General features: G+C 36.4%; 5 protein-coding genes and 1 long non-coding RNA gene across 6 annotated transcripts; 4 read left to right on the top strand and 2 right to left on the bottom strand.

The window, feature by feature from the left end:
• The first annotated feature begins 169 nt into the window (after positions 1–169).
• On the top strand, positions 170–1,048 carry LOC103962378 (uncharacterized protein At4g22758). Its single transcript, XM_009375077.3, has 2 exons — positions 170–621; positions 735–1,048. Exons 1-2 carry the CDS (start codon positions 300–302, stop codon positions 896–898), a joined length of 486 nt encoding a protein of 161 aa, XP_009373352.1. The 5' UTR covers positions 170–299; the 3' UTR covers positions 899–1,048.
• A 22,161-nt stretch (positions 1,049–23,209) lies between these two features.
• On the top strand, positions 23,210–26,136 carry LOC103962377 (protein cornichon homolog 4). Its single transcript, XM_009375076.3, has 4 exons — positions 23,210–23,576; positions 24,710–24,891; positions 25,511–25,633; positions 25,734–26,136. Exons 1-4 carry the CDS (start codon positions 23,505–23,507, stop codon positions 25,765–25,767), a joined length of 411 nt encoding a protein of 136 aa, XP_009373351.1. The 5' UTR covers positions 23,210–23,504; the 3' UTR covers positions 25,768–26,136.
• Positions 26,137–36,293: 10,157 nt separating this feature from the next.
• LOC103962376 (ATP-dependent Clp protease proteolytic subunit-related protein 2, chloroplastic) lies at positions 36,294–39,197 on the top strand. The gene is made up of 9 exons (XM_009375075.3): positions 36,294–36,451; positions 36,563–36,606; positions 36,695–36,767; positions 37,201–37,321; positions 37,739–37,876; positions 37,961–38,077; positions 38,458–38,526; positions 38,633–38,728; positions 38,849–39,197. Exons 1-9 carry the CDS (start codon positions 36,375–36,377, stop codon positions 38,984–38,986), a joined length of 873 nt encoding a protein of 290 aa, XP_009373350.2. The 5' UTR covers positions 36,294–36,374; the 3' UTR covers positions 38,987–39,197.
• A 109-nt stretch (positions 39,198–39,306) lies between these two features.
• LOC103962392 (secreted acidic protein 1A) lies at positions 39,307–40,099 on the bottom strand. Its single transcript, XM_009375093.3, has one exon. It carries the CDS (start codon positions 39,904–39,906, stop codon positions 39,352–39,354), a length of 555 nt encoding a protein of 184 aa, XP_009373368.2. The 5' UTR covers positions 39,907–40,099; the 3' UTR covers positions 39,307–39,351.
• A 2,313-nt stretch (positions 40,100–42,412) lies between these two features.
• On the top strand, positions 42,413–43,630 carry LOC125475145. Its single transcript, XR_007256517.1, has 2 exons — positions 42,413–42,764; positions 42,845–43,630. It is a non-coding gene; the product is annotated as an uncharacterized LOC125475145 (long non-coding RNA).
• A 2,472-nt stretch (positions 43,631–46,102) lies between these two features.
• LOC103962374 (AT-hook motif nuclear-localized protein 1) lies at positions 46,103–50,619 on the bottom strand. Its single transcript, XM_009375074.3, has 5 exons — positions 50,256–50,619; positions 48,251–48,318; positions 47,838–47,969; positions 46,788–46,949; positions 46,103–46,649 (listed from the first exon to the last, which is right to left on the bottom strand). The coding sequence occupies exons 1-5, from the start codon at positions 50,617–50,619 to the stop codon at positions 46,416–46,418; spliced, it is 960 nt and encodes a 319-aa protein (XP_009373349.1). The 3' UTR covers positions 46,103–46,415.
• Positions 50,620–72,089: the final 21,470 nt, after the last annotated feature.

Below are 72,089 nucleotides of genomic sequence, written 5' to 3'. Positions count from 1 at the left end.
GTTTTAATCAAAAAGTTTTAGTGACTAAGGACTAAATCTAAAGTTTCCCTCTACTTATTTCCTACTTTTTAAACGTTGTAATAATCTCAAATTCTAGGGATGTATTGAAGGTACGTTGCTTCTAGGAAGCTTCTTGCTGACCCTATTTTAACCTTTCCATGTCAAAAACCTTGGATGTAAGTCTCTCTCTGCTTCTCTGAAGCTCTCCACATCTGGCCAAACACTCTGATATTCACTCCGCCACCCTCACACAAGCATTTCAATAACACCTTAACTGCATTCTTCATTCTTCATAAACTATGATCTCCAAGACGGTGCTTCATACGTTTCCGCCCGAGAGGCACAGCGGCAAACTCGTCCGGCGTCGAGGAGGTCTCATCTCTGTCCCAGTGAAGCTTTGGCCGGCGCCGGAGACCTACCGAAGGATGACGAAGTTGCTTCTGAATGTGACGATCGAGAGGAGCTTGGGGCCTGTGCAGGTGGTGATGTCGCCGGAAAACACAGTGCGGGATTTGATCAAGGCAGCTGTAGAGATTTACGTGAGGGAGAAGAGAAGGCCGTTGGTAAAGGAGACTGATCCGCACCGTTTTGAGCTCCACTACTCGCAATTCAGCTTGGAGAGTAAGCACTAAGCAATATAAACAATATATATTGGTGATTTTGCATACAAGTCTCTGCTTTTTGTTTTTATTAACTTGTTGCCTATCAACTTCTTTACTTTAACGACGGTGCAGGTTTGAAAGCAGATGAGAAGTTGATAAAGTTGGGGTCTAGGAATTTCTTTTTGTGCTGCTCAAAGTCAAAGCCCCCCGTCGGTCTGTGTAATTGCTCTGAGGAAGCAAAGAGGGCAATCAGTTATCAGTTTTCATGGATAAAGCTCATGGATTTCTTGCTGTAAATATTTCATCAAAAAAATATGCTTGTTTGTAATAACAAGTTTTCTCTTTTGTTAAATGAGTGTGAGATAGGCCAGTGCGAAAATCACTTCTCTTGCAATTATTACTTTTTCCAGGAGCTGTTGTTGTACTTTGGCTTCTTTTGGGTTGAAGTGCACCAATTTGGGTAGCTCGATGGCTTTGTCCGTCCTTTGGCTCATGGGGTTGTCTTTCTTTAGGCTCATATTTTGGTGGTAAATGGATGCCTAATTTTGCTAGCATGACAAAGGCTCTTTTGGTCTTTCCATCCAATTTTTTAAATTCTCAAATTTTAAAAATACATTTTTTTTTTTTTTAAATTTGAGAATTTTGAAAACACAAACATTCGCTCTAGCATGTAAAAAAAAAAAAAAAAAAAAAAAATCCAGAACTCGCCAAATTTACCCTAAATTCCTCTAAGAGAACTTTAAGACCAAACCCAACCATGGGCTAAATGCCATGATAAATGTGTGGGCTAAAAGCTAAAGGCAAAACAAAAACCAAATTCCCTCCAAGATTTAGCCCAGAAAATGGTGTAGGCACCACCAGTGGGATCCCACCCACATGGTCATGTCTCCCAGGATTTATTGAATCCAACGGATGAGATCGAATATAATCAAATCTAACGGTAAAAAAAAAAAAAAAAAAAATCTAACGGCTAAAATAATTAAAAAATATTATTTAATTCAAAATTCATCCAAATTTAGTGATTTTTCAATATTTATCAAAATTTAAATATTTTAAGGTTAAAATGTTCATAAAATTAAATTATGATAGTGTACATAATTTTTTTTTAAAATTACTTTAAAGGAAAAAATTAGCCTAAATTTATTCTTTAATAATATCAGGCTAAAAAATTTAGGTCATAAGGGTTGGAGCAGAAAAACTGTTTCTAAGCTAAAACCTAAATTTTCTGGGCTAAAAATTTTAGGTTTTAACCCAAGGGTTGGAGATGATAAATGGCTTAATTGTTCAGAGTTATCATGAAATTTACAATTTATTTGGCCTCTCTATATTCATGGTTGAATAAACCAAAGAACTTTCGTCACGTTATGAAAATTAACATTTTTCTCAATTCAGATAGTAGAAAAAGTAATTAACGTTTTTCTCAATTCAGATAGTAGAAAGAGAAATTAACGTCTTGCTACAAAGTGATTTTGACAGTCTCACGTGTTAAACAACACCTAATTGTATTCTTTTTAAGATTAAATAGGATTTGTTGTGGCCAATATTTAGAAAGAAAGGGAAGGTGGGGCATAGAGAAGAGATGGAGAAGGGCTTGAGTAATTCTATATGTAATTCCTCATGCCTTGTATCTTTATTTATAGTAATAAGGATAAGAGAACAACTGTTTTTCAAGTAATACAAGTATAATAGGAAATATCTTTTAGATCCCGAAGGATTCCTAATTTATCACTCCTTAGGATTTACATAATCCCACATGTGCTAATAGTATTCACAACATTCTCCTTTCAGTGTGTAAATACTCAAGCAGTAGACTCATCCGATCTTCAGGCAATTATGGAAATAGTTGATGAAGTCGTCCCATAGGTATAACGTGTGAATGCGAGTCTCAAAACAAAAGGAATAATGCATAGGTAGTCAAACTCACAGAATCTCACTATGGTAAAACCTAAGGTGGAATAAAAACCTATAGTCTAAAGGAGAAAGGTGATAAATTGCATTAAGTCAAAACTAAACGTCTTCAAGATGCATGCAGAACACTCACAAGGGTATGACTAGCCTAGGATGGATGTCTCGTTCAAACCTAGTTTGGTAACATAAACTCAGCGGAAAAATGCTTCTAATAGTAGGGAAAAAGAGTATATTAAAGCCAAGTGAGATACTTTTTGGATACTTGCCCTAAGCATTGCAAATAAAATAGTTATGCATACCAATTCTTCAAACAAGCTTTTGAACGATACACTTCAGTAGTGACTTTGGCAAGGTTGTGTTGGGATATGATTTTCTTGACTTCAATCTTCAGATACTCATGTTGATGCAGATGCAATATATTTGGCATTGAATTCTTGCATGTATCATGTGATGGTCTGGTCGATACATGCGGCATAGTCTCCATGGATTATTTTTTAGACTGAACGATGGATGAAAATTGCAGGTGCTTCAAATATGCTTCCATGTACACATATGCCGCAATGTATAATGATGAGCTCGAAGACGTCGTAACTAAGATCTATTTGTTTGACCTCTTAGATATTGCAATGTTCCTAACGATAAATACATAACCCCTTTGGAAACGTGCCTTATGCATATTAGATAGATAGTCTGTGTCAGCGTATCCCACAAGGTAGGCATCTTACTGAGGACCAAGTGGGTGTGATCCATTCTAAGATGCATAGGAATAGAATAAGCCAAATTCTGTAGTAACGAAAAAACGTCTTTAACACCAATTTGGTGGTGGCGTGTAGGCGAAGTGCTATTTTATGCTAAAAGATTATCAGCACTTGAGATGTTTGATTTAGTGCTTTGAACTAAAACAATAAACGCCAATTGCACTTATATATAGAACTATCAGCTCTATAACCTCCTCGAAGGTCTCATTTGCATCTAGTGTACAAACGATCATGGGTTTACTCAAAAGCAACACTTTCTGGGTGTGGTTCGACTAATGGGCTAGTATACCATAAAAAATATGCTTGAAACTTCATGTCAAGATAGTGTCGAGTTTTTCCAAGATCTTTCATATCAAAGTTCAACTTCAAGTGCAACGCCAGATGTCATCGACAAATTGCAACTCTGCAATTTCGGATTTGTACATGCTGGGGACATATACCCCTAACATATCAAATATTCACTTAGATAGGTATAACACACCTGTCTGGATGTTCCACATTCGTAAACCGAATGCCTCATCTAAATTGAAAGGGTGCTTTGTGGTCTAAAACTATTTGTATCAATACATATAAATACTTTGTAAACTTCTATGTAGATTGCATATCATCATCCTAAAGATATACGTTACAACTACATATATAAGCCATAATCGATCCAGGGCGTATGAGAGAAGCCTTGCATCATAAGGCGGCGTTATATTGAACTATTTCATTCATCCCATTCGACATGGATTTGTTTTTTTTTTCCAGTTAACCAATTTGTTATATGTTGTCACTAACCAACGAAATGTTGTTTGTATTGTCGTTTTTCATTTATGTCTGTAGCTACTATATAAGTGAACTATCATCGTTAATAATCTCATTCCAGTTCCATATCTCATCCAAACTAGTATATTAGACCAAGAACATCAGGTCTCAGTAATAATTCGAATTAATCTCATAAGATAAAAACGATTGAGACAACAATTGAGGATGGGATTCATTTGTGTCATGATGGTCAATTTCTAAGGAGGTGAATCCTTCGAGCCGAGTGATTTGTCGCGCTTAAGAGAGAAGATAGATTTATTGTCTAGTCACCAATGTACTGGGATCAGCCACTAGGTGTGGCAACCAACATTCGGGGGATGTCCATACACGTTAACAGCGTCCTCTTCTTCTGAGGCAATGGCATCTGTTAGAAATGTCTATCCTTGTGAGCATGTTTGTAGTATATGATCTTGTCATTTTTGTTAGATCAGAGAAAACATTGGGTAACACTATGATGATTTAGATTATGGGACCCAGATGAGACATAGTGGCGGCATCCATGATAAATCTCATTGTTCCTCAAGAACGTTGACGTTCTTATCTCCCTTCAACAGCGGGAAGACTGTCTCATTGAAGTGACAATCTGCTAATAAAGCAGTAAAGAGATCGCTTACAAAGCCTTAAGAGAATCATAATCGACAATGATTCATATTCTTTTTGTGAGGACCTATATTGGTACATTGGAGCAGCGCAGTTCGCATATAAAGTATAAACAAACACATAAGTACAAAACTTTAAGTTTGTACCCTATTACCAAATGTAATGCCAAAATAGGATTGAGTGGCAATGGGCCTCATAAATGAATGCAATAATACATATCTATACACAGAAAAACCGAAGTTTGGTGCCCTCACTACCAAGGTTCATACAAGCATTTAAAGGTGTTTAATGAACGCCATCTGCGAGAATGTTTAAGTGTGAACATAGGGAATCAAAAAGTTCAACTTATGTACCTAAGGGAAATGTAGTAATCATTGAATTTGTCGATGTAAAATTTTTGGGATTATCTAGTCTTCTAGACTTTATAAATAATTGGGGTGGTGAGCCCGCAACCTAATAATTGGTGCCAATGGTCTAACAAAGCATTGTTGGTGTCGATGAACATGTGATCAATGTGTTGATATGTCAACCAAAATTACCCACATTTTGGTTGGATTAGTTCGTAAATATTCCTTTGAGAAAGATGGAGGATCTGTAAGGATCGTTATGGTACATAGGTGAGTAATTAGTGTGCCTAGAAATGATCTTAGTAGTTGGGCTAGTAATTAGCTTGCCCTAGAAAGATCGGTGAGCATTTCTTAGCAAGGTACGCTTCCAGGTACAAGGTTCTTACTGCTGGTAAATGGATGTCATATACGACGCATCAATAAGTAACCTAGATGTCCTAAACGTTTGTGTCACAACAAAAATAGTGGGCCTTTACGACGCGAATGGTTGTGATATACAATTCATTTAGGAGGCATTCCATTTCCTCTAGAATACACTTCTGGCTATATTCATAGGAAGTTACGCAAAAGGAATTCTACTCCATTTTCTATAGTGATTTCAATATGGTAATAGTTCTCTCGAATATCCTTAAAGCTCAAAAGCGCTCTTTTGGAATGAAGTGAGTATAAGCATTCCCTAATGGTAAAATTAGTATTATTGTACAACATGATATGGGTAGTGCCATGATTCACAATCAGGTTGGATAGGATTGAAAAGGCTATTAAGGGGGTGATTAGGTATAAAGTTAGCATATGGAAGCAGACAGCTAAGTTCCCCACAAAAACATACCTAATTAGGAGTTAATTGAATGTGGTCATGATGTGGTCTTATTTTCATATATTTTTATCATATATTTCCTTTGGATTTAGTATATTCAAATGGGTTAAATGTTAATTTATATTGTTTTGATCTTTAGGTATTTGATAGCGAAACAACTTGAAAATGCAGAAGAAAATGACACTTTTGGGTGTCTACAATAATCCCAAAGGAGGAAGAGGCTAATTAACTGCGTCAATGCATATGTATTACAATGAAAAGATGAAACTACAATTGGAGATCAAATAGACATGGGAATGTTATTCAATGAATTTTATGAGAGACATAATTATTTGTTTTCTATTTTCATTTATTTTTCTTTCTTTAATAAGGACTTAAATGTGGATTTAAACCATATTATTGTTAGCTCATTATAAGACTTAACCCACTCCCACATCCCTTAGTGCAGATAATATCGTTTATTCAATAAAAAATAGGAAGTTTTAACGAAAAGTCCACGATACTGTTCACTTTAACGAAAAACCACATTTTTACACTAAAAAGTCAATCTTGGTACTATTCACTTTACCCTTTATTTTGTCCTTATTATTAAAACTCAAAGTTTTCAAGTCTTTTTCACTAATTTTCCTTAAAAAATAAGGACTTAAAGTCCATTAAGATTATGATTGTAGCGGGGGTTTAATTAGGCTTTTTCTTGCCCTTGCCGTGGGATTTATAAGGAAATTCATGCTCCTTGTTTGTATGGAGGAAGTCACCCCCCAAAAAAACCAAAAAAAAAAAAAAAAAAAAGAAAAAAGACACATACCATATTGAGAAGAGCTAATTTACTTTTTCTTGCTTTGCTAGGCTACAATGTAGCCTGATCATGAATATTAAATTCTCTTGTGGCAGCATGGGTCTGAATTCTTGCTGATATTTGGACTGTGTTAATCCAAATACAGAGCGGTTTGGTCATGAGTGTGTCGCTGGCTGCTAATTCCTTCGTTCTAGCTTCACAGGCTCGCCAAGGCTGCTTGGTCAAGGGTTTGGCTATGGCAATGATAAGGACGTTGGAACGATGTCGGGGAGCTCTTACATAAGCATTCTTCTCTGGTATGGCAGCGTTGTATTGGCTGTTACAGTGGGTTCTGGACTGATATGCACCTTCTGCCTCTTGTTCAATCTGCAACAATTCTGTTGTTTAAAAGACGTTGGCTATGAAATCATGTTTTTCCTATAGCCAAAACAATGACGAGGAGAAGACAATTTTCCATTGACCACCATGGTCCTGTCAGTCTCGTAAAGCATATAACATGTGACTATGTGAAAAGTTAATCGGTTTGTTCAGTAGAACAATCCATCTGATTTAAAAAAATAACTTTAATCATGCAATCAGACAACAATTAAAATATAGGCAGGGAAGATTAAGGTCTTATCTCCTGGTTGCGTTGTCCAACATATTCGTCGTTGATCGTTCTTATTTGCAGCGGCAACACGACGAAGAACTAGAACTGTTTGCTTAGGGTAGTTGCTCACAGTATAGTGATTTGGTCGGGTGGAATATAAATTAGCTTTCAATAAAAGTACCAATTGTTGAAACAAATTCGCGCACCTCCGTGAACGGTGGTTGAGCACAAACTCAAATAACCTGCAAAACAGTAAACAACCGTGAGCAAGCCTAGAACCAGGGGTGTGCCGGCCAAAGGCTCTCCGATGATCAAATTAGTGAATGATCTTAGACTAATGCAGTGGGCAAGAGAATTAAAGTGTATAGATTGCATTATCGTAGATGAACCCTACCTTTTTAGGATAGAATCTTCATTCTAAGCCGGAAGAATCCTAGAGGATATTTAGTTAGTAGACATTACATCCTCTTAGGTGTGTAATTACTTGTGGCGCACGCCATGGCACCGCTACTCCGTCTGATACAGCTTCGCTAGGAGATGGCGGGTCCATGACCGGACTTCTAAGGTAACTGTATTCAGATCAACCTTACTCCGACCCTGGAAAATCATGATCCCATATCCTAGATCCTGAATTATTCCTAATTTATCTCTACTTAAGATTTACACAAATCACATATGTGCTAATAATGTGCATAAGAGGATTAGATATCAAGTTGGACATACATTTTAAGAAAGAATACCAATTTTAAGCAAAATTATCAGGTTTAACCCATTCTAGTTAGATTAAGCAACAATTTGTGAGTAAAGATATTTATAAACACATGACCATTTAAATTTTCCCCCCTTACACATGACTCGCATGTCACCTACGCCAGCACCAGAAGTTGTCATATGTTCAAGAAATAGTTCAACAGTGACTTACAAAAATAGGAATAGGTTCAACTTTTTCATCTTCAATTGTATTTATTGTGTGTGTTTGTTGTGTTCTTCACATGTACACACAATAAAATTAAAGAAATAATAAGAAAATTCATCATTTTACATGTATTTTTTGTAAGTCGCTATTGGATAGTGACCTTTAACCAAAAAAAAAAAATTGATTGACCAGTCACTGCAAAGATGGATCAGTGAATCGCTAGAAAAAGTCAACTGGTAAAAAAAAAATGGTGGAATTGAGTGGAAAGCTTGTAAACTTTGTGTTATAATAGTATTTGTAACTTGTTTTGATTGACTTTTTCATTAATACCTGTTGAGACCCAAAAATGTTATAAGCAAGCCCAAACAAGTCTCAAAGCCCAACTGTCATGCAAACCTATATTGGGGCCCAAATACATGTAAAGTTGCGGGATTGAGGAAGAAATATATTTACAAACATGCCATGCTAGGGTAATTACACCGAATATTCACAAATCACGCCATGCCTATTTGCCGCGCTAAAATAAGCCCAAGTCACATGCTCGAGGCTTGTCAAGTGAATTGTGGTGTAGATGATTACAGATATTCATCAGACCTATGTGGAATCAAGGTTATGGAAGACTTTGGGCTACTTAGGGGCCAAAAAGGTCTTAGCCCATAAGCTTTGAAGTCCACGTAGGCAGTGGCGAAGCCAGGAATTCTTGGGGAGGAGCGAACTTAAATGAGTGCAAGGTGAAAGAAAAATGGCAACAACCAAATATTTTTATATAGTAATGTCTTCCATAATTAATCAATACAAATAAATTACAATTGTTGTTGGCGATGTTTCATGTCATGAAAACGTCGCATAATAGGCTCATTATCAATAAAAGCAAATATCTTAGACTCTTAATCCTAGAGTAGACTATAGAGTAATATAAGTAATATCTAATCAAACCACGAATTTAATTAATCAATACCAACAATCATATGAATAATCAAGAATTCAATTTTTATTCTAAACAACAACTAGTCATTAGGGTCTTTTAAGTAATTGAGTAAGTTGATTAGGGTTTATAATGGTTACTACAATCAATTTTTTAGCATTTGCAGAGCTGCATTTGAATTTGGGTTTTAGTTGGTTGAATTGGGGTTTATTATGTTAATATAAATATGATGTAAAAGTCTTCACCATGTTCAGCTGTTTTTTTTTCTTGCTAGACGATGTGTGATTCAAGTTCCTATATATATAATGTATGAATCCTCTTTTATGTACTTCAAAAAAAAAAAAAAATTCAATAATCATAGTATTCATATGAATAATCTGTAATTGATAACCATAAAATGTATTACCCTATAATCCTATATCAATTAGGATTTGAAATAAATATAAATTAAAAAAGGGAATTGTTATTAGCATTCCAAAATCTCATTTGGCACTCCAAGCTTTCTATAATTAGAAAGAAAAATACATTTGTAAGGAGTGTAGAATGAGATTTTTGAAGTGCTAATAATAGTTCCCTTAAACAAAATTAAAAATTTACCTTAATTAGAATTGTTGGTGTCGCATAGCAAGTTGCGTCTGGAGCTTGGTGGCCAATAGAATGGGGTGGATGTCGTGCTTTCTTGTGCTCAATCCTGGGATTTGGGACAATTTTGAAAATTGAAGTCAGGGGAATTTTTGATGTGTGGGAAAAGGGGGTAAAGGTGGGGGATGGGATTTGTTATCTGGGAAAAGGGTGGGGTATAATTGAAACGAGGTGGGATTGGGATAGGGATGGGGACTAGTGGTCCCTCGTTTAATTTTATTTTTTTATTAGATCAGCCACAAAACGATGCCATTTACAAAAAAAATTAAATTTTTTTATTAGGCCCAAAACAACGTTGTTTGGGCTTGGATTTAAAAATTAAAAAAAAAAAAAAAAAAAAAACCTGCGTGCAGGGATCAGATTTCAGAACCACCATGGTTCCTAGTTTCCGATCGAACCAGAGGGGTTCAAGTCTCATTCCTGCCTTTGTTTTCCGGCGAGGGGTGTAGCGGCCGCCACTCCTCGCCCTCACGTGGGTTCGCCATTGCACGTAGGCAAGTATTGAGAGAGAATTTGCCTAATTTACCTCTTTCCCTAGCAAACTAACTAGTTCAATTAGGACTAAACCAGATTCCAGCCCTAAGTTTAGGTGAAAACCCATCAAAATAAGGGTAGTCGAAGAACTAGGGAGAAAGGGGAGGGAGAAACAAGTCCAAAATAGAGATTCCCTTAGAATGAATCATTCAACTACAAATATAGGTTGATAACCTCAAAGAAGGATCCCCCAATTGTCCCTAGTTTCACACAGAGAACCAGATAAACCCAGAAACATCACCTTGCAATCTTAGTGTCACGCCCCAATCCCGACATACGTTTAGAATTGACACGTGATGTCACCAAAAATCCGTATCTATCATACCCCACCTCCGGGATATGGGCAAGCACAACTCAATAATCGAATCGCATGGTTATTTTTCGTATGCATTATGGCTGCATCTAACCTCCCTGTTAGACTGCCTACGTACCCTAGACTAGGATCAAGCCATTCGTAGTTCGTCATGCACAATAATTGACATATAACACAGTCCGATTAAGTCGAAAAGCATAACGTTTCTCAATCAATCAATAGAACTTGACAAGCATGAAATTACTTGACTCAGGGTTACATAACAAACCCACCTGAAAATCATGATTTCCCCTCCATCTGTATATAAATCATTATGTCGCAACATGATACCGCAAATCACAACATATATCATTTCAAAGAACCAACGAAGCACAATACCATTCTCTAGCCACATTTATCAACAAGTCTAATCATAACAATAACCATGATATCCAATATAACACTCCCACATGACGATTAACATTTCCACTTCATCCATCACATAATTCATCACGTTTCCCACATAAAATCGCATTTCATAGTGTGTAACATAGTTAAGAATTAACAAAGTACACATTATTCTCTAGAAATATTAATCAACTAAAATACTCATGATAACCACACTCATATCCAACGTCATTCCATAATCACATCAATCAATAATGTCAACCATCACATCATCAATAACACATACAACAAGTCGAAACGCAAGGCTAGAGCAACACAATTCAGTTGAAGACTACATCTTTGGAAAAGGGGATTTTGGAACACCCAATGGACCAAGGCTCCAAAGGGGATTCCGGACCATCACTCAGCGGAATCCAAACAGAACTCAGTTCCAGACCACCCAACCGAATTGAACGGAAGTCCAAGAAGCATAACAACGGCTCGAAGAAACAAGACATGATTCAAGTTACCTAATTCACGAAACTCAACGAAACGAAGCAATATTGAGCACAAATCCACATCACAATGGGTTATCGGTCATTTACTAGACCTCACATCTCCCAAGCAATTCAATATGCATTTCAATCACATGTCACAACCATTTCCAATACATAAGTCAAATCACATTTCACTTCATCATATTAATCACTATACTTCCAACATTATATCTCAATACATACCTTGTAACATATCAAGGAATCACGAAGCACAATATTAATATTTAATTACGTTAATCAATCAATGAGATAACATATCCTTTCACGAATTTAATTAAAGAACTCTACATAATTCCCAACTTGGGTTATGAATAATAAAATGGTAATTCTAATTTATTTTCACAATATCTATTGTGGGTAATTCCCATCTACTCGAATTTCGGGTTCTAAGATCACCTTACGGAATGAACAAGAGCAAGGATTCTGGACCACTCAACGGAATCCAACAACATTGGGTTCCGGACCACTCAACGGAACCAAAATATCAAGCGGTTTCTCATAATCTACCCAGACCTATCATATGTAAAGTCAATGCCAATATTATGGAATTGGTGCAGTGGCAAATCAGGCACTCAAATAAGCTGAGAGGCTCGGGTGAGGGACAATAAAATAAGCATGTGATACAATAATTAAACCAGCCATCAATCATAATTTATAAACCTTGAATATAAATCTTTCATAATAAATCAATACCAAACTTTTGAAAACTCCAAGGGAGTCACCCAGACATCCAAAAGTTCATTTCAAACAACCATAACATCTCACACCCATATTCATATACACACAATGAAAGTAGAATTAGGGTGACACTGTTCATCCAAAGCCTACACCTTTGCAACCATCTCAAACTAAACTCAATGAACCAGGGTGGATACAATCCCGGACCATCACTCAACGGAACCCAAACCAAGATACGATTCCTGACCATCACTCAACGGAATCGCAGAGTAGAGTAGGAAGGATTCCGAACCATCACTCAATGGAATCCAAACCAAGATGCGATTCTGGACCATCACTCAACGGAATCGCGGAGTACATTGCATAACCACCAATCAATGAAACAACACATGAATCAAGTTTCTCAAGTTATAAAGGCTCAACGAAATAAGAAATGAAATAATGAAACGAGCATTGACACATGTTTCAAAACAACAAACCCCATGACAATGGGTTAACGGTCCACCACTAGCCCTCACCTTCATCAAATCAAGCCAATCATACAAAACAAACCATATTTCCAATATGCACGTCAAATCCCACTTCATATAACAATATCAGTGGCTAAATATGAAAATTAACAATTTATAGGAAAAATGATTATAAAACCATTTCATATTCACATATATTAAAGTCACTCACATTTCATCATATCATACCATCTATGTAAATCAACCACCATTTGAATATGCATGTCAAATCACATATCACGATCATCATCAGTACACAAGCCAAATCATGTTTATTAAACATAGGTCTATGGCTAAATATATATATATATATATAATCACATTTCAATAGAATCACCTTATAAGATCAAGTCAAATTCACATATGATACCCATATAAGAAATCAAGGTAATAACCATATCACATATGTTCAAGTCACTCTCTAACCAATGTAGGCCCACTAGACTTCACTTAAGTCTCCCATAGTACTAATTTTATTATTTAGAACGTTCCGAGACATGTTGACCATAATTCAACTCTCGGTCAACGATGGGGTCCACAACGATCTGCAAATCAGATTTATGATCCATAACTTCCCAAAGTCCACATTATGCTTCGAGAATAACATACTAAAGTTTCATTATGATCCAATGGTCGGATTGTTCTCAATCACACAAACAAGTGGCGGTCCAAATTGATCACCACACCAAACAATTGAATCTTTGGAAACCGAGCTAGACATAGGTTCACTTGGTCACTAGAAGGTATTTGAAACCTAGACAACACTCGTGAACGATCCCACGCACCGCCACACGTGGTGGAAGTCAAGATGGAGGGTTTAGAAACCCCGAATTTTCAACATTAACTAGACAAGCTCAAATTTACATGGTAGCTAGAGCTTAACAAGGGAAACACTTTTCACAACTAGGCCGACGATAAATTTTAACCAGAAACAGTCCAATTTCACCGGAGAAAACCGGATTTCTAGGGTTCTAAACACCCAACTCTAAAATGAATACAAAAGCACAAACTAAGCATACCCACTTGAAGATTATGAATAGTAGATGAAGTTTCATACCTCATTCGAAGGAAATCGTTGCCGGAATCGCCGGAACAATGATAAAACCGCCAGAAAAGTCGTGGGCTTTGCAACCTCGAACTGCAAAGATGGAAAAGAAATGGGGAAATCTAACATCACAGAGATGTATGGCTTGTCGAGCTTTCCATGGACACCAAGATCACCCAAAATGGAGCTCGGATGAAGAAGATACAAGCGGGTCAAGTTTGGTGGATTTATGGATCCAATTCTCCCCAAAACGGGTTAGACAGCTCCCCCCCCCCCCTTTTTATTTTCTGAAAACCTCCCCCTTTTTCTAGAGGTTTCACTCCAAATATAGCATTTTGGTAAAATTACCAAAATGCCACCAACTTCAAACGACTCTAACTTCTCCGTTCAGACTCGGAAATAAGATTTGTTTACTCCTACGCGCTCATGGAATCGAACTCTACCTAACCAATTCAAGAGTTGACCGAAAAGGTCGAGAAAATTAGAAATGACTAAAGTACCCCTCACTTCGTTTTTCTTAAATTTGGAGAAATAAAGAACTAGTTCCAATCAAATCTTCGAAATATGTCAAGAATAAAATAAGATAATAATTTTGGGGATGGGATATCACACTTAGTATTTTCCATGTCCTTTTTTTGAGTATCCCAGCCATCATATCTAATAGAAAACACCATACAATCACCCAAGCTCTCTCTCTCTTTCATGCAAAACTGATGAACTTCTAGCTTTCACACCACGTTCTCTTGATCGAGTTATTATTTGTTCGATCATGCTAATCTTCAAGTCATTAATCTGACTGGGATATTTCCTAAGATGAGCTAACTCTTTCGAGATATTCTGGGATTTGGTACGAAACCGAACCAAAGGAGACAAGAGGACGTTCTCAAAGCCTAAGTCCACCTCAACTTAAAAGTCCCACAACAATACCTAAACTAAAATTTTACATTTTATCTAAAAATCTTGTAAGGGTTTGTATCTAAACTACAAATTAATGGAACCCTCTTTATCAATCCAAAAATGGTAAAAAGACTATTTAGTCGTCTATCACAACTAAAAATTTAAGGGCAGTAACATAATTTCACAAAACAAAATTTTGCTTTTTTTTTTTTGTTTAAGCATCACTTACAAGTGATTTTCACATCTCTAATTTTTATTTTTTTTTTAAAAAAATTAATCCTCTCTCCTCACTATTACATTCTCTTTCACTGTTTTTCTCTCTCCTTCAATTTTAAAAAAAAAATAAAATATTTCACAAACTATGCAATTTTAACATCTCTAATTTTTTTTTCTAAAAAAAAATAATTAATCCTCTCTCCCCACTCACACGTTATCTCTCACTCTCTTCCTCTCCTTCAATTTAAAAAAAAAAAAAAAATTATTTCACAAACTATGTGTACGCACATAGACTATGTAAACTAAAAAACGCTCATTGTTTTCACTTAATACTACAATCTAGTGGTATTCCTCTTCACTTGTAAGTGAGAGGTCTTAGGTTCGATTCTCACCAAAAGTGAATTTGAACCACATTATTGCTAGTCCATTGTGAGGTTAAGCTCACCCCTTCCTCTTAGACCTACTCCAACCCTTGGAGTAAAACTCAAATTTTAGGTTCTAAACTTACCCCAACTTGCTCCAACTCTTGGGGCAAATATGAGTTAAAACTCAAAACTCATTTCTAGGCCAAATTTAGCCTAGGATTCCCCCTGGGGTAGTGGGGCTGGTCCACCATATATGTATATATTTTTTAGTTTTGGATTTATAAATTCATTGAATCCAATGGTTAAGATCTAATATGATGAAATCCAACACTAAAAAAAAAAAAATATTTAACAGTTCAAATTTAAATCCAACGGCTAAAGTAATTAAAAAAAAATTCTTTTATGTGTTTCATATTCTTTCATAGTAAAAATTAGCCTAAATTCATTATTTAATGATATGGGGCTAAGATTTTAACCCAGAAGGGTTGGAGCAAAAAAACTATTTCTGGGTTAAAACCTAAATTTTCTGATCTAAAAATTTTATGTTTTAGCCCAAGGGTTGTAGATGGTATTAGTGTAAATCATATCAATTGTTCACACACAAAAAATAAATAAATAAATAAAATAAAATAAAAGAGGAACTCCTTGTTATTACAATATCTCAAATGTTGTAGGCCTATTTGACTGAACTATTCTAAGGGAATAGAGAGGGGAGGCCGGCATCACTAAGAGAGAGTAGAGAGAGATTTAATTATGAGATGTATGCTGTATGATATCACCCCATTGTATTTTTATTTAAAGTAGTATGATATGTTAAATCCTTACACTTTAAGGATTACGACTATAATAGGATATTAACTACTAAAGGGAATCAAAGATATCCCTAAATACACTAGGATTTACACAATCACATTCCTATTCTAAATATGACTTGCAACACTCCCCCTTGAGTGTGTAAATACTCAACAAATCATCGCATCAGATCTGCAGCAGATAAGTTAGAACAATTGATGAAGTCGGCAACACAACAAGCAAATACGAGTCTCAAATTTAAAGAAAGTATGCATTGGTAGTAAAACTCACAAAACCTCACTATGGTAAAACCCGAGGCAAGTGAAAACCCATAGACTAAGGAGAAAAGTAAGAAGTATGCATAATATCTAAAACAAACGTCAAATAGGTAGAAAATAATGAACTCAACGAGGTATGTTCATCCCAAGATGGGTGCCTCATCAAAACCTCGTTAGGTAGCAAAAACCTAGTAGGAAAAATGCTCCTAATCGAAGGAAAAAGAGTACATTAAGATCAAGTGAGTATGCTTCTAGATACTCCCCCTGAGTTAGACATAACCTCCAAATAAGATAACTACAAGCAATTCAATTAAGATAATTTAAGCATACCGATTCCTTGGACGAGCTTCTGCAAAGTAGACTTGGGCAATGATTTGGTAAAAAGATCAGCCAGGTTGTCCTGGAACAGATTTGCTTGACTTCAATGTTTTGATGTTGTTGTTGTTGCTGAGAATAAAAGAACTTCGACGCTATGTGTTTGGTGTTGTCTCCCTTAATGTATCCTTTCTTTAAATGCTCGATACATGCTGCATTGTCTTCAAAGATCATCGTAGGAAGGTCAACGACGGAAGTAAGACCACTAGTGCTTCAAATATGTTCCATGACTGCTCTCAACCAAAAGCACTCATGCAATGCTTCATGGAGGGCGAGGATGCAAGCATGGTTTGAAGAAGTCATAACTAGCGTTTTCTTGGTAGACCTCCATGACATAGCGGTGTCTCCAACAGTAAAAACATAGCCCGTTTGAGAATATGCCCTATGTGGGTCAGACAGATATCCGGCATTTAAGTAACCAACAAGCGGGAATCAACCCGAGAATCGAGGGGGCAATAGCTCTTCTCGAGGATTCGTGGGTGTAGAACAAGCCCAAATCAATTTTACCCTTGAGGTAACGGAAAATGTCTTTAACACCACATAGTGTCTGTGTGTGGGCACATTGTTGTATCTAGCCAAAAGATTAACAGCGAAGGAGATGTCGGGTCTTGTGCATTGAGCTAAGTACAATAAAGCCCCAATTGCACTTAGGTATGGAACTTTGGGTTCCAAAATCTCTTCATCATCCTTCTTCGGGCTCCAATTGCACTTATGAGTACTCTAAGGATTAGCTTTATCCTCATTAAAACATCGCAACACATTTTAGGTGTAGTTCAATTGATGTTCAAAGATTCCATCCAAACAATGCTCGATCTATAGGCTGAGACAATATTAAGTTTTCCAAAGATCTTTCATCTCAAATTCTGATTTCAAGTGAACAGTAATTTCCTCAAGCTCTGCGGGATTTCTGATGAGGTTTATGTCGTCGACATAAACTACAACGATCGTAAATCTGGAATGACTTCTTTATGAACACACATAGGCATAATTCGTTGTTCACATAACCCTGACTTGTCAAATATTCACTTTTACGGTTATACCACATATGCCTGGATTGTTTCAATTTGTAGAGTGATCTCCTCAATTTAATAGAGAGTGTTCCGTGGTCTAGAACTATTTGAACCAGTTAATGGAAGTCCTTCTGTAACTTTCATGTATATTTTCTTATCTAGATCCCCATAGAGATACATGATTACCACGTCCATAAGCTACATATTCAGTTTTTCGGAAACTACCAAACTGATTAGGTAGCAAAACGTTATAACGTCCATTACGAGGGAATCCTCGTAATCAATCCCAGGGCGCTGAGAGAAGCCTTGTGCTACGAGGCATACTTTGTATCGCACTATTTCATTCTTCTCATTACGTTTTCTCACGAAAACCCACTTATAGCCCACATGCTTCATATGTGGTGGAGTATAAGCTATAGGTCTAAACACCTTACATTTCGCAAGCGAATCATGTTCAACCTAAATTGCTTGTTTCCAGTTTGACCAATCCGTTCTACATCGGTATTCATTAACGAAACATGGTTCAATATCATCGCTAAACATGATGTCAGTAGCCATTGTGTACGCAAATACATCATCGACGATCATCTCATTCCGATTCTAAACCTCATCCAATACTGCATAGTGGACTGAAATCTCACGATTCTCGGAAGGTCCGGTTGTCTCGTCTAAGACATCACCATAACCTAGAATAACCTCATACGTTGGAACAGATGAGTGAGCGATGGTCAGATTCAAACTAGGGTCACTAGTTAGTGCCGTTTTCCTCTTCCAATGTTGTGAATCCTTTGAACTAAGGGGTCTGCCACACTTCAGGGTTGAAGCAGATGATTAGCTAGCCATTAATGTACTGGCCCGTGTGGAAGGTGTGGCCTCCCCACCTTCGGGGACGGTCTGGCCTTCCCAGATGGAATTACGATGTACGCGGGGTACATCTATCCTTGTAGGTACGTTTACAGTGGATATATGTGATTTTGTCACCTTAGCTAAATTAGTAAAAGCATCCGGCATGCTTTAAGCAATGCTCTGAAGATCTATAATTCATCACACTTCAGTTTCAAATTGGGCAGTGCAGGGATCTAAATGAGACATAGTGGAAGCATACCACGACAATTCACGGTGTTCTCCAGAAACGTTAGCATGTTTATCTCACCCTAATGATGGGAAGACTGCCTTATCAAAGTGACAACTTGCAAAACGTTTAGTAAAGAGATCTCCTGTCAAGGGCTCTAAATAACAAATAATTGATGGCGTATCATAACCGACATAGATTCCCATTTTTCTTTGAGGACTCATTTTGGTACGTAGTTGCGGCGTTATTGACACATAGACCGCGCACCCAAACACACGTAAATGTTAGGCATCAGGCTCATATCCAGTAACCAACTGTAACGGTGAATGGGGTTGGGTGGTGGTGGGCCTCGGGTAGACCAACATAGCTGCGTGCAATATTGCCTAGCCCCAGGCAAATACCGGCAGTTTGGTTCGCATAACCAAAAGTTCGAGTTATCAATTAAAGGAGCTTTATGAAAGCTTCTACCAGGCCGTTTTGGGTGTGAACATGGGGTATAGGATGTTCCACTGCAATCCCAATTGACATGCAATAATCATCAAAAGTCTGTGATGTAAACTCTGCAACATTATCCAATCGAATTAACTTGATCGGATAATCATGGTGGTGAGGCCTTAGCTTAATAATTTGTGCTAGGAGTTTCGCAAATGCAGCATTGAGTGTGGACAATAAGAACATGTGACCATCGTGTCAATGCATCAACCAACACCATAAAGTAGCAAAATGGTCCGCATGTTGGTTGGATAGGTCCACAAATATCCTCTTGAATCCTCTGAAGAAACTTAGGAGGGTTGTGAATAATCTTTGTAATTGAAGGTTGAGTATTCAACTTCCCTAAAGACCACACTTTGCATGGCGGGAATCCAATGTAAGGAGGTAAATGATGCCCATGTGATGATTTGAGGATATGGCGCATCATATCATGTTCGGGATGTCCCATACGGTCATGCTAAAGTAGCAAAATGCACTGGAACTCAGGCACAGGGCCAACTATATGGTGGGCTTTTATGCCGTAAATGGTTGTTATGTACAACCCACTCAGGAGACGTTCCAACTTCTCATGAATACGCTTCTGGCTATACTCGTAAGAAGTGATACAAAGAAATTCAAATCCATTATCTTCAGAGGTTTCAATATGATATTGATTATCTCAAATATCTTTAAAACTCAGCAACGTTCTTCTGGAACGTGGAGAATAGATGGCATCTTTAATGGTTAAGATAGTACCATTAGACAACATGATACAAGCCTTTTCGTATCCTTCAATCAGGTTGGATGAGCCAGAGAGTTGTCAGATGTGTGTTCTTAGGTACAAAGTTAGTAAAATAGTGTCACTCATGTAATATGGTGTACGTGGTAGCACTATCAGCCAGACAACTAACTTCCTTACTAGATATACCTAGAAATAAATTGATTCAATTGGTCACATGCATAATATAATTCCATTCATTCAATTAATCAATTCGAGAAATAATATCCATAAAATAATTATCCATAATTCAAAAAAAAATCAAAACCAAACAAATTATTCTAAATACTTAGTCGTCCATAGGAGTTGATGTCTCCTGAAAATCTGATATCTTCATGGATGTGGTAGTATCTTCGAGATGTTCCACATGGGCAAAGTTAGACTCACAATGGAAATGATACTTGGCAATAGCCTCGGGGCTAGCTCGGCATACGCATGACCAATGATCATTTGATCCACAACGGTAGCACATGTCCATTTCAGTGGAAGCCGATTGAACGGTAGCTTTTCCCTTATTCTTGAAGTTTGGGCCTTAAGGGCAAGGGGTTGACGCTTATGGGTCAAATTTCCTCCCTTGGGTGGGCCTTGATTCTGTTGACCTTGGGCCCGTGGTGGGGCTTGCCATGTATTTCCACATTCACAACTATTTTTACGTCATTTATAGCTGCTAGAGGCGTTCGAGCTAGTGGATTGAGCTTAATGATTTTTCATCAAAAGTTGGTTTTACTTTTCAGCGATAAGTAAAACATACATCAAATCCAAAAATTTGGTGAACTTTTACGCTCTACATTGTTGCTGTAGGATAATATTGATGGCATGGAAGGTCAAATAGGTCTTCTCCAGAAGATTTGATTTGGTTAAGTCCACTTTGCAAAACTTAAGCAGTGATCAGATTTTACAAACTTCAGAGTTGTATTCATTCATGGACTTAAAGTCTTGGAAACGTAGATGCTACCAGTCATGCCTTGCTTTAGGCAAGTAAATGTCTTTCTAGTGATCGAAACAGTCGGCTAGAGCAAGTCAGAGGGTGCATGGGTCCTCCTCAACGAGGTACTTGGTCTGTAGAGCATCATGGATGTGTCTTCGAATGAAAATCATTACAGTAACTTTCTGAATTTCATTGACGGGTTTGTTTTCGGTAGGTGCCTCGATGGTGGCTCTAATACCCTTTGCAGTAAGATGGAGCTTCACATCTTGAACCCACTTCAGGTAGTTTCTTCCAGATACTTCCAGAGCGGTGAAATCAAGCTTTTTCAAGTTCAACAGGTCCCTAAAACTGAGGGTAAAACAAAACGTGGTTAGTCATATGGTAATCCATAGACTTACATCGTAGAACATTCGGGTTCTACAGACATGTATTGGTTTAATTTAAGCATGAAAGCTACAAGTTTCATGTGGTAAGTTTTGAATGAAAACTTCGGGTTTCAAAGGCACTAAATATGAAACTACAGGTTCAATTGAGTTTTATGAATGATTAGTTCATAAAGGAGAAGTTCCTGTAAGAACACATAATGCAATATGCTAATTTAAGTGCAGTGGATTTGAGTTGCTTCAGGAACTCAAGTATGAGAGCTTCGGGACTACGAAAGGATGTCAACGGTTCAAAGTATAAAAATAAATTATTGAATTGTTAATGTTCAAAAGTGATCTTCAGGTCAATAATTTTGGATTAATTATCAGATTAATGGACCACATGTCACTTTTGATTAATTTAATATATCGGCACCAAACGGGGTCGATCGTGGAAGCAAAATAATGACAAATGGGTCGTATTAGCTTTGGTTCGTGATAAACCAAGTGATAAATCAAATTAGAATTAATTAGCGTAAACCAAAGTACCCCAAAAAAAAAAATATTTTGGGCATGATTTATAATGCGAGGATGCCAAAAATTGGCATTGGGTCGAAAAAATAACACGAAAGTGGGCCCTGCAATTCGGCTGCAGGCTAATTGGGTCATTGGATGGTTGCAGGCCTCTGGGCTGTGTGGTCTAGGGAGCCCAGTAGCAGAAAGCTGCTGATTTTGGGCCTAGAAGCCATGCACGGGTCAAGCTTAACCCAAGGTTGACTTGCAGGTTGGTGCGGGGAAACCAGCCGAAGCTAGGTTTTAGGTTTTTAGGTCAGGGCAGGTCAAGCCCAGCAGCAAAGGCTGCAAGAGAGTGGGTGGAAGGCTGGAACGAAGCCCAACTAGCTATGGACTGCGGCGGGTAGGCCAAATCATGGGACAAGAAAAAACCCAGTAGCAAAGGCTACTGGAGTTAGGCCAGGGACTCATGAGATAAGGGCCAAGAAGGCTGCAGGCTTCTCGGTTTGGGTTGGGGGGCTTCAGGCCCGTGTAAGCCTACCAGACCAAATGCCTGGCATGTCTAGGTCGGCACAGCAAAGCCCAAAGGGCTGCTACCGTGTGGTCCAAGGTGTCAAAACGACATTGTTCCATGATATGCTCCACGCGGCTGGGCTTCAGGCCAGCAACAGTGGTTCGACGGAAGTGCCAAGGTGGTGCGACGGCTTTGCCACATAATTCCCAAAATTATATATATATATATATATATATAATTCGACTTTTCTAGGGTTTGAAAAACTCTAAATTGCTTCTAATTTATTTATATGCTTTGACTCACAAATTCCACATAGCAATATAATTGCGTAATGCATGAAACATATATATATATATATATTGACAAATATATGAAACATATACAATATATATATATATATATATCGGAAGGAAAATATAAACATAAGGGTTTCATGCATCATGGGGAATGTTTTCATGGTTCGTGGACGTTTCAAATATCTTCCTTTATTTTAAGCATACCTGATTGGTAGAAAACAAATAAAAGCCTTTGAATTTTGTAGAAGATAGCCTCTTCCTACGAACTTTCAGCTCCTTAGCTTCTAGTAAGAGCATGTTGATAACGTATTATATGCCTATTTGACTGAACTATTTTAAAGGAATAGAGAAGGGAGGCCGGCGGCAATAAGAGAGAATAGAGAAAGATTTAATTGTGAAGTGTATATTGTATCACCCTATTATGCCTTTAGTTATAGTAGTAGGATAGGTTAAATCCTTATCATTTTTAGATTACAACTCTAATAAAATTTTAACTACTAAAGGAAATAGTCAAAGATGTCTCTATGGCTGCAGCACCATGTGCATTTGTTTAGTTCTTTTTTATTTGATAGAAACGTGTGACAATTGGAGACTATCGCTCTTATTTTTGTTTTTATTGAAAAGGAAGAATTAATAAAATTCTAATTCGTCCTCGGCGCACCGCGTTGGCTGTACCGAATCCTCAGTCTCCTCCTCCGACTGTCCAAAACACCGAGAAAAAAAAAGAGGAGTCCGCTCCGATCCTTTCCGTGTACCTGCAGCAAAAGCCACAGAACCACCCAGCCGCTGCGAACTGCGCACCATGTGCCTCTGTTAGCACATCTCAGACTGTGGGGCTGCTATCGTGCGCACATAGTTTCGAACACCCACACACACACACACAGAAGTTGCAGAGTCAGTTTTGAGAGAGGAAGAGGAGACTGAGAGCATGGGAGATCTCTACGTTTGGCTCATCTCCTTCTTCTTCCTCATTGCCCTGCTCGCCCTTGTTGTTTTCCAGGTCAATCCCTCCCCAAACCTCCCTTCAATTTCAATTTCAATTTCAATTTTTTTTAATTATTTTTTTTCTTTCACATTTATCCCTGAAAAGGAAGAAATTTTATTCCTTGATCACCCAAATGTCACTTTTAGTTTAAAGGGTCTCCGTATTTATGTGAATGTGTGTGTGTTTCTGTCAATTTTTCATATTTTGGCTATACGAGAATGAAGAGATTAGGTACTTGCTAGATATGATTGAAATACATTTTCCCTTTTGGCTAAATTGTGTGTTGTGTGTGTTTTTGAGATGCAGCACGTCGGTTTCTGCTTAATTCGAGCTTAATCGTGGATTGTTATGGCTTACTTCGTAGCGTTCTTAACTAGTTATCATTCAAATGCATTTTTTTTTCTTATGTAGGATGCTTAGGGTTCTTTTTAGATCGTTTACGTTATTATTCTTTTGGAATGGGGTTCGCCTGCCTCTTAGTTTCGTTTTGTTTCTTGCGGTGTTGGGATTAAGTTTTCCAAGATTCATGGATGTTTACTTAGGACAAAGATTGGAATGGTTTAACCACGGTTTAACCACAGTATCAACAAAGAGGAGTTTCGTTGGAAGAATTTCCTGCTGTCTGCTAGACAATAGAAAATTTATCAAACTAAAAAACTTTCAGCATAGTTTCTAATTTTGGTCAAGAAAAAATGAAGACATCTTTGGTTGAATTCCATACTCCTTATGTAATGCATGGAACATAAAGTTTCATGGTTTTTACCTTTTACATTGGTAGTTACTAGTTAGGGATTTTCTCGTGCTGCCGTTTTTTGTCCTTTGGTTTTACAAGTTACTGGACTTGGATCGGTAACCCCCCTTGCATTATTTTTAGGGTAGCTTGTTGTGAAGCTTCATCACCAATTAATCTGGCGATGGTAATGCTAATGGCAGTAAGGGCAGCTGTTTGAATCGAAATGGCTGGTGCTAAGATTATGTTGGGACATAGATGTAACTATATTTTATCTGGTGTGAAGCGTGTTGGAAAGTATCCTGGATATATGGTTAATTTTTATACACACTATAGCATCTATGTGGCATAATATTGCTACTCTTGTATTGCTTAGCAATATGAAACATGAAATTTAACACTTACAAAATTGGTGCAGCTGATGTGTCTGGCGGATCTTGAGTTCGATTATATCAACCCTTATGACTCTTCAACTCGGATAAACAGAGTGATTTTGCCAGAGTATATCACAGAAGGAGTTTTGTGCATTTTTCTTCTTATAACAGGGCATTGGTGCATGTCACTGTTTTGTGGTCCGTACCTCTATTATAATGTGAAACTGTAAGTTCTCGTGCATTCTATATATTTCTGATGCTAAGTTAGAATCTAAGCAACAATAAGGGAAAACGTTCGAGCTAGGATTACCAAAACTGAGAAATATACAAAAATACGAGGCGACAGGAAAATCAAACAAAAAGGGAAATAATCCTTGAGATGATTGACAAGAGAAACTGTCAGAAGCTAGGGTTGACTGGGGGTGTTAAGGAGAGAGAGCTATATCATAAGTTTTAAATTCTTTATATTACCATCTCTGCCACAAAATTAAAGTCATATAGTTTTGTTCAGAATTGTAGACATAAGCACACCCTTATATATAAATATGTGACAGTGGGGTGGAAAGGCAAAATTTCATGTAAATGGTGTGTAATATTCTATCCAGAAAAATCGTAGAACGCTTCTCCAGGGCTTCAGACACCATTGCTGATTGTTTATGTACATGGAAATGGTGTGTTGCTCGATGATGAGACTCAAACCCCAGCTTCATGGATCATATAATGCTATACCCGTGATTTATGGACACATTTATGCTTTTAGTGCAGTGATCGTGACTTGGTTTTGTGAGCTACTGAATGTGCTGTCTGTTTTGTTTTATGTTCTAATCATCCTCTCTTTTGATTAGGTATATGAGAAAGAATCATCTGGTAGATGTTACCGAGATATTCAATATGCTCCCCAAAGAAAAGAAGATACGGCTTTTCAAACTCTTCTATCTTGTTTTCCTCCTGTTTCTCTCAATATTCTGGTACGGTTGCTCAGACAGTAGCACTTCTTCCTTAAATTATTCTTTTTCTTTATGTTCATTACTGCTTAGTTACATTCTCTTGCTCGTACATTTGTTGTAGGATGATTCTAACTGCATTGGAAGACCATGAGTAATTGGGGGACAATGGCGGCCTTAACTGAGTGCTTACGGGAAAGATTTAGTATCGAAACGACTACCCTGTCTTCGCGGTTCCCACCATTTACTGCTCCTTTTTCGTGATTTATTGCCACTAAATTATAAATGGTGTAGTTTGGGGGACAATGATCGAGGTTGTATGATTGTGGGATGGTAAATTAATTTGGTATAGTTGTGTGATTTCTTACAACACTTCTGTTACAGCTGTAGTTTGAGGTATTTAGGTTGTGTTTTCGTAGATTGGCAGGTTCAAGCAATCTGTATTCATGGGTTGCTGTCCCGAATAGTCCCTTGTGTGTTTTCAACTCATCAGTTTGGTCTTTTATGTTATGTTCCAAATTCATCAATTTCGTCATTCATCTCTTGATCAAGTTATCGATGTTGTCCTTGCCGTCCAACTCCGTTAATAAATCCGCTAGTGTGCTAATGTGGCAACCATGTGAAGCTCACAAAGCCAATTAGTGGATGCCATGTGGATTAATAAAAGGAAGCGTGATGCTGAAATCCCTCTCCTTATTTCTTCTCCGGCGTTCCAATTTGGAGCCCCCCTTTTTAAATCATGTTGTTTATCATCAGAGGTGTATCAAAAACTTTCCTCCAGCTCTTTATCAGACGAAGCTCTTATCTGATACGTGCTACAGCTTCCCGTAAGAGAAATTATATTACACTGGAGTCGGAACACATGGAATGAAAATTATGTCACCTAGGTGAAAATTATGTTTTTAAATTATTATTTTTTTTTTCAGAAAAAACAGTCGTTGAATTATAAAAATATGTCAATTACATCTCTAATATTATATTCAAAGCAGTAATATTCAATTTTCTGTGAATTTAAGTCACATTACTTGTATGTGATACACATTTGAGGGAAGTTTGGTAATTCACATAAAGAAATAGTGTATAGAATTAACTTTGGAGGGTAAATTAGACATTAGATTTGCAACTTACATAAATGTTAAGGGCTTATAGGCTAGAAAAGAACGGTATTACACTCTAAAATATGTCAAGTAATTTAAGTTGAAGAAAAATTGGATAAAATAGTTTTGAATATAATAATAAGGATGAAAGTAGCAATTTTTAATGAATTTAAGACTTAATTCTACCGAAAAAAATAATCAGGAACTTAATTTTCACTGAGGTAATAGTTTAGAAACTAAATCGAAACTTCATTCTATATTAAATGTAGTGAAGTGTGTTTCGATGGCCATTCTTTTGGTGGTTTGCAGTGAATGCCAAGCTTATACAAGATTCTCTATCTCATGTAATCATCTGATGGAAATCTTTTCAAGAAAGAAAACAAGCGCTTCCTTATGGTTGCTACACAAATTAAGCAGTTTTTGATGAAAAATTAAATTAAGCATTTGACATTGGTGAAGGAGAAAGAGAACGGACGAAAATTTCAAGAAAGTTTCTCATGTCATGTCTAGACTTGTCTAGAAAATTTAATCCTATCGTTACCACATATTTCTTCCTAGCTAACCCAAAGAGCACATGAGGTTCAAGAAGATGAAACAGTGATTGAAGAAGGCGAGAGAGAGAGAGAGAGAGAGAGAGAGAGAGAGAGATGTGGGGGTTGAATTCTTTTTCATTTTTTATGGTTATTTTTTAAGGAGTTTTAACGAAAAACCTATAGAACTGTTCACTTTAACGAAAAACCACATTTTTACACTAAAAAATCAATCCTGGTACTATTCACTTTACCCTTTATTTTGTCCTAATCATTAAAACTTAAAATTTTCAAACTCTTTTTATTAGTTTTCCTTATTTTTTATTGTATTTTAATTTTTAAGGAAGAAATTTACCATAATGTTCATGACACTTCAACAATTTAATGGTTTTGTTGAAGGAATTGACTTCACAGAATAATGTAAACCAGGACACAAAACTAAAGTCCAGTAGGTATGAGACTTAATAAAGAATATAAGTGTCATTGCTAAAAATAAACACCTTTTTTTTGTGATTTTAATGAGTTATTTTTGTAACTTTTTCATTTTTCATATTATCGGTGAAAGGGAGAGGAAACTAGTAGAATACTGAACCTTGATTTTAAATAGTGGGAAAATGTTGAATTTGGAGAGTAATTGGTTTCTTTTATTCAAGTGATGTTTAATTTTAGTTTAATTTAATTACAAGGAGAATTTGTAAACGGAAGAGAGAGGGAAAGTCAATTGCCCAAGTAATTGATTTTAGCAAGGTTCTAAAAAACGTAGGAGCTAGTCGGGCGACGGGCTGACCCTAGCGCCTAGGCGGCTAGGGGGATCTAGGCGGGCGCCTAGGTGGCCTAGGCAGATTTAGGTAAACTTCTGGTATATCTTGTAAATAAATGCATATTGACACTGCATTAAACTTGCATATCATGTATACAAATGTAAAAAACGTGTTAAATGATATAACAAGTTCAATATGGCATCACTATACACGTGTTAAATGATATAACAACTTTCTAAAGATGTGTCATATTTTGTATATCTTGTATCACTAGGCGGATTTAGGTAATCCTCCCAACCTTCAAGATGTGCATTGAACTTGTTATATTGTGGCCTCAGTCAACTTATTTCATCGGTTTCATTGGACATGTATATTCTTATTTAGTCGACTAATACATCATCTCTTTATTAATTAAAATACTAAATAACATAACTTAAATGGACAACAACTAAAAAAAAAAAAGCAAATTACAAGAAGTAAAATACAAATTAACATAAGATAATAACTAATACTTAAACCCTTGAAAATGGATTAAACATATTTAACACCAGACTCTCGATCACCGCTACAATAACTCTTGGTTATGAATATTATATTAATATTTAGAAAATAGATTTAAACTAACGTAAAGAAACGTTAAAAAACCAATTAATAGGAAGAAAGGAAAAGACTTCAGACTTCGGACTCTTCACAGTTAGCGGCTAGAAGACGAAGCAACACCAAGTCGACCTCCTCCTTATAAATGTCAAATCTCTTCTTCCAATCTCCTATTTTTGGATCAAGTTCTCCGATCTGCTAAAAGGCTCTTCGATTTATTCAATTAGTCCTCCATGTGTTTGGACGTCGGCGATGTTACCACACAAAGACAGTGAGTTGCGACAGAGCCAGAGAGTTTCAGGTACTGCCCAGCCACCCGCCCAGGCCGCCCAGATAGCTGCCTAGGCCGACTACCGACCGCCTAATTCCTTTCCCGATTTTTCTTTCGATTTTGGTTAAATCCCGGCGGTTAGCACCGTTTAACGCTAAGGCCGATTTTTAGAACACTGAATTTTAGACGTTCAATATTATATTTTTGCGTGTACTTTGGTTCAAGAACTTTTTCTGCTAGGAAAAGGACATGCATGGGATGTATGGAATGGGCTCATCAATGTCTTTCTAATCTAATAATAATTTATAGCGAGTTCTATGACAATGTGATATTATTTTACTATACAAATTTTATAATCCAAAGCATTTATTATGTATCATCATCAATGTTATAAAAGGTATAGGCGCTAGTTTATAAAAGGATAGACGCTAACTAGACGGCAGGCAGAAGCTTAACACCTAGACGTCTAGGTGGGGGTCTAACGGTTTTTTTTTTTTTTTTTTTTTTTTTAATTTTAATTAAGTTTATTATATAATATATAAATAAGTGTCCACTTAAACTTTAAAAAAATATATAATTGTATTAAGATATATAAATTGTAAAATAAAACGACATATAAATTATAAAATATTAGAACATATTGAAAATATGGGGAATAAGCATATAAGTGTACATCCAAGTATTCAACAAGTCCTTACAATTTATTGAAAAAATAAAATGCAAAATAAAAGGTATCTATTTTCTGTCTAAATAAGAGTCGTGACCCAAGGCAGGTTCTCCTAAACAGGTCTAAGTGCCCTTTCTTAATTTTCAAATATCTACTGTTTAATTATGGCGATGACCAGCCATCTAGCGCCCACGCTACCTTTGAGGGTTGTGGCAGTTTGAACCATGGTACATCTTTGAAGTTGTAGAAGATTTGGTAGATCAGAACTGAGAACTTGGTCAACGTGATGGGCATTAAGCCTTCTTTTGTTGGGAAACAGTTTCTACGCTTGTTTCTTGGCTTGTTTTTGTTGTTAGACTTTTTTGCGTCCATCTTCTTCTAAATGACCTCTGAGTCATTCCAAGGTTAACTTAGGTGCATTATTGGCTCACCTGACTTCATCCAGAGTGTGTGTTCTTGGGCCAAAGCATAAGAGTTTGCCAGGTTAAGTCCTCACACATGATCAGTTCTTCGAACAGAGGACATTCGGCTAGAAATCCTTCCAAAAATGTTGCTTTAGCTATTGTGGATCATCTTTTTCAGGTCAGTCTTGATGTTAGATAGGTAGTTTACTTCTTCTTGATTCAATAGGACAAATATTCCTCAGTGAAAACTAAGGAAGTTCGTTTAATGGGATTGACCGTGGCGACAGGGTGTACCAGTCTTGCACCTTGCCTTGTAGAACTGTTGTCACGCGCTGATCCCGACATACATCCAAAATCGACACGTGATGTCAGCACATCCTGTTTATTTATCATGTCTCGTCTCCGAGACAAGACCAAAAATAATCAATGATTTAACCACGTAGTCATTTCCTCTATTTCATGGCTGCATCTAACCTTTGCGTTAAACTGCCTACGTATCCTAAAAAGGGATCAAGTCATTCGTAGTTCATCATTCACTACACTCCGACGTTTATCATAGTACGTTCAAGCAGAAAAGCATAGCATTCCTCAATTATTAGAACTTGACAAGCATGAAATTACTAGGTTCAAAGCTACATAACAAATCCACATGACATTCAAGATTTCCATTCCATCCATTATATAAATCATTATATTTTCAACATGATACCTCAGTCCACAGCATGTAGCATGTCAAAGAACCAATGAAGCACAACATTATTCTCAAGCCATATTGATCAACTAATCTAATCATTATAATAACAATCATATCCAACATCATTCCACAATCACGTCAATTAATCAATTCCATGAATAAAAAATGCACGATAGTAACATCTAACTACATTAATCAATCAATGAAATAACATATCATTTCATGAATTTAATTAAAGAACTCTACATAATTCCCTACTTGGATTATAAGTAATAACATGGTAAATCTAATTTATATTCACAAGGTCTATTGTGGTTAATCCCCATTTACTCAAATCTAGGGTTCCAGACTAACTTTCTGGAAATGAGCAAGAGCAAGGATTCTAGACCACTCAACGGAATCCAACTAAAATATGGCACTTACCGAAATGTTTCAAGTACAACTAATCCTCATCATCCCTAGTATATGTATGGTCCTCCATTATGGATATATCAAGCAGAACCATAGGCATAATCTAAGCGTGCAGGCAGTGATCACCTATCGCAGATATACCAAGCTTGATCACCCTGAAATACGTATGGTCCCTCATCGTAAATATACCAAGCAGGACCTCATTCTAACTCTAGGTAGTGATCACCCATTGCGGATATACCAAGCATGATCATTCCTAGAATGTGTATGGTCCCCCATTACAAATAAAGTAAGCAGAACAATAGGCATAGTCTAATAACGTAGGCAGTGATCACCCATCGCAGATATACCAAGCATGATCACTCATAGAATGTGTATGGTCCGACATTACAGATAAACCAAGTAGAGCCATAAGCATAGTCTAATCGTGCAGGAGTGATCACCCATCGCAAATATACTAAGCATGATCACCCCTGAAATACGTATGGTCCCCCATCGCGGATATACAAAGCAGGACCATCTATGTACCACTGCTACATATATGGTGTAGTAAGTTCAACACACAGCCTACCTCTACCCCAACCCCTATAAGTTACCACGTAGGCATATGCACTATCAACTTATCATGGCCACTAAACTTCTAAATAGATTACAGGCTTACATTGTCATAATAGTTATCTTACATATCATTCATATTATCAAGAAGATAAATACACATATATATTGCAACAAGGCATCCCATACACATAAACCGATGTATATATTACTTGGGATAGCTCACTAACCAATATAGGCCCACCAAGCCCTACTTAGTCTTTAGTAATACTAATTTTAGTATATAAGAACGATTAAGAACACCTTGAGCAAAACCAAACCTAGTAAATCAATCAAGAAGATCCACCCATCAGATTTCCAATCCGTAAGTTTTTAAGGTCCTCAAATAATACATACAAATCTATACTAAAATATGGTGATGATCTAACGGTTGGTTCATCGTTTACTATAAAGGTCAAGGGGCGGAAATCTATGAAACTAGGCTCAAACAACAAAGTCACATCAAACAACTATCAAAATTGAATTCAGAATATGGAATTTAGCCTAGAAAAATAAAGTTGGCCCACTTGCCATGCGTTTCAGTTGAATGGAAACCTAATTTTCTGTCTAACTCTAAAAATTATCAAATTTTACAGAATTGTAGAACACAACAAGGGGAATAACTTTTATACCTGAGCCGAAGTCCAATTTGGCTGGGAAATACCTGAAATCTGACACAGTTCACTGGAAAACCCTAAAATGGGTGATCGTCAAATAGACGTCACCTGGACTCCGATGCCTCGAACCGTGGGTGGGTCTTGCTCCTGAATTTGAGGATAGACAAGTGGAGGTGGTAGCGAGCATTGGGAAAAGCTAGAATGACAAGATTGCCGCCGTGAGTGCTAGAGAAGACGACGTTCGTTCATTGTGAAATCGCGACCAAAAACTGTCAAGTTTGGGTGGGAATAAAAGATGTGACGATGCCAAGTTATTTGGTGGTGATGGTTCCCCATGATTCGTTGAAGAAACGCAATGAAAGGCATCAGAATTTCTGGCAGGACAGGGTTGGGTCACTCAGGTCGAAAGGGGTCTAAATTGGCTGGTTCCTTCTTCCCTTCATTTCCCTATTTTCTCTCCCTTCTGATTCGCCAGTTTCTCCCCTTATTTCCCTTATTTCTCTTCTCTTCTTCCCATCTCATCCATACACATAGCACTCAGATTGCTACTCCAGCAAATCTGGAGCCTTCCACATTATTGGTTAATTACTATTTTACCCTTGTATTTAAGTGCTAATTTCTCCTTCATTAAAACTCCGCTTCACGAACGATTTTCGCCTACTTACTCGTGAGGTGAAGCTTTATCCAAATATGTAAATAAAAGTGACAAAACATATAGGAATTAAACACGTCCTTGAAAAGTTTGTTTAGTTCATTAAGGTTGTTTTCGTCCTTTTACTTATCGAAAAAGAATCTATACGTCGTAATTATAAACGCGTCAAAACAAGAATACGACATGCGTAATTTTAACTAGTGAAATCTGGGGACAGGATTTCATAACTGTAGCAAAAATCTTGCACATAAGCACGTCATTGTAGAGGATCATGGCACTGTGGTAGTGCTTAAGGTGTTTTTTCGAATCATTGTCTCTCTTGAAGAAGGTGAAATGAGACATGTTGAACTTGCTAGATGGGTCCGTCCGCTTGATCTTGTCTGTGAAAGAGTGACATGCTCATGATGGTCATATCCTTCCAGAGTGCTTCGTATGTGGTCTCAATGCGCTGACCCAATCGTGAATGTACATTTGCCAGCCTGCCAAATCAGGAGTGAACGCTTCTCTGAGCACTAAGGCAAAAATAAATGTTGCCCCGAGGGTCGATGTGGGAGTGTACACTGCCATAACACTAGGTTTGTGGCTAGTTGAATGGCTACTTGTCGGGATGCCATTGGAAGAAACGTCATCATCTGCCCTCGTCCTACTTCGAGACACCTCATGAGGAGTGCGCTGCGTCTTGATGTGCTCAAGGTATTGACTCACCAAGGTTGTTGGATAAATATCAACAATCAATGATAAATTTATATATGCTAATAATTAATAAATGCAAATAGATAATTAAGCAGAGTATAAGTAAAATGAAATTAATATTAAACAGATAAATTGAAGATCGAGTCTTGTATACCGCAATGTCCTTAATCTGTGCTTGTAGTTCGATGGACGTTTGCTTCATCAAGATTCAACAATCTAAGTCGAGATTCCAGCACCGAAAAGCTAAACTTCTGGCAAATATCTTTGTGGTACTCTCAGATGTTTTGTTTGTATAGATTGATGATTTTCAGTGGGTTGAATGATATGCAGATATATATTTATTATGGTCATATGCATGGTCGCAACATACATTTTTCATACGTTCTCAGACTTCATTTGAAAAGATGAGTCTGTTGAAAAATAAAAAGATTCATTAAATTTGAAATCAATTTAATAAATTAAAATAATTATTGAATTTAATTATTAGAGCCTGAGCCCAAGAGCCCTTAGGCCCAAGGCTCATCTTTTGATAATTAATTATATATTAAATATATATTAATTACTAATTAATTATCATACCTCAAAGGCCAGACCCAAGTTTGAGCCCAAATTTGCTCTCCATGGTCCATCACTGCAATCACTTTCTAATAAGGACAAAGTCTTATAAAGTAAGAGAACCTTTTATTCAAAAAAAGAAATGTTTACTCAAAATTTCCAACAGTTGCTGACCAATGTCAGACAATGAAAAGTGAAAGAACCTTTTATTGGTTGCTGACCAATGTCGGACAATGAAATGTTTACTCAAAATTTCCAACAGTTGTCTGCTGTGTGACAACATTCATCAAGTCTATGACCTACCAAGATAGGTATGGATCACTATTCAGGGTGGACGAGCTTGGTTGATAGGTATCTATATGAGTGATGAAACTGTAAGTGCAACGGGTTCGAAATTTAAGCCTGGACGAATCAAATCAGCCGAAAAATAGGGTGAGAAAACCCCTGGTTCAGTTGTCAATTTAATAGTTAGGCCAGTCGGTCTAGTCTAAGCCAAATTCAGGAAGAAAAACGGCAGTCGGTTGGACTGAATTGGTCAGAAGTTGCTGCCGAGTCGCTGGAATGGGTCAGGTAGGTGGCGCTGGGCTTGCCACGCGGAGGCCTAGGCTTGTTGAATTGGATCTGATGGTTGGGTCAGTAATGGTTGGGGGTGTTTGGCTTCAAAGGCAATTGTTGGGGCAGCTCTATAGGCTTGCACGCCTTGGGCTCAAGCCACTAGGTCCTAGCTCTAGTATGCAACGATGGCCTCCTAGCTTAGGTTGCTTGTAGTGGTCTACTAAGCTGCAATGGTGCTTTATGGCGACGACAAAGGTCATCCAGTCATTGTGCTCAGCCTCGAGAAGTGGTGGCGTAGGGCTACATCATGTTCTCATTTCTCCGGTCTATGTCAAGGTACATAAAGTGTACCGTTCGTCGTAGTTTCAGAATTTTCAACCATGTCTCCTTTCCCTAGGGCACACAAACAAGGAATTAAAATTTGAAGATTGGGAGCATCTAGAAAAATTCAAAGAGGGGGAAAATTCTGAAAGGAATTGCGAGGGCTTCTTCGAGATTTGAGTTTAACTTTCAATGAAAGCACCAATTTGTGTTAGCAAAAATTTGTTGTCTTAACGAATCACAAAGCAATTAAACAACTTTGATCAAAGACCAAAAGGTAGGCGCCCAAGGAGTATTGGGGAGGGTTAGCCAATGAATTTTTTATGCCTATATTAGTTTTCTGAAGAAAAAAATGAAAGAAAGAGCTTAGGTCTTAATTGTGTGCAAAAACTTACCAGAACTTATTGTAGATTAGAGTATTTATAGGAGCATAGGGCCAACCACATATGTAGGTTTTCCATGTCATGTGTTGTCATCCAGTTGGGCACAATGTTCATCCGTAAGATGGAGGAAAAAATTATCCCGAAGACATTATTAATTAAATATATATCTTAGGATTTATCTCGTAGTATTTTTTATTGGAGATGATTGTGATCTCTTACTTGATTGAGTTGATCTTCAATTAGAAAAGCTTAAAGATAGAGATTAGTTATTAATCCTATCTTTAATACCCTTGACTTTTCTCGGCAACGGAGTTTGGGGAAGTTGTAGTTAGCAGCTCAAGTCTTCAAGGGGTGTCATCCCTATAAATTTTTTAAAAATCTTAATTCAATTCCCAAAAATTTATAAAAAACTTTAAATTTTCAAATGAATACAATCGAATTTCTTCAAATTTTTATTATTTTATTTTAAATCTTGATTAAATACATTTGTAAACTCTTTTAAAGTCATTTAAACTTCTAATTGAGGAAAGAGGATCCTCACTCGATCCTCTCTTTGTAAGGATTTTGGAGATCCTCAAATTACATCGGTTTATTGTATATTGTGTGGTCAATTTTTATTCGATACTGTTATATTCAATTTTCAATAAAAAATTTATAATAATTTCTGACCAATATACGATAAATAAATATGATTGAATGATGGCAAAATCCACAAAGAGGATCTGACGAACTCCTGACTAATTGAGTACACCGTTGGTCGAGCTTTTTGTTGTGACGTTTCAAACTTGAATCAGGGTCGGATCTTATATGATGATGACAAAACCAATCACCCGACCCGTCAAACAAACGACGGTTTGGAAACAAACTAGTGCCGGCTCTAGCGGATCCCTCCCGCCTCAGTCTATTCCCTTCTCCTTCTTCCTCCTTTCCCAACCTCCCAAAACTCTCTCTCAGTTGGTGAAAATGGCAGTCTCTTTTCACCCAACCACTTCTTCTCCAGGCCTCCATCGCCAAGCTAGGCTCTCTCTTCCTCCTCCCAGGTAATCTTTCTCATGGGTTTTTTGTTCATCTCTCTTTTAATCCGTTTTCTAATCCAAAAAATTAAAAAGATTAGTGTTTCTAATTGTAATTATCCATTTATCCTTCCGCAGTTGCTCAACAAAGCATTATTCAGGATTAAAGCTGCAGTCTTTGGGTATTCGTTGCCTCCATCCTTCTCGGGAGCTAATTTCGGTCTTCTTTTTCTGCTATGTAATCATTTTTTCTTTTTTGACAAAATTAAGGTACTTTTGGAGCTAAAAACCCAAACTTGACGGTTGAGTTCTACGGCAAAGTTAATAAGAGCCTTCAGTCCAGGTAACTAAAAGATGGGCTGTGTTCATTTGCTTAATTCTTCTGCAGTTTTCTGGTTCTGTGCCGAAAATTAGTGTAAATTCGATACATGGGTGGTGGCCACTTGAATTTTTGTAGAGCATTATAGTAGGGTTTGCAGATGTGGATTATGCGACTTGGCCAAATCCGTGTATGCCAGGTGCACCCAAGTTCGAATCCCCCTTCCCGTAATTAGAGTAGTTTAGAATATCGTTTTTCAATAGATTAGTGTGCCCCAAAATATCCCTTTATAAGTGTTATCATGAATTCCCTAAGGAACCTCAATTTTTCGGTTCTCTTGAAATAAAAAGAATAATAACTTCTTTTATTTTATTTTATTAAATCTGAGAGTTGCTTGAATTTCTAAATCAATCTGTGAAAAGCACGGATGATGTATCTCAATGTTTGCACTTTTCAGGACACGACACCATAGACCATCTCGGGCACAAATTGGAATGATGCCTATAGGGACGCCAAAGGTGCCCTATAGAACTCCTGGTGAGGGAACTTGGCAATGGGTTGATTTGTGGAATGCTCTAGTAAGTGGTTACAGTTGATTCCATATGAAAAGAGCAGACAGTTGACATAGAATGTTATAGGACAGGTCATTAACTGAGGAACGGAACACATCTAGGAATGACCCTTTGTTTCGTGTATCACCAATTAAGAGGCTTGTATCCCACTCAAGTAGATTATTTTACCATATTTGTATTTAGATGATGAAGGCTTTCAGTTTGTTTGTTCCCACCCAAATATTTCAAATGGTACCGTGAACTTCTACTTTGTTTCTATTGATAATTCCAAATCTTCTGTGAACTTATCTTGATAGCTAGATAAAAAGAATACATTAAATGCCATCTGAAGTTGAGAATTCTGTTTGGATTTCAACTTCTTGAGTTTACTGAAATCTCATTTTGTTGCTTTTCTAAGAAAGCTTCTTTTTTATTGGAATGTAGTATCGAGAACGGGTTATCTTCATTGGGCAGAATATAGATGAAGAGTTTAGCAATCAAATTTTGGCAACAATGTTGTACCTCGACACTATTGATTCTTCCAAAAGGCTTTATATGTATATCAACGGTCCTGGTGGAGATGTGAGCTATCTTCATTATTAATCTTTTACTTCTTTCTATTATTGTTTTTCCATGCTCCATATCTAAAACTTGCGCTATTTTCAGCTTACTCCAAGCATGGCTATATATGATACGATGCAGAGCCTAAAAAGTCCTGTCGGCACCCATTGTGTGGGCTATGCCTATAACTTGGCAGCCTTTCTTCTTGCCGCTGGAGAGAAGGTAATACTTCTTTCTTTTTTTAGTCCAGGTTGATGAAGTCCTTGGTACTAGATACTAATGCTCATCATGAAGAGGGTCGACATAAATTTTCATTTTTCCTCTTCTTAGCCTTAGAAGTGCAATAGTTAGTACAGCTATGATTATGCGGTATAATGTGTGGGGGAATTAGATATGTAGTTAGGAGTTTGACCAGAGGACTTCTCTGTCTCTTATATTGCTATCTGACCACATCGTTTAACTCATGCTGTTTAGCACCGCCATGCATTGATGATTTGATGGATTATCTTCTTGTACTGCTTAAAAATGTTACTGCTGTCATCTATTTATTAGATGACTGAACTCTGAAATTCCACCTTTTTTGTAATTTTTGCTTTTCTTAGGGGAACCGATTTGCAATGCCACTATCAAGAATTGCACTACAGTCTCCTGCCGGGGCTGCTCGTGGCCAGGTATCGCTGCTTCCTGTCAATGCTTAAAATGGCTTCTATAGATGCCTTTAAAGTTCTTAGATTTTTGGTCCTTGTGTTCACGAGTCTTTACAAAATCTTGCGGCAGGCCGATGACATACAAAATGAAGCAAATGAACTTCTCAGAATCAGGGATTACCTGTTTAATGAGTTGGCTAAGAAAACAGGACAGTCAGTTGAAAAGGTTAGCTAGTTTGACTAGTAATCCTATCACTTTTGGGTTAAGTGGATTTATGGCCCCGTGCATGAAGCATCGTTGCTTATGTGTTTCAGTGAATGATCATTCTGAACTGTGTATATTCAGATTAACAAAGACTTAAGTCGGATGAAGCGCTTTAATGCACAGGAAGCTCTTGAATATGGGCTCATTGATTGTGTTGTTAGGCCACCTCGTATCAAGGCTGACGCACCTCTCAAGGACACCGGATCAGGTCTTGGTTAGTACAACTATTGCTTTGGTTGGCAAATTGGTTGATTGCAGCTATAATATTCAAAATATTTCTGAAGTTCACTTGTATGTAGTATAGAACTACTGCACAGTCGTAACTGTTGCATAAAATTTGCTTCCCTTTGATCTTTGAAGGAACACTAGACATTAAGACTTTTGGAAATAACTATTTGTTCAAAAGGATGCTGTATCAATTTTTCTCACACAGGCGAGGCGACAGTTATCGCGCATTTCAGCATCTGTGCATTTCAGCATTGCAGGTATCAATTAAAGTTATGCATTCTATGGCAGAGAACAAGAGAGACAAAGGAAAATTATAGTAAAAATAAATTATTATTTTCTTGAGCTTTGTAAATACTTCACAGGTAGGTTAGCTGTAAAGGATAGGAGTGACCATCCCTTAACCTCTCTTCCCTCCATCCCTTGTTAACCTTATCAATGAAGTCTTCGATTCGTTTCTCCAAATTACAGTCATATTCATCCATGTCTCCCCAATCAATCTCGTCATCGCTGCCACTGTCGTCGTCATCTTCTTCGTAGCCTTCAAAATCAAAATCATCATCTTCACTTTCACCATCATCGTTGTCATCAACATGGTCCCTACAGTGGTCACAACCCTCCAAACTCGAGTATTTATCACTCTTTGCATCCGCAGAGTCATCAGCTCCATCTTCTTCTAGTTCATACGAATGATATACAAAAGATATGGCATCGTCAGCTTCCCCGGAAGATGGCCTGTAATTTCCAACAATGATGGCACCGATAATGATGTTAAACAACGAAAACACAAACAGAGGATTGGACGAGAATTGAAGATCGCGTCGTGAGATTGATTGTAGAAAATAGCTCAGAACAAGAGCAGAAGCTAAGAACAGCAATAGAAAAATAGGTCTTGGTACTCCAACAAACATCATGTCCGGGTCTTTACAAACAGATGGGATGCTGATAGTTTAATTCTCAAGTTTCCTCTGAGAATATATGTAATTTATAGAGGTGTCTGCAGATTTTCCTGGAAAGTTTGATGGAGTATATTATTTGTATACTCCACATTTGACATTAAAAGTTAGCTAATAGTTTTTGTTAACTAATGAAAACTTCAAGCATAAATTAAGCACTGTTTTTTCTGTGTTATCTTGCTCGGAGAAACAGGCGGCCTTTCTCATGGGTTTCCAAGCTAACTTTTGAACCTACTAAGAAGAAAAGCCATGTCCAAATTCACCCATTTTTCAAAATTGGTGTAATTTGGGCAAACACAAAATTAATTAAGTATACGAAATTGCAGTGTATTTGGGGAACTAAAGTCAACATGATCATTAGTTTAACACGTTTTAATAAATTGTGCAATCTAGATGTAAATCAGAGTTGTATTTAAGAAGCCACCTTGTGCAGAACAATAGGGTTTGTTTAGGAATGCTTAAGAAATGATCAAAAAGCGTTTTCACAGCAATAATGTGGTTCAAATTTGTCTTTGGCGAATCGAATCTAAGACTTTTTACTTACAAATGAAAATGAATACCTCTAAACCGTAGTACTAAGTGATAAATTAAAAATGTTTTTGAGTCAAATAAGTGCTTTATATAGAAATATCATGCCAAATTTTTTATTTCCAATTGCTTTTAAGCACTTGGATATTGTAGTATTTTTAATGAAAGCTTTTGAAAAATAAGTGCTTAGAAGAACAAGTGCTTCTTACAAAGTAATTCCAAACAAGACTTGGTTGAGGGCATGCATGTATCTGATAACTTGTACGTTTAGATTTAAAACACAACGCAACTTCTGGGAATCTTTGTGGCAATTCAGGTTTCCAAAACACGTTTAACTTTCTAGGCTGTTGACCAAGACAAACGAAAAAATAGACATTGACCTCAATTAAGATTTTTATTTTTTTTATTATTGTTTTACTTTTTGGATGAACCGGATGAGGAATCAAACCAGTATTCGGGAATGATTTGAAGTGGACAGGATGATAAAATATTACAAAGCAAGAGATGACTTGCTAGAGCAACTTCACCGTTGCAAAGGCCCCTTAGAGCTATTCACTATTTAATTCACCTAGTGAACAGTAACTATCCTTAATGAACAATAATTGTCTTTTGAATCTTTACCCCTACACTGAATAGTCCTAAAATTAGGCAATAAAATATTAGTATTTTTATTTATTTATAAAATAATACAAAATAATATTATTTGTAATTTCGGATAAGATTTATAATTTTTATTCACATAATTAATCTTTGTCATTGGATTAAAAAAAATTTGAATTCCAACACTCCAAATTGTGCCATGTGGCACAACGGTAAGATTTCAGAATTTTAAACAGTTTTTTCTTTTTTTTTTTTTTTAAATTTATAAAGCCGAATAACATGCACCGTTGATCTCAGATCCAGCGGCTGAAATTAAATAATTTTTTTTTTTTTTACCGTTGGAAATCCAATAGTCCATAAAATGTTGCCGTTGAAATCCAACGGACGTGGGGAAGCCATGTGGCCTCCCCAACGATAACATTTCAGAAAAGCGCCACGAGCCCCACGTCTAAAACCGTGTCGGACGACACGCGCCCACGCGCTCTTGAAGTGCACGCGCTTGACGACGTCAGCCTTGCATCATACCCACTCCGGGCTTTTGGGCCAGCAACTCCCACGGGACTCTCGCTCGGGCCCTTCAGGCTGAATCGCCAGCTTGGGCTAGACCTTCTTGCTCGGGCGTTTTGTCACTGTTTGATAGCCAGTCCATCGGGCTATCAACTCCAGTGGAGCTACTCTTAAGAAATATGTTTTTGACCTCATCTTCTTTGAGTGAGGATCCTCACCGGATCATCTTTGTGAGGATCCTGAGAATCCTCTAATCACATCCGTTCATCGTACATCATACGATCAGATACTGTTTATATTCAATTTTAAAACATAAAAATTACAATAATTTCTAACCGCACGATGTACGATGTATAGATGTGATTAGAGGATCTCCATGATCCAGCGAGGATCCTCCTGGGTTTTCTTTTGTTTCATGAAATTTTGTGCATGGGTGGATAAAAGCTTTTAAGTTGGGTAAATTACATTTTACGCCCTCAGGTTTGGGGTTGATTGCAACCTCATACATCTTTAAAACATTTCAATTTCGTACATTTACTTATCATTTTATTTCAATTTCATACATCTGTTAGAAAATCTGTTAATTAAACCGTTAACTGATGACGTGGCAAATATGGGATCCACATTTGTACTGATGTGGCTGACAAATGCATGCCACATGGCATAAAATCCAATCTCAGGCTTCTCCGCTCCTCCATTTGCAACATCTCATTCTCTCATCCCGTCTGCAACACCTCCTTGTAAGGTTTTCCGAATGGTGTAAGTTGTAACAAAACCATGTTATTGTATGTGTTATGAAGATTTAATGGACTTATATTATTTATGGACTTGTAATTTGTGTTTTAATCATGATAAAACACTTAAAAGGGAAGTAACTACCACTTAACTTAAGAGAATGAGTTTGCTAAAAACTCTGCTTAACGTGGGATAACTACAACCACGATGGATGGAGCAATTATGGCCTTACACAATTAAAACCGATGCATGGTCTCTCTTCTCGGATGCCAGTTCATTTTGATACAATCTCCATCACTTGTAGAACATTTTTTAGTCCCAGAGAAGAGAAGAACACAACCCTTCATGCACCACAAGTTCTTGTAGTAAAACCTGCTACTGCAAGCCCTAGTTCCATTGTGATTACATTGTTTCTTGCTTTCTAATCTTTATGGTGAACTCAACAAGTAAGTGTTGCATGTTTACGTGAGTTTATATTAGTGTAATCACTCTAATCTCTCATACTTACACATAGTTCAAATATTAGGTTGATTATACTTAAGTTCCACATACAAAGGTTTATACTCCTCTCCTCGCAGCACGCCATCGAAGAAGCCCCACGCCGACTCCTTCACTGCTCTCTTAAAGACGTCTCCCACCTCTTCCATGTCTCCTCATCTTCTTTTGGTTCCCTCAACAAGTTCCTCAACAAATTTGCTGCCACTTATCTCACCCCCACAAACACCTAGAACTCCCATGCCATCAACAACTCCAACGTGGATCGAATTTAGGGGTTGGGTTGGATTCGTCCAAATCTGAAATTCCCCCAAACCCAGGTCCATATTGCAGGGCCGAAGCCGGCATCCCTCTGCCTCCCTCCTTGTGCTACTACAGAAACCTCAACGACGTTTCCCCCACCCGTCGCCCGCTGCTTGCAACTCCTAAATCTCGAGGTAAATTTGGGAGTGAGATTTGTTCAAATCCTAAATTCCCCAGACCCAGCGTCTCCACAATCTATTTGGATTGCTATTTGGTTTTTACTCGATTAAGTAGTGCAATTTGGGGCCGATATGAAGATTCTGCATAATTTTTTTCGTTGGAGCAGGTTGCTGGAGAAGATGGGGAGTATAGACTCAAAAGACATTTAAAAGAAGATGTGGACCCTGCTTGTGCTTTTTTTAGTTTAGTTTTGTATTAGCTTTATATTTAAATTGGTACTTATTACATGAAATTTTTTTTGTGTTATACACATGGCATCCCTCGTCATTAAAAATGTAGATTTTATATATGTCACGTCATTATTTAACAGTTAATTTAACGGATTGACTACTAACGGTTGTATTAAAATGAAATGAAAATCATATTTAATGTATGAAAGTGAAATGTTTTAAAGATGATGTAAGATATTGCAATTGCACCTAAATGCTAAACCTAAGGGGGTAAAATGTAATTTACCCTTTAAAGTTTATTTAGATTGACAACATTATTACCAATCATTAAATAAAAATCACTGTTTTTAAAATCTCCGCCTAGCGCCACTTAGGCCTCGCCTAGGCACTAAAAGGCTGGTTATAGTCCCCAAATGGCTTAGAAGTCTCGGCCTGTTTGGGCTTCTTCAAATCCATGATAGATTCGAGCATTCAAAGCTAAGATCTCGGTCTAGGGATGGTGATGAATTTTTTGGCGGTGCTAACTTCATCCAATTTAACGAGGGTTGGCTGGAAAACACATCGGGAAACCTGCAACTCGTCGGAAATTGGAGCCGTGAGGTTCCATTCGAACAACACATAGCTAAAGAGGGAGGGAGGACAGAGAAATAGACACTGGAATCAATAAGGAGTTTGACCAGGAATGAGAAAGAGACATGAATTGAGAGGTCTAAGAGGAAAAAAAGAGGGAGAGGGTGGGACGATGAGAGAAGAGGAAAAGAGTGGGACGGAAATGGTAGGAAAAGATGAAGAAAAAGATAAGATCATAATAAAATATTAATAATTTATATATTAAATAATATAATATTAGAATTTGTTATTATCCAGCTTCTTAGTCCAATACTGCACCAAACACTTCACTAAGTTAGTCCAGTTGGTTATAGTCCCATAGTCCTAGGCGTTTGAAAATTAAGAAACTGGGTCTAGATCCGTTTTGGTGTCCTCCCAGCTCACCGCACGACTAGCGCCTAATGTCCTTAAAATTTTGATAAAAATAAAACAATGTAGCAACTTACAAGCTATAATTATCCGCGACTAGTTTTCATATCATCAAACGTTGCATTATGGTTTCATTATCAAGTAAAAACATATTTCTACAACAATATAAGCAACAAAGGCCTTTTTTTTCCCTACCTTTCTCGCAATTGTTCACACCACTGCTTCCTATCGCAACCCCACGCCACGCCACCAGGCCCTGAAACTGTTCGGGTGGAAAAAAATCCAGTCGGGCAAAGACAATTTTTTATATTTCGAAGTTTTCCATAATTTAGATCTACCCGTGCACTCATTTTCTCTTTATAAATCCGACTAATGAGTTGTTGATGTTGACGACAGCTGACTTGAGTTGAGTTGGAGTTGCCGGTTGTGATTACAAGTGAAAGAGACATGAAATCTAAAACTCCAAAATCAGTGTTTTTTTCTCCGACATCACAGTCAACGTCCTGTGTAGCGTGGTTTCGGTACTCAACTTCAGTTATTATGGTGGGGTATGATTGGGACAGGTTTTTACTCACTTTGGCAAGCTCGAAATTTAATCCGTTTGGAAGGGAAAATGTTTACAGTTGATTAGTGCTAGTGGCATTCGCTCGCAAGTTTTAGAATTCATGAGTTTCTTTGGATTTCTCCTTGTGCTTTTCAAGTTCAAGTTAACACTGACGATGCGACTCATGGTTCTCCGAGCATGGCTGGTTTTGGTGGTAATTTCCATGACCACTTTGGGTCATTGTCTTGAATGCTTTGTAATATCTTTTGGCATTGCTACTACCTTGGAGGCGATCTTGAAGCTATTATTCATGCTCTTCATATGGCTTTGGCGATGGGTTGGCATTCTCTTTAGATTGAGTGTGATTTTTATTTGGCAGTACATTTTTTTTTTTAATGGATCTTCTCATGTGCCTTGGCATTTGTCAGTTGATTGGGCAAATTGTTATACCATTCTCTCTCCTTGCATGTTCGGATTTCTCACATTAATCACGAAGGAAATCAGGTGGCCGATTGCTTGGCAAACTATGATGGTGATTTGCCATGTAGTTGCAGCTTTTAGTCATAATCTTCAATACTTCCAATTTTTGTTTCTCTTTGTAGTTGTCTTAATTGATGTTTGTTTCCGATAATTGTCTACTTGTTAGAGTTTGACTTCATGTCCCCTCCAAACCAGTCGCCCGCACGCATGAGAACTACTAAATGTAGCTTATAGTGTAAACATCAAAAGTTAATAGGGAAAATCAAAATCTTCTTCCCCCTCTGTTTATTTCTCTCTTTCAGCGGTGAAGAGACATACAAGCACTTAATAAGAGAAACAAACATACTGTATACAACCGGTAATAAGAAAGACTGAGAAAGTCGGAGATAAGGTCCATCTACGTTCAACTTTCATTAGGAATGTATCTACAACACCCCCCCCCCCCCTCTGCAAAAGTACTCAAAACAACAAATCCAAAGCAAACCGGAAACCCCCGGAAATTTCATCATTTTCCAAGATTGTACATCCCCACAGACTACCTAATTCCTGCCTTCAGCCTTCATCAAACTAAATCAAGGGAACAAAAGCTGAAGTTTACGGAGTTGAACCAACAGAATCAAACCATCGAGAAAGATGAGTGAAAACGTCTCAAACAACTTCAAATCACATTACATCAATCCAAGGAAAGGCAGATTCGGTCGCTAGTATTACATGATCAAACTAATCTAGATGTCACAACAGGCTGCCGAAGCAGCACTAGAAGCCTTCCTACGCGGCTAAATTAAAGAACACCTCAAATGGGGTTGAACCCTGCGACGATACTAGTAGTCAACAAGTTTACAGACAACAACCAAGGACAAGTGAGATCCAACAGTTGGGAATAGGGGAGCTTAATTGCCAATGTGGTCAGTGAGAAACCTCATATTGCAACTAGAAGCACTTACTCTTCACATTACACCTCCCGGCAAAGATACATTAATGTCAGTCTTGTTTTTTGGATCTGATGCCAATGACGACCAATTATCTCCACGGAAGGAAGTCGAGGATGAGAAGTTTGGTTTTGGGTCGGCACTTGAAATAGGAACAGCCATAGTTGGTGTTGCATTAGCTATGTAGTCATGTTTCTGTTTCTTAGGCTTCTGTTCATGCTGGTTTCCTGATAGAAAACTGCCTACTACAACCTGATTTAAAGCAAGGAAGAAATCTCAGATCATGCTTCGTTGTCGTTAAAAAGCAGCCCGTAACCATCCTGCCTTTTTTGTTTCTTGTGAAATTGAGCAAGGACGCAGGTAGACATTTGGAAATAAAATAAGCCATACCTGCACTGGACTTGCAGCTACTAACAGACCACCAACTCCACCACCTACAACACGCCCATCTGGACTTGCTAAAGAAACGCTCATCCCACCTGATCTGCTTCTTGTCCCTCCTGTTTCATTGGGCATAAATGAACCCGATAAAGACAATATCTCGAAACGGCCCTGCAAGAACAAGAATGCAAAGACAAGAGAACCCACCCGTGGTTAGCAAAAGAACATTTAATAATACAAAAGATAAGTAAAAACGAACCCAGCCTGTGGTTTGGGAAAGTTCAATGAAAAACAATCACTAAATCAAATTATCAGAAATCAAGGCTGCATAAGAGGAAAAAGTTGAAATTTATGTGATTGAGAGAGTAATGAGTTTGACAACAATGGTGGAAAGGCACAATTCTTCCAAACTAACTTTTCCGATACCAAACTTCTGAATAAAGACATAAGCATTCATCTTCATTTAGTATAACTTTTGTCAGCAACACAGATGCTAAAATTTTCTTCAATCAATATTATCAGAAGTGTAGAAAATCACTTGGCCCCCAAGGTAAAAAAGAAAAGAAAAAAAAAATAACAGTTACCTCAAGATAGGGCTTTAACTACACACGGACTAAGAAAATACGCCTCATTGTTCACAGTATGACATGAAAAATAAATGAAAACAGATGGGCTAACAACAAAAAGCTCCCGTCTTAAAAGGAGACATAAAAACTGAATATAGTCTTTAGTGGTTATTTCCTTTGCATGCTCTGTGAGGAAGCATTACCAATAACAAAAAAGCCACCAACTTTGAAGTCTCAAACAATACTCATTATGAGTAAGGCGGAATCAGAGAATGAGTATGCCACTTAATACAATCAGTAACAGAAAAAAATCAACTCCAAAAACTAATTACATTTATGCATACGACGTAGCAGAAAGTTATGGGGAAAAAATTCAGATACTAAACAAATCATTGTTAATAGAATTATCCATTCCAGAATACTTCTAAAATGCCACACATTACTGATCCAAACGAAACAGTGATATTATCATAAAAAGGTTAAAATGCATCACCTCGTATGTCAATGTACCGCCAGAAGAATCAGGCTGACGAAGAGTCACACTTGAAATAACACCATTGGCAGAGAGCACGCATATTGCTCGAGGACCTTGTTGAGAAAATGATATAATCTTCATCATGACATCCTAAGACAACCACAGTTGTTAGGGGAAAAGTCAACTTAAGTTCTTAAAGTACTCATTGAAGTTATAAACCAAAACTCCTACCGAAGTTACTAAATGATCTGAAAGTGTAAAACAGGCCACCAATTACTGATTGAAGTAAATAATATCTACCAATCTAGTACTCACAATTGGCCATCTCCAGCGATCTAACTTTTGTAATATTTTCATTTAGACCAACCATTGACATCATGAAGGTTTTAGCAATGTAGGATATGACAAACATAATTATTAGAGTTACTTACCTCTCCCGAATTAACAGTGATAATATGGGGTGTAAAATTAGCACCAACCGAGCATGCAACCCATTCACCTGAAAAAATAGAACATTAACAGGATTAGCCACCTCACAAAGAGCTCTCAACTTTGCCAAAGATTTTTTTACTCATGCACTTCACATCAAGGTACTTGTTCCATAAATCAAAGGCAGAGTAATGTAGATCATTTCAAGAGCCATAATAAATTCATGGGCTTCATAAATAAATAAACAAATAAAACATAACAAAAGGTACACATTTATCTTCAGTTTGTACCATGAAAAAACAAGTGTTGATGACTTCAGGCAACTGCATATCTCAGTGAAAACCGACACCAACAACCACAAAACATATCAGGAAAACTTTCTTATTATGCTGACACGCTTGTTTTATGTAAGACCAAGACAACTACAAAAAATAGCACTATCACATTAATGCAGTAATCATCATCCAAAAACTTCCCTCTGCGGCTTGTTGGTGTTATACTATGATTAAAGCTCACAGCAACCATTTACAAGGGAGGAGTAGCTTATTCCAGTATGATTTTCCAAGCTTCCAGAGCCGTGGTTGCATAAATTTGTTAACATCCAGAAGTTGTCATCTTTAGACTTCACAAATTACAGATACAAACACAGACCAACAGATGATTTTAGGCATCATTTCCAAGCATTGCCATTCACATCAGAGAGAAATCATATGCACTCCTGTAATTAACTATCACTTGATTCCCTTATAATCTATAATTTACCATCTTTACTTGTGTCAGATAACTACTACACATACCTGATCAACAATGTAAATAGAATATTAGTAATGCTTACAGTTAGGTAATTGAAAACTCTTGGTCAGAAGGATTCGAATTATTCCTGGTTATTCCAGTAATGCTAAGCTAATTATTTATAAAACTAAGTTTAAGTACACCATTATGCTAAATCAACATTTCCGACGTTCACTTCAATCTATCTTTTGTATAATCTAGAATAACTGTTCATATAGCCGAACAATTAGTACATTATCCAAAAGGATAAAGAAAAAGTAAGGATAGAGTTATGATGCATTGATGAAATTAAATCACTGAAAGACTGGAAGTAGTCCCAAAATGTTAAATGTCTGTCCCAAATTAATCTAAAAAATACAATAAAAAATCTTCATGCAAACAAAAAAACTAAATAATTATCTCGTCAAAATTAACAGCCAAAAATTACTCAAATTCCAAACGACACATTTCTGCAGGGTGATTGGTAGATGGGATTTCAAAATTTTCATGCAGACATTCAAGCAGCCAGCAGATGACAAACTCGAATCCAACACAGGCAAGTATCTATGACAACAGATGTTCCACCATTCATGTTGTAGAGAATCATTCGAAGAATACTATGAAAGCTGACTGACCACAATCTAGATGTACTCAAACACCAAAGAACATTGGTAACTGACTAGGATTATTACATTCTGAGAAACCTATGAAACAACATAAAACCAGAATCAGATCTTCAACATGGACAAGACATAAATAAAAGGATGAGGTTGTTATTGTTTACTATTTAGATCTGTCAGCAAGTTGAAGACAGATTTCAGGTCCAAGTCTGTTCGCCATCACTTGCAGACTTTAGCATGTACATAAATTGGCACCTGACATCATTTTCTTCCTCAAAAAGGTGAGAGAGAGGTGCCCCCCAAAGGACAGCCCGAACAAGAAGATTCCTTCATTCCCATACCACCAACCCACAAAAACACTCATCTTTCAGAACCACTACCCACACACAAACCAAGATCCTTCAAGTAAGAAGGGCATCCAATCAGAGGTCCCACATCCACCCAACAAGCATCCCATAAACCCCAAATCTATACCCTCTAATTAGAGTATATCTCACCCAATCCCAACACAGAAACCACACAAAACCAACCTTAAAAATTTCGACTTTAGCTCAAAAACAAGCATAAAATCACTCAAACTCAAAAGGGTACGACCAAAAATTTGTTCTTTCATTACCTAAATTCTCCACCTCGTACTTGGTCTTGCTCCCTGAGCTGGGTGGCTTCACTTTCCCACGCTTCTCCGCCGAGAAATCGATCACCGGCGGCGGCGCAGAGGACGATATGGGCTTCGGTGACAGAGCCATGGTGACACTCCCGTCCGGTCCGTACTTCCTTGGCCTCCCTCTCTTCTTCTTCATCGGCATAAACCCTGCCGCCGGCAGAGACGCCGCCTGTGGCGGCGCAACCGGCGCCTGAGGTGTTGATCCAGCGTTGTGGGTCGGGTTTTCTGACCTTGGAGCGACATGGTAGTCTGATGGAGCATCTGATCCCACAACTGTAACCCCACTACTATTCACACCACCTTCCCTACCCTCCATAGTTAACACTTAAACCCCCCAAAATTGTATCTTTTGAGCTTTTTAACAAAAACCCATTTTTACTTTACTAATTTAAAATTGCCCACTCATTCGAAATTTGAAAACACAACCAGAAATTATACGCGGAAAAGAAAACCCAGATGGAGAAAAAAATTAAAACAAAAACAACAGACTGTGAAGCTTCCTTCCTGAGCTTTTAACACAGAAAAAATTAAAATTACAGGGAAAAAAAAAAACAATTAGCTGCAAATGCTTGTGAAGGTTTAGTTTTACTCAAATCTATTTTATTTAAAAGCAAAGTTAGCCGGAAAAACAGAGCTCATAGGAAAAAAAAATTTGGATTTGATCTTTTGGGCTCTTAGATTTTCTGGTTTTGTAATTTGAATGGAAAATTGTTGAGATAATAGTAAGAAAAGCTTTGTATTTTGTTTTACAGTTTATTGGGTGCCTAACTTTCCTAAGACTGTCCGAATTGCGATTAAAAAAAAAGAAATGAAAAACAAATAAAGGGCAAAAAATATTAAATTAAATGGACATTTTGAGCATGTTATTTATATTAGCATTTTTATGTTAAAATATAAATCTCTTGTTTTGGTTGGAATCCGGTAAGACATAATATATTAAAAAAAGGGTAAGGGTACGAATTGTCGAGTGTCAGATAAAATAAATTAAAAAATATGTGTGGATAATATTATTTTATTTTTATTATTTCTTTTCTTAAGCATATATTTTGCTTGAAATATGGGCAAAAGTGAAATGTAGTAATTATTGCTGTTATTAATTTTATTATTTTAGGTGAATGGAAAAGTAAAATTAGGTTGCCAAGGCATGAAGAAAGAAATTGTCTAGAAAAAGAAAAAGGAGGAGGGGGGGTTGGTACTGGTGTGGGCTTAGGCAGGCATCAACTTTTTGGTTTATGGCAACAAAAATCTGTGGTGGTGGTACAACTTCAACAACTGCAGCTGCGTTATTTAAACTCACATTCGTAAGTTGAGAAATCTAAAAAACTATGGTATAATGGTATTTTTTTTTATTTGTAAATGAAAATTATTGCTAATTTGTTGATGAGACTTAACCTACCCTCTTTTCTTTAGTATAATAATGTCGTTTATTCAAATAAATAAATAAATAAAACCTACTCTGCCCTGTGGTTAGTTCGATGGATTTCTTTACCTTTTTTGCTTTCTGTTTCTCATTTCCCATGTCTTGTGTTTTGCTTTGTTGTTTTCTCTGGTTTTATGCAAGCTTATATTTTGAACAAAAAAAAAAGTTACTCTTGGTATTTCAAAATTTTCATTTTGTATTCTAAATTTTTAATATTTAGAAAGAAAAAATACAGTCGTAAGGAGTGCAAAATATGATTTTTTTTTTTTTTAGTGCTAATAGCAGTTGGCTTTATATGTATTATGGAAATAAATCTAACGATTGGTTCCACTCATCGTTTAAAAGTTTTTCAATACGAAAAATCAAAAAAAGATATGAACCAATGTTTGGTAATCCCTAAATTTTATTGATATTAGATACATCCGTCGATATTTTCACGAATTTGCATATGGTTTTTCGCTGATACCCATATTTTAAACATTGGTTCAATTTCAAATTTGTTTTTTTCATACCAAATTTATCGGGATGAATAAAATATATAATAATATTATCCAAAATTACTTATTTTGAAAACTTATTGTAATTCATTATTTCAAACTGTCATTAAGCTAATCCCTTTATTATAAGATTGGTTTAGATTGTCATTAAGCTAATCCCTAACAATATTCAATATTATCATCTCATAACCCTCCTATAAAATACTGCTATGTATAGTTCGTCTTCTTCCTAGAACCTTCCGTTCCACATTATTGCAGAGAAGTGAACTTCGTAGTACCTCAAAAGCAGGTATATAACCACAGTCTCTAAGGTGGTAGAAACCTACATACGTGTAATCAAACGCCACTTGCACCGGAATAAAACAAGGGAAATTTAACAAAAAAAATTACCGGTACTGTTTACTGTTCACTTTAACGAAAAATTACATTTTTACACTAAAATGTCAATCCTGATACTATTCATTTTACCCTTTATTTTGTTATTTTCGTTAAAACTCAAAATTTTCAAGTCATTTTTCATTAGTTTTCGTATAAAACAATACACTTACTCTTACTCAAACCTAACACACACCTCTTAACGACCATACATAATCAGTGGAACTATAACGAAAAAAGTTCATTCGTGACACCAAGAAAGAGAGGTACATGAGATGACGGAAACAACCTTTAACTCTAGATAAATAACCGAGTAGATTAAGGGCTGGTTTGGTATTGTTGTGCTTTGAAAAAAAGCTGCTTCTGCTGTGCTGTGAGAATAAGCAGCTGTGAAATAAAGCAGCAGAGTGTTTGGTAAACTTTTTTGTAAAAGTGCTTTTGAAAAAAAAAAAGCAGTATTAGTGTGTTTGGTAAACTTTTATGTAAAACAGATGTGAAAAAAAGCCGGTTTTTCAAAGCTGGGTTTTGCAGCTTCTTGTTTTTGGCTTTTTTTCACCCAAAACTGTGAAAAAAAGCTAAAGCTGAGTGTTTACCAAACACAAAAACAGCTCCCAGCTTTTTTTGATAGCAGCTTTTTTCAGAATCACCTCAGTACCAAACCAGGTCTAACCGATAAATAACCTCAAGTGGCTAGGAAAGGCCCACCAGGCCTATCCTGAAGTTTCTTTACTTTGTACCTTCTATTTGTGTGCTTTTGGTTAGATACTCTGCATTCTTCAACTTATGTGTTTTTCCTCTCAACTAGCTTTATTATATTTCTTTAATTGACCAAAAAGTGTGTTTTATAGTAGCATTGTTATGAAGGTAAAGTTGTATACAAACTAGCCTTCCTTAGTTAGTTCACCATTTTGCATGATTTGTTTTACAGTGAAACCATGCATTTATGGAACAGATCGAGAAAGAATTTATCTTGAAAAACAATTTTCATAGCTGCAATTCTGAGTCATGATTATTATTTTTTGTTCAACTTCAATGTAAGAACTTATAAAGAAATTTGGTGCTTATGATATAATTATCTCAATCTTTTTTCTTTTTCTTTTTTTTCTCTTTTTTTTTTTTTTTTTTTTTTTTGTGACTCCATTACTCTCTTTTGATTAAAATTTTTCATTCCACTACCAAAAATGAACCTTTTTCTCCCTAGTTATATTATTTTTTATTCAATTTCTTTCATACGGCTTAAAGACCCCTCCTAACTTCTATTTCTAGCTCCACCACTATAAATAACCTCAACTCCAGGTCGTTAACGAAGAAAAACCTCAACTCCGGGGACGTAAGAACCCCAAGCACATAAGTTACATCAACTTGTCGTCCACCTTGACAGTTGAACAAACCCAAATTGGCACATAACCATAATCCACAAAATCCCAACAAAATAACGTAGCTGGCAAAGTCTCATACTTTGCCAAGGACAAACATAACCTTTGCGGCTCATTCAGACTCTGAAGATTGTTTAAGCTTCTACATGCTTAAGTAATAGCTTTATTCCAATTTAAAGTACTTTTAAATTTTGAACCCTATGATTAAGGCTTGGTTTGGTATTGCTGTGCTTTGAAAAAAAGCTGCTGTGATAATAAGTGGCTGTGCTGTGAGAATAAGCGGCTGTGAAATAAAACCAGTAAAGTGTTTGGTAAACTTTTTTGTAAAAGTGCTTTTGGAAAAAAAAAGCAGTATCATAGTGTTTGGTAAACTTTTTTGTAAAACAGCTGTGACTGTGTGAAATGACCAAAAAGGGTATATTACTAGATATGCTATTAATTTAATTTTCTTAACAAATAAAAGTGAATTACTAAATATATTTTATTTTTAGAAGAAAAATATTTATATACTATCAGGCCCCCAAACAGCACATAAAAATCCACTTCTCCGCCAACCAGCACATAAAAATCCACTTCAGACTTTTCAGGCCCCCAAACCAGAACCCCTCAACCACTCCGGAAGACGTGAACCACTATCCAAACATGGACCGACCCGGACCCGAGTCTGCTCCCCCGCAACCCCTACTCTCCGACCGGGTCCTCATAAGCGGCGTCGTCACACCCGTGGCTCTATTCTCCGACGGAGTGCTCCGGTGGTCGGAGAGAAGTCAATGGAGCTTGATCGTCGAGAAGGAGGTCCTGGGGTTCGCGGCGGAAGGTCCGAAGATTAGGATAAGAGCTTTTGTGGAAGGCGGAGCTGGAATCTGCTGTGGCGCGAACAGAGGAGCTGTGGCGAGGAAGGACTTGGTGTTCGAGCCTCTCTCTGATCCGCCTCCTCCTCCGTCGATGCTTCCGGAACCGGTGGAGCCTCCGACACGACGGCGACGCATTCCAGCCGTCGCGGCGGCCGAGCCCCGCGGAGCCATGACGCCGGGGCGCGCAGTCGCAGAGGACGACGACGACGCTTGGGTTATTCATATTTCAGTACACTGTTCACCCGTGTGTGGGTGAAAATAAGCTGCTTTTGGAAGCTGCAAATTGCAGCTTCTTGTCATCTGTTGGTTTTGGGCTTTTTTTCACCCTCAACTTTGAAACAAAGCTGTTTTTCAAAGTTTACCAAATACCAAAAATTTTCATAGCTTTTTTTCATAGTAGCTTTTTTTTTAATCACCTCACTCCCAAACAGGCCCTAAGTTGATGGGAAGGACAGTTAAGTGGGTGCCCATTTTTTAAGGATTTGTCTCCCTTCATTTTCCTTTGAAATAAAGGCAGTGGTGTAATTTATCTTGAAAAAGGTGGCTACGTTATTGCCATTAGAGAAGGGGGTAGCGTACTATAGTGGACTATATTCATATTTTTTTTAACAAACAATATTATTTACATTAAAAAGAAGGGGTGTGGGTTTAGCCTCACAATAGGCTAGCCATAATGTGATTCAAATTCATCTTTACTGAGAATTGAATCTAAGACCTCTCACTTCTAAACAAAGAAGAATATATCACTAAACCGTTGTGCTAAGTGGTATATGTCCATATTAAAGCAGTGAAATTGGACCTATATTCAAATATCCTATAAAAATATAAATAATTAAAAAATAAGTAAGAAAAAATCATAAAGGGATAGGATGAAATCTTATTCAATTGTATTCAAGCATTCCACATATTTTTTCTGCCTCCACATTTTCATTCACCATGGTCCATGATGAATAATGAAAGGGTTTGAGATAGAAAGAGAAAAACATTTGTGTAAGGGAATTATCGTTGGCACTTTAAAATTTTCAAATTAAAGTTCAAACAAAGTTCAATGTCAAATTGCCTTATGGAATTAGTAGTACAACCCAATAAAATAGATTGTTCTTGCAATTCAGCAAAAAAGTTGGTGTTTCAACTTTCAAGTCACTACTTTGCATCATTGAACTCTTTCCCTTTCCCTTTCCTTTTGGACACTTAGGTCATCTCCAACGGATGAGAATCCTTTCTAGATCCTTTTTACGAGGATCCTAATAATTCTCACATCTTAGCCATTCATCGTACATCGTGCAGTCAGTTTGCGTTAGGTACTATTTGTGTTTAATTTTAAATAAAAAATTCAAATGATTTCTGACCGCACGATATACAATGAATCGTTAGGATATGAGGATCCCTAGGAATCCCCACAATTTGAATCTAGATGGGATCCAAATCCATCTCCAACCGAGCTAGCCAAAGGGTTATAGGCCAAAATATAGCTCGTTTTGACAAAAAAAACTTATCTCCAAAGAGGGTTGGGCTAAAATAATTTGGGACCCACTGGGCCAAAGTATAGCCAAATGGCCAGAAGGCTAGAGAAATATAGCCAGCCTTGAAAGTTGGGCCCAATTATGCTGCTAGCTGACGTCATGTAGCATTTTTATTTGTTATTATATTTTTAAGACGAAATTTAAAATCATAATTTTTTTTCCTATAAATACTTAAGTCATTTTTACACCATTTCTCACATCTTTTTTACCATTCCATACTATCCTACCTCATTTTAATGTCTAAGTTGTTAACATGCAAGTAAAATTAAAATATTTAATAACATGAAACTTAAAACAACATTTAGCGACAAGTGGCCCTCAAAATATGTCCTGAAACTTTATTTTAATATGGTAGTTTAATTCAATTAACCAATAAAATTAAAGAAAAAACTTAAAATAATAAATTATTGAGGGGGCTAAAAAATATCCCCATTTGGTTAGAAATTGTATATAGATATGGTCTGGGACTGTTCATTAAAAAATAATTTTTTTGCAAGGCTATAATTTGGACGAGGGCTAAACATAGCCCCTTCAATTCCAATGGAGAGAACAAGAGGTCAAAAGCCAAAAAATAGCTTGATTTGTCTAAAAACTTATCTTCAACTAATGGCCATGCTATAATTCTATGGAGCCCACCAAGTCATTATTTGGCCAAATGTAGCTCATCCTCTTAGCCCATTTTTGGGCCCAGCTCCTCAGTTACAATAATTGATTTCAACAGCAAGATTGAAAATCATCCAACATAGTTTAATTAAATTAACCAATAAATTTAAAGTAGGTTTTTTAGCCAAAATGGTCCCTGAGATTTGACTAACTTCTCACTTTGGGCCTTGAGATTTGAAATCAATAAAAGTGGTCTTTGAGATTGTCCACCATCAATCATTTTGGTCCCTTGGTGAAAAATTATGATAAATAAGGATCAAAATGACAAAATTACCCTCAATATAATAAACAATAGGCCAAAATGATTTGACAAAAATTGAGGGTATTTTTATCATTTTATCCTTATTTTATGGAGATTGTTCATAGAATGACTAAAATGATTGATTGTAGACAAACTCAAGGACCAAGTATATCAATTTCAAATCTCAATGACCAAAGTGAGGAATTATGCAAATCTCATAAACCATTTTGGCTAAAAAGCCTTTAAAGTATAAATTTTAAATTGATAAATTATTGAGATGGCTATATTTAGCCCATTCGGTTAGAGATGGTATATGAATATGACCTAACATTTTTCATTTAAAAATAATCTTTTACAAGGCTATATTTCTGGACAGGACTATTTTAACCATTTCAGTTGGAGATTGTGAACGGGCTTGAGAAGACGATACTTGGGAAGACTTTGGATCTTGTGCAAGTGAAATTGATGGATGAAAAACCATTGAACCTTGTGAACTAGAAACTTGAGATTGCCTTGGAGCTTCTTATTGTGGTTCGGTTTCAAACCCAAACTGTTCCAAAACCGCAAGTCTATTAAATATTGCCACATGGATAAATTATTAATAGCTTTATAAAAACTATTTTAAATTCATTAAAACTAAATTCAAAATGATTAAATTAAAAATTAAAAGCTATTGATAAAAAAAAATTAGATGCAGCTTTAATCCTTAATCTTCATCTAATTAAATTAAACAACTAGATGCAGCTTTAATTCTCAATCCTCATCGGCTACAATCCCCATATTCTTCTTCAAACACGGCGACCACAACTACCCTTCTCTGCTCACACCACAGACCTGGGTTTCTTAATTTGCTACCCTAAGCCACCATCTTCCCCACCCGCACCCCACCCTGACATCATTGTTGTCAATCATTCCCCCTCACCGTCGAAACGTCGACTCTTTCCTCCTCGCCATGACCACACCAACCCACCTCAACCCCCTTCCCTTCAACCCAGCCACTAACTCATCCCAACCTTTAATCGACACCAAGCTAGGCACAATCACCAGTCCCCCTTCGCAACCTCTGATCCCAATCTTGAGACAGCGAGACAACCTAAGAACGAAGAATGTTTGAGACAAGCTTGGACAACGTCCTTGGCTCAGTCATTCTAGATGATCGCCTTTGCCTCTAGCCTACCCATGGCCATGGGCTCTGTCTCCTGGCACAAATTGAGTCTTCCGTGAAAGTAGATGCAACTTTTAAGTGGGCAACTTTAATTGTTTTTGTTCAACAAATTTTAATTTTCTTATTTAATCATTTTGAAATTAGTTTTAAATGATTTTAAATTAATTTTTATAAAGTTTTTAATAATTTATCCATGTGGCAATATTTAATAGACTTGTGGGTCCACATATATGCCAAATCAGCATACTAACAGAAATTTTGACGAAATTATAATGGAATGACCACATTGATTTGCAACACCCATATTCAGGGACTGCATTGATTAATTTTCATTTTCAGAGACCATCTTGATGGTATGGGTCAATTTCAAGAACTACTTGTAATAAAAACCCAAAAATTTATAGTGTCTCCAACTGTCATTTTTTAGTCAAAGTAACGGTTCATTGAACATAAAAATTTACAAGATGTGGGGGGTGCAAAACAAAAGAAACTCAAAAACTAAGGCCTAAATACATAGTCGAATACAAGATGAAATTGAAAACCCTAGGGTCTTGTTTGGCAAACCGTATAAGACATCGGATTGTACTATATAATACGAAACAAGTGTTTGGTGAGTTTTGGATTAAATGAGCACTGGATTATTAATCCAGCCCCACCATTTTTTATACCCCTTACGCCCGCTTGCTTATCCCGTCCAATAACTTGGTATTATTTAGTCGGGTTCATGAACTTCACGCTAAAGCAAAAATAACTACTCCAACCATCTTGCCATCTGCTTCTACACATCAGGAACTCCTTCTCAACTAGGGTATTCCTTTTCTCCCACTTTCTCCATCCCCACCTTCGATTAGCATCAAGCAGATTTTGAATGGAAAACCAAAGGTGACAGATCGAATCCAAGTCACGCCGTTCCATTTGTGGAGAGACATTATTTGAGTTTTTGGTTTAATTGTTATTTTATTTTGATGATGTTTGGTGATTAAACTCAAAACTGAAAAAGATTTCATCTAGGTTTTGGTTTCAATGGATTAAAAACTCAAAACTAGGTTTTTTTATTTCACATGCGTTTTTGGCTGCACCGACTCCCTTGTAAAGCATAGACATGGACTATTTGCTTGCTGGGTGAGCAAGCTCCAATCAATAATTTGGAGATTTGCTTCTGCAAATTTGATTGGTTGGTGGATGAAAGAGAAGGAAGATGATGACGGTGACGAAAGAATTGATGGTTTTTTTTTTGCTTTTCGTTTTTTTTTTTTTTTTTTGGATTGTGAAATTTTATTTTTAAAAACACATTTGTAATTTTTTTTTTTTTGAATTATCAATTTAAAAATATTATTAACAAGTACCAAACATAAAAAAAAGTACCAAACACAGTATAAATAACATGGTCATTAGTCCGACATTCACCAAACGCCCGACTAATTTAGTCTGTATTATCTGATGACTATTTATCTTATCCGACTAAAATAGTCAGTACAGTCCGAGCTGCCAAACGAGGCATGGGAAAATAGAACAGGCACCACAGCCACACCATCACAACTTCCAATATGCCACAATAAAATAAAAAAGGAACAAACAAGAACTTGACAACTCGAAAAATCAAATAGGAAATGGGGGTGGACAAGCCACTTATCTGAAAAGTGTTCCCATAATTACCAAATCGTGCGAAACACACTTATTTGCATGCAACACCATAGCATGCCACCAAATATGAGTTATGAAGACACATTGAGTCGAGGAGACGTCGCTGGTCGAGAAATTATGGAGAAAGGTAGCTTTTGATGGGCGAAGGATATCATGACAAAGTTGTTATGCCATAACTTAAAGAGAGGGACTAGGTATACTTTAGTCTATCCAGTTAGTTTGAAGCGTACAAAGAAAAGAAAAATAGTGAGAAAAAACTCTTCGTCGCCAGTTAAGGGTTGGCGGCAATGCCTGGGTCTCTTTCTCTACCCCTCTTTGCTTCTACTATCTTCTAACCATCTTCATCTACTTGTTGTGTTCACTTTTTCGCTCCATCGAAAAAAGTCTTTGTGGTTGTGACCGAGTTTCAATGAAAGGCTTGTGTGTGTGTGTGTGTGTGTGTTCGTTTTAATGGTTTGTGCATTTGGCTAGTGAGCATGAGGAGAAAGCTTGAATTTTGTTGGAGGTAACTCATACCAAGGCTTCTTTGCTCATGATTGAAAAAGTATCAAAGTGTACATGATTTTTTCCTCATGGTGCTTTTACGGTAGTTCTCTAACTTGCAAGGTTCAATCGTTGTAAGTGTTATATTTCATGTTGGTTGGATGTGGATGCTCGATGATTGAGAAATTGTTTTGTGTTTCTAATGAGTTTGTATTTGTGAAATTGTGGTATTTCTTTTGGCATGTATGACCTCTTGTTTTGTCTCCAAAGATTTGTCATGCGGTTTTCCTAAGTAAGATCTTCTCTAAGGGACCATGTTTAACATGTTTGTCATATATGAGCTCTTGATCGTTGCTAGTGAAATTTCATTTTATCTCAAAACAGTACATTTTATGGGCTACAAAAATTATGAATATCCTACTAAAGAAAAGGAGTGATGGGTTGAAATAGACGCATGCTCATTAGAAATTGACTATGTTAATGGGACTAAATTGACAAGGAAAATTTCTATTTTGTTCAAGATGTAAAGAACCAAGTAAATGACAGTTTACTGCAGTTGTGACAAGTCATATTTATGTACTCTAGTGCAGATTTGATCTCCGTCATCTCTCTCATCCCTTACAATTAACAATTTAGCCCACTAATGCTTAAAAAAATGTAAAAAACCAAAAGAGAAACAGTTGAAGGGTGCGGTGTGTCCTTAAATAAATAGACAAGATGTTGGTGGTTTCTTGCACATGTTAGAGCCTTATCTCGTATCTAGCATTGCAAAGGTCCCCCTAGGGCAACTTACTATTGAATCAACCTGTGAATAGTAATTGTCTTTTGCATCTCAACCTCTAAATTGAACAGCCATGGTAATAGGCAATAGAATATTAGTATTTTTTTTATTTTATAAAATAATACAAAAGAATTTTATTTGAAATTTTTGATAAGATTTTTAATCGTTCTCGTTGCACCATGCTTCATTATCCGAAAAGGCAATTTTTGGTGACAGATTTTGATAAGATTTTTATCTAATGTCGTCGTGTCACGTGCCGTTACCTTTTTATAATCGTTAAGGATAGATTTCCGATTAGATTTTTAACCAATCACGTCGTGTCACGTGTCACAATCTTTGAGGATAGATTTCGATCATATTTTTAACGAATGATGGTATGCCACGTGGCATTATCCACAACCTAATCCTTTCTTTTTCCTCCATATAACCCACCATCCATCCTAAGAAATCACACACCAAAATCAAAATATCTATCATTATTCATAGTTTCTGCTTCATTCTTACAATGTCATCTTCAAGGATGTTGTGGGAAATCGATGAGCAAGAGAAAGAATTGTTTAAGTAAGGGGAAGAAATGTTCAATCTCCAAGTGGGCGAAAATGAGAAAATATTGGAATGTGGTTGAAAGTATATGATAAAATATGAAATTATGGTGTAAGGTAGAAGATAATGAGAAGGTATTTATAGAAAAGTAAAATTTGTTTTTGAATTTTTTTTTGAATTTTTAACATTTTTTATTAACATAATTAATTTATGCCGTTGGATTAAAAAAAATTGAAATCCAACCCTCCAGATTGTGCCACGTGATACAATGGCAACATTTCAGAATTTTTAATGTGAATTTTTTTTTAAAAAAATTTTTAGAGGCGAATAACGTGGACTGTTGATCTCAAATCTAACGGTTGATATTGCGGAAGGTTTCAAATTTTTTTTACCGTTGGAAATCCAATGGTCTAGAAAAAGTAACCGTTGAAATCCAATGGACGAGAATGTGCCACGTGGCCATCAACGGTAACTTTTCTATCATCTGTACCGTGGGCCCCAGCGTCTAAAAAGTTGTCCGGGACGCGCCCCCACGCGTGCCTGACGCAAAATTAATTAAATTGTGGTTGACATCAGTATGGCATCACCTGGCCCTTGAGCTCTTGGGGCACCAATTCGAGTCGAGCCTCTCACTCGGCTCCCTCCTGCCCAATCACCCACATGGGCTGGAGAAGATAGCTGAGGCTATTGGGTCATCAAAGTCGCCGGTCCATCAGGCTTCAACTCCCACTGAAATTGCTCTTAGTGTCTTATCGTAATTAGATAAATGGTTATTTTTAGATCAATAGTGGAATCTCAACGCTTTATGGCATTGGAGCAAGTTTTAACAACCATATCAATTTTGACGCCCTACAAAAACACCTTGGGACTTATTGAAAAACTTGTTCAAGTTTGACACGAGATAAACCCTGCTATTGGCCACTTAAAAGGTCACTTTTACATATCCCAACACTTGCAATACCAATAAATCTCACATGATTTGCATAATATTGGTCCGTCTAAAAGGTTTTTCGTTTTTCATTTGTTTAAAGTTAAGAAATGTAGAATATAAAAAATAAGTCAAGAAGGAGGCAAATGAGAAATGTTAAAGAATACATATAGTTTTTACCATCTGCAAAAATATGATTAAATTGCATAAAAATATTTGCAAGTGAATAAGATAATTATAGCATAAAAAGCTTAAGTAAGATTGTTCTCCACAAAAATTGACATGAATAATTTGTATTTAAAACCAATTTTTAGGTAACTATTTAACACAAGATTTGGAAAAGATTGGAAATTGTGGATTTAAATCAAGAAAACAGAAAATAAAATAATTAAAAAGTATTTTAATGAAAAATGACAGCAAGACGTAAATAAAATAGATTTGAAAAAAATAAAATGTAAAAGGCACTAGGATTTAGCCGTCATCATTGACAATTTTATGCAGTTCTACCAATTACTTATTAATTAATATACATGCTTTGAATATTAGGCTTTCGTAATGCATGTTCTTCTCATGATATTCAAGCAAGAACGTTTATGTAACATGCAATTGTTTGTGATATTCAAATCAAATATAAACGTGCAAGACTCATTAAGCTTTGTGAAAACCTTTTGAAAAATCATGCAACTCTTAACGAGTGTGATATTCGTCTTAAGTGAAATTACAATTTATGAATCACAAGAACCCTTACTCAATTCTATAGTGATATTCCAATAAAATTGCATCTAATTACTTGTCTAAACATTCTAATAGTAACTAAGCATTAAGACATATAAATAGTTTAAATGCATTGATTAATAATATTAATTATTATTACCACTTAGTACTGTGGTTTAGTTATATTCCTCTTCATTTGTAAGTGATATGTTTTAGGTTTGATTCTAACCAAAACCAAAGGAGAATTTGAACCACATTATTGCTAACCTATTGTGATGCTTAGTCCACTCTCTCATGCCTTTAGTGTAGGTAATATCATTTGTTAAAAAAAATATATATTATTATTATTTCTCTTGAGCACTCAAATTCGTTTATATATTTTTTTTTTGGGAAGTTAAACGAGAAGCTCTCGATACTGTTTCCTTTAACGAAAACCATATTTTTACATTAAAAAGTCAAGCCTGGTACTTTTCACTTTACCCTTTATTTTATCATTTTCGTTAAAATTTAAAGTTTTCAAACCTTTTACTTTAGTTTTTCATTTTTTTTTTTTTACAAAATTTGTCATGTGTATAATGTTCAAAAGACTGAAACGCATCCATTTTAGACTGAGAATGCGATGAAAAAAGTAAATAAAAAACAAAACTGATTGACCAAAAAAAACAAGTAAAAGAGAAACTGAAAAACAAACGTTATGGTGTGGAAAGACGACTAGATAACCATTGACCATTTGACCATAGTTCAATTACTTTGGAAGGATTAACGACTTTAGTTGACCATTGTGCATTTACTTTTATCACGCTTCCTGTTTACAATCTTTAATTCTCTCTCTTATTTTTACTTTATTTATTTTAATTCAACGATATTTAACATCTCTTACTTCTAGTTAAAAAAAATAATATTCGTAGTATCTTTCTGGGAAGCCTTAGTTCAAAGTCTTGTGTACTACCATTATAGCTCTTCAAAGTGATACGAGTACGTCAATCAGTTATTTTCTACCTTTTGTCATGAATTGGGAACTGAACAACCCTACTCATGCTCTTATACTTCGCAACAAAAATAATTTTGTTGATCTTAACATTGTAAGATTTTGTAATTAAGGTAAGTGGTAAGTTAATTATAATAAAACCAGTAGTTTTGGATATGTTGTGACAACCAGTTGGACTTATGTAATATTAGACATATAAGATGTTTTAATCATGATAAAGCACAAAGGACGAAACCCTAACACTCAAATAATAGAGGAAGAGTTGGTTACAAACTCTCAAGTCTCAAGAACGTGGAACAACTGCTACTACAATAGGTGGAGCAGTTGTGCTTTTGTGTTATTAAACTGCTGCATGGTCTTTTTTCTCGGACACCAGTTGATCACCTACAATTCCTATCAATTGTTGAACACGCACGATTCCTAGAGAAGAGAAGAACACAGCCATAACTCACATACTTTTGTGCAGAAATCCCACTGCTGCAAACCCTAATATTGTTAGGGTTTTCGATTACTTGTTGTTGGTGCAATATGGCAAACTCTGCAAGTAAGTAATACACGTTAAATACTAGTTAAATCAATATCATTATGTTATGATTTGTTGCAAGTATGTAGTCCAATTATTTGGTCGATTAAAATCATTTCCACATTAAGTTTGTTTACAGGCATTACTGCACACTACGGCCTCCCACGTAACTTATGGTTTGCAGCTGCTCTCACCGCCATCCACCTCATAAATAATTCCAGCTGAGCATAATTGCGTAAGATTAGTATTCACCAATTGGGATGAGGATCCTTTCTGGATTCTCTTTGTGAGAATTCTAGAGAACAACTCATTTTAACCGTTTGTCGTATATCGTGCGGTTAGTTTTCATTTGCTATTCATTTATGTTTAATTTTAAATAAAAAATTCAAAATGACTTCTTGCCTCATTATGACTAATGAACGAACATGATCAATTGATCCCTAAGATCTTCACAAAAAAAATCCGAATAAAATCCTGTTCTTACCAATTGTACCCTCTCACTTATCCTTCTCATATTTAATAACAGAATAAAGTTTTTTTTAGTTCTGATCAACACGCATATCATAATTTCTTCTTCCCCAATTTTACTTTTGTTTGTTCCTCTCACCCCTTCTTTTACTTTTACTTTTGTGTCCCCTAGTCTTGCTTGCCCTTTTTTACTAGATGGACCATTCATTTCATTTCCCCGCCAATATGTTTAAACGTTTTTTGGCCAGTGCAAGACCATTTTCAAATGCTAAAGGAGGAGGTGTAATAGCATTTAAGGATAGCATTGATTTTTCAATGTGTTGGGAATATGACTCAACACACTAAGTGTAATAATTAGAAACTTGAAGATAAAATTTATAATCAATTATTTTATAACATTTTGTGTACCGGACTATATTCTTGACATATTGAAATTTTTTTCTAAGGATGGAGTTCAGATTCACTCACCGCAAATAGTCCAGATAGCATAAAACACGACTATAACCTTCATGCCAAATTTGGTACATTTGGTAATGTTGGCATGGTTGAACCAAACTGCCACCATCTACTTTGGTGTCATCTCGTTGGCAAAACTGTCCATATTTATTGTATGTTGTTGGTATGTCATCGATATTTAGTAGACATTGTTGATGTGATATCTGTGTTCGGTATCAATATATCAATATAATATTGTTAATATGAGATTGATATTCCACCCAGTGTATTGTAGCGAATCATTTTCGACCGGCTTGTATCGTACCCTATTTAATGTTACATCCATTTGATATAAAGGAAAACTAATGAAAATGACTTGAAAACTTCGAGTTTTAACTATAAAGACAAAATAAAGAGTAAAGTGAATTGTACCAAGATTGACTTTTTAGTGTAAAAATGTAGTTTTTCATTAAAGTGAACAGTATCAGGAGCTTTTCGTTAAAGTTTCTTTAATATAATCGGACAACAACTCCGCACTGTACAAGCTCCCAAAGTCCTAACTGATTGGATGTCAATCGGTTCATCCCATTAAGAAAAAATCTCTCTACCTTTATCGAAGGGTAAAATATAAGCTAACCTTAGCAAGCAAAATTCTCGAAAACGTTTGGCGCTAGTCAGATGGTAAGCGAGGCTTAACGATTCTTTTTTTTGTATTTTAATCAAATTTATTATATAACACATATAAATAAATGTCTATTTATAAATTATAATACTAGAACACATTGAAAACATTGGGATCAAATATGTAATGAGTATTCATCCAAGTATTTAACAAGTTTCTTATACTTTATTGAAAAAATAAAATGCAAACCAAATAAGTGAGAGTTGCGACTTAAGCACCTGCCTAAGATGGTCTAGATGGACTAGGCGGGCACCTAGGCGGGTCTAAGTGGCCTTTCTTATTTTTAAAACGCCTAAAAATTAATTGTAATAATGATCAACCGCCTAACACTTACATAAAATCTAGATGAAAATGTTTAGAACACTGATGATTTCTTCAAGGTACTGTTTGGTACGCATAAGCGACGAAATGGGACGGGACGGAATGGAATGGAGGTTTCGTGTTATGTTTGGTACGCGTAGGACGGAACGGAACCAAAAGATTAAATGACTAACTTACTACCTGTTCCGTCTATTTGTTTAGTACAATGTTTATGCATGGGACGGGACGAGATTGTATTTTTGCTTTTTTTTTTTTTTTGAACTTGTTCATATTTGAACACATATATGCTTTTCTATGATATATTTTTTACACTAGCATATGACTGAAGATATGTTATGCCATGAATTCCATCTTGCTGACCTCAGGATCATGGATAATTGCTTGAAGGTTACTAAGAATGTTGAACCATTTGATCTTGATGTGAATAAACAATTCAAGGGGACTTGGATCCAAATCATATGCTTTTTAATTCACATCATTTGAAATCAAATGCAAGCACAAATAACAAAGCCCTAATATGGTATCAGAAATAAACAGCAATGGAAGCATCTCTTTAACTTGGATTACTTAAGTTTACAAACTCTAAAATTGATGGGTTCAAGAAACAAATCCCACAGTTAGCAGATGAAAATCTAAAACAAAATTCCTTCCAAAATGAAACCCGACACCAAGTGCGCATCAAGCTCTTTATTTCTTATCTTCCTTCTCTGCCTCTACTGCCTTCTTGAGCATGGCACCAATATGGCGTGCTGTTCATCCTCTCCACGCGAAGTTTGTCATATGCCTTGAATGATTTCAACTCATTGGTAACCTTCACAAGCTCAATTGTGGGCTTCTCACGTGCAATTGGAAGGTAGGGGCCTTGGGGCTGGGTTGCATGGGCAATTTCCTTTGTAGGAGAATCAACAGCCTGTAGCTTGAAGATCCTCGAGAGAACGATTCTTCCTACCATGATCAACATAAATTCGAATGGTTGGTGCAAGTTTCTTTGGAATCCTAGCAAACTAGTAAGCAAACAAGGTAAACAACTTGTTAAAATCATCACATAAAAGCTCATGTGTTAAACCATACGCAAAATAAAACACAAAAACTGATCTAAGAATTCCAAATTTAGGATCATGTTTATATTTTTTATGGAATCTGGCGATCTGCAAATGTTTTGAAACTGAAAAAAACAATCTGTATTTTATTTATTTTATAACACTTCATTCTGTAATCAACTTCAATAAACTCGTACAATAAAAGCTGGATCAATTCCAACACAGATAGACCACTTATCAAATACAATTCCCAAGCACAAGTTAAACTAGTGAAACCAAGAAAACTAACTTATTTTCTCTATTCCTAACTACTTACACATTTAAAGTTCATCGAACCAAAATTTAATAAAAATCTTTAAAACCAAGTCCCCAAATCTCCTAAACCAAATAAAGCATAAACATTATTTGAAAAAGGGCTAGCATTTGTTACACCAGTTTACTGAATAAAAGCATGCATGGCTGTACCTGCTCAACCATCATGCCATGGAGTAAGTAACTAGGTCGTCCAACCACCAAGTAGCCCTTGCACAAATTCTTAATAAAAGAGGAGCCTTGAGAAGAGTTGAGATTAATCTTAAGACTGACACTAGATTGTTGGAGGGTGTAGAGATGGGAGAGTAGGAGCCAGCTTTCAAACTTGTTTGGATAAAGATGAAAAGGAGCCAAATTTCAAACTTGTTTGGATAGAAGTGGCTTAACTTAAGATGAGAAAGCAGTATCAAAACTAAACTCAAAACCTTTTCATTGCTACCTTAGGAAAGGCAGAGACTAAACCACAAACATACCATTACTCTGGTCATTTACTCTATGTAGATTTACAACCAAAACACAAACATACCACTAATCAAATACAATTCCCAATCACAAGTTAAACCAGAGAAACCAAGAAAACTAACTTATTTTCTCATAATCATCATTTTTTTCCTAGAAATTTGAAATTTTCCATGGAAAAATCAAGAAAACAAAAGAGTAAAACCCAATCAAAAAAGCAAAATTAAAGATCTATAGAGATCAAGATCAAACCTAGAGATGTAGCAACTACGTGAGAAGATCGAGATCGAACCTGGAGATGCAGCAAGCTATAGGAGAACATCAAGATTTAACCTAGAGATAAAACTGCTACAAGAGAGGATGAGGAAAGTATGAGGAGGAAGGCTAAGGGAAAAGGTAGCGGTAAAGAAGAGAAGATAGAATTTTAGGGTTTGTTGATGGTATCAATATTGAAAAAGATAGGGGACATTTTTGTCTTAAAATGTTATAATTTTGTGTTCCATGGATGTGGAACCAGTCGTTTTAGGGAGGGTGAGGTGGAATGAAAAATCAGCCAAAACTCGTTCCGTGGGATAGCGCGTTCCATGATTATTGGTGCCACCAAACGTGGGACGGACGGAACGCCTCATCCCGCTGCGTTCCATTCTGTCCCACGTACCAAACGGTACCCAAAGATCCGAACATGATTGCATGAAGAACAATAAGCACGTGGAGATGTGGTATACATATTATCGTAGGTGACATCAGGTGACAGATATTCTGACTGGCCACTGGTTACTACTGAGCAGTTCATAATAAGGTTTGCAGCAGCAGTTCAACGCACATCAAAAACTAGAATTCCACTTTTCAAATAGAGAAGGACTTCTCTCTAAAGGTCGTACCCAAGATTCCAATCGAACCCACTAACTTCTATTTCTTGTTTTTTGTCCGTTGGAGAGCAACTTTTGATTCTTATTGACACCATAACATTTCATCATCTCACTCTTTTTTTCGTCAATTTTTTATTTTATTTAAGTGAGACATTTGGTAGCAAGTCACGATTATCCAACAGTCTTATTTAAAAACAAAAATTTGACCATTATTGATACAAGGAGGGCAGCGGCTGTTAAAATATTGGGCCTCTCTATTTCTTGCTTAGCCGAAGAAGTCTTTGCTTTTCTATGTCAATATAAGCCCAAATCAAGAAGAATAAGGTAATGTTCACTCCAGTCCATTTGAACTAAAGTTGGTTTTATTGGGTTATGAATGGTATTCTGTTGTAAGCCTAATTTTTTATTAAAATTTTTTTATGCAATGATATTTTCTAAGTTACACAAAGGGTTAATCATATATAAGTATCGAATTAAACACAAATATTATACTTCCTTACCATCTATATAAGTCGAACCTGAAACCGTTCGCATACTAGTGAAACTATCATTAAACAGTCCTGGTTAATTGTTGTTAGCCCTGCCCAAAGTAAATTCACATGGAAACCTTCAATTATGATAACTAACTGGTTTGCACACATTTTTTTCTTGTTCTACTCGTCTATTCAGACCTTTAAATGAAATAAATCAACGAAATAAAAAGTTAGGACAAAAGAGAACAAAAGAGCGTACGAAAATTATTTCGATTTCGATAAACCTAGTAACAGACCCTAAACCGCATTGACAATTGTAGGTGAATCTACCACCGTATATAAATGAAAAGTTCATACGCTCATTTACTAATCACTACCAGTATACCCACTTTGGTGTGTGATAAATGGGCATAAAATTTAGCGCAATCTCAGATCTGCAATCTGCAACCTCTCTAATTAATCAAACCTACGACTTAATTGGGTCAGCAACTTCACACGCTAGTTGGAGCCATAGCTATGAATGATCAGAACAATAATGAACTCCGAGCGATAATATCTCTTTTCAGTGACAAAACGATATTCTGTTCTAAGAGACATTAAAGAGAGGGGGAAGTGTTTGAACTCGGGGCTCGGTTGTATAGCAAAAACTTACCATCTTCAGTTTTGACAAAACTGCACCTATATTATCAATAGTTATCTGTTCAATGATAAGATTTATTATAAAAATCAAATTTCTTCCCAATTATCTCTTTGCTTATTTCTTTTTATTTATCTTTTTGTTATTTCTCATTCTTCCTCCTGTTTTAAACCCCATTTATAAATTTTATTTTTAATTTTTATAATCAACCTATATCACAGGTTAATTATATTTATCTACCTATGTGACATATTCTTTTTTTATAATCAACGTGTCACAGATTAATGTGTCTTACTTGTAGGTACGTTATGTTTTTTCTACCTTTTAATTAGGTTTTGTATCTCACATATAGGTATTATATACATTCATATAATTGTTACTTGAGTTAGGGTAGAATGCGTTGCAGATAAATTTATGTTAGTATATTAGTTTTTTTTTGTTTTAAGATATTAAATATTTTTTTTTGGAGTTGGAAAATGCATAATATTAGAAGATTTTAATTGATTTTTAATATTTTTAGAAAATGTAAAATGAGTATAAAAGAAATAAAAACAATTAACACCTTTGGTCTTTATGGGGGAGGGACTTTAGGGGGAGGGGTTCGCCAATGCATCTCCGATGCATAAATCAGTTTCTATGAAAAGAGAGAGAGTTTAGGATTTAATTGCGTACCAAAAGCTTATCTGGAACTTGGTGTAGAATGGTGTATTTATAAGAGCTAGGGCCGGCCTTGGGGTGAGGGATCGCATGCCATGTGTTGACCAAAGTGTGTCATCTGTTAGATGGAGTAGGAAATAATCTCAAAAATATTATTAATTTAATTAATAATATCTTAGAATTATCTTGTAGAATTCTTAATTGGGTTTGATGAGGACAGCTTAAAGATAGGAATTAGTTATTAATTCTACCTTTAATTTACTTGTCTTATCTCTTTGCCATGAGCAAAGGAGCTTCGAGAAAGTATAATGGTCTTCTCAATGGTTGAACTGCGTGTAGAACGAATGTGGGACTCTCCAATTTAATGAAAGGTATTCTTGTTAATTGGAGATAAAAATTCTACATGTCTAAATACAAGATTTTTTGAATTATTTTTTTCACCACAGCAGTAATTCAAGATGAAGGTCATATCTGTTAGGGCAAAACCACCACTCACATAATTTCTTTTTAGAATAATGCAAAGTTGTCTACAAACAATGGCTAAGAATCTTGTCTCCTATATTTGTGTCAACCAGACATAATATTTAACGGTTGATGAAATTACAAGAAGAAAAAGCCAATTGCTGGCATGGATTAGATTCTGCTTAACTAGCTACAAACGGAAATGCGTCTCTTTTAGCATCAAGATTCCAGTTAGATCAACGTCAAGTCTCCT

The sequence above is a fragment of a genome, unplaced genomic scaffold (assembly GCF_019419815.1).
Source record: "Pyrus x bretschneideri cultivar Hongxiangsu unplaced genomic scaffold, Pyrus_bretschneideri_v1 Contig14, whole genome shotgun sequence".
NCBI lineage: Eukaryota > Viridiplantae > Streptophyta > Magnoliopsida > Rosales > Rosaceae > Pyrus > Pyrus x bretschneideri.
This window is presented reverse-complemented; position numbering and strand designations above follow the sequence as displayed.

Bases quoted from the DNA above. Each gene is read 5' to 3' on its own strand.
- LOC103962378 (XM_009375077.3), top strand. From the start codon at position 300: ATGATCTCCAAGACGGTGCTTCATACGTTTCCGCCCGAGAGGCACAGC. The intron at 622-734 runs GTAAGCACTAAG...ACGACGGTGCAG, and splicing joins CTCGCAATTCAGCTTGGAGA to GTTTGAAAGCAGATGAGAAG.
- LOC103962377 (XM_009375076.3), top strand. From the start codon at position 23,505: ATGGGAGATCTCTACGTTTGGCTCATCTCCTTCTTCTTCCTCATTGCC. The intron at 23,577-24,709 runs GTCAATCCCTCC...AAATTGGTGCAG, and splicing joins TCGCCCTTGTTGTTTTCCAG to CTGATGTGTCTGGCGGATCT. The intron at 24,892-25,510 runs GTAAGTTCTCGT...TCTTTTGATTAG, and splicing joins CTCTATTATAATGTGAAACT to GTATATGAGAAAGAATCATC.
- LOC103962376 (XM_009375075.3), top strand. From the start codon at position 36,375: ATGGCAGTCTCTTTTCACCCAACCACTTCTTCTCCAGGCCTCCATCGC. The intron at 37,322-37,738 runs GTAAGTGGTTAC...ATTGGAATGTAG, and splicing joins TTGATTTGTGGAATGCTCTA to TATCGAGAACGGGTTATCTT. The intron at 38,527-38,632 runs GTATCGCTGCTT...ATCTTGCGGCAG, and splicing joins CCGGGGCTGCTCGTGGCCAG to GCCGATGACATACAAAATGA.
- LOC103962392 (XM_009375093.3), bottom strand. From the start codon at position 39,906: ATGATGTTTGTTGGAGTACCAAGACCTATTTTTCTATTGCTGTTCTTA.
- LOC103962374 (XM_009375074.3), bottom strand. From the start codon at position 50,619: ATGGAGGGTAGGGAAGGTGGTGTGAATAGTAGTGGGGTTACAGTTGTG. The intron at 47,970-48,250 runs GTAAGTAACTCT...TGGTTGTCTTAG, and splicing joins TCACTGTTAATTCGGGAGAG to GATGTCATGATGAAGATTAT. The intron at 46,650-46,787 runs GTATGGCTTATT...GCTTTAAATCAG, and splicing joins TAGCTGCAAGTCCAGTGCAG to GTTGTAGTAGGCAGTTTTCT.